Source organism: Gopherus evgoodei, chromosome 1 (genome assembly GCF_007399415.2).
Source record: "Gopherus evgoodei ecotype Sinaloan lineage chromosome 1, rGopEvg1_v1.p, whole genome shotgun sequence".
Taxonomy (NCBI): Eukaryota; Metazoa; Chordata; order Testudines; family Testudinidae; genus Gopherus; species Gopherus evgoodei.
In genome coordinates, this window is record NC_044322.1 from 321,149,307 (window position 1) to 321,221,395 (window position 72,089).

A 72,089-nucleotide genomic window follows, 5' to 3' on the forward strand; every position below is an offset into this window, starting at 1 on the left:
ATCGGTAAGTCCCAAGAGCATTCAGGTCTAACCCTTCCTCCCTCTCAGATTTTTGCCAGTTCTCTTATCTCCAGGGTTTCACAGAAAAACTGACCTGCTAAATTAGAACAGAGAAGTCTAGTAGATTTATTTAATTTTGAAAGCCTTGTTGGCAGAGTCTTTACACTTCATCATGAAGTAACTTCTACATCCAAAGAGCATCTTGGTGTGATGCTATTGTGCCCATCAGTTTGTACCACAAGCAGGATTCCGTTCCACAAACTCAAAAGCTCCATTTTATTAATTGCCACTTTGATAGTTTTTTCTATAACATAATGACTGAACATGAAGTGAAGGATCCTGATTTGTTGATTTTTCTGTCTGCCACTCAGAATTTATTATTGTCAAATTTGTGAAAGCTGGATAGTAAGAATACTTTGCACTGTAGTATTTCCTTCCAAGGATCTCAATGTATAGTACAGTACAGACTGTAAGAGCTGGATTCTCTGCTCTGCTAAATGGACTTAAACTGGCTAGACATGGATAGGGGAGACCTCCCCCTGCACAGGGCAGCTCTCTGATGGCAGAAAACTGGCAAAGACAGCAGAGCCAGTGCCTGCTGCAGGCTGGGGGCATGGAAGGGCATGGCAGAGTACGGTTAGAGAAGGGCATGGCAGAGCTATGATCTCCACAGGCATACGGACAGAGGGATACCTTATGCCAGTGGTAAATTAAAGCTACTGACACTGAGATGAGATAGTACACAATTAGGGAGCCCCAATTAGTTTGTTGCCAACCCTCTCTCCAATCGGGTGAAGTGAAGAATCTGGACCTAATTATTTTAGGGAAAAGCCTGTTTCCATTTACTTCCATGAGCTTTGACTCAGGCTCTTAGATGCACAACAGCGTTATAAGTCAGGAAAATAATGCATTATCCCATTTTAACAGATGAAGAAACAGCAGTATGGAAAGTTACAGTGACTTATCCAGGTTCACACAGGAAGTGTGTGGTGGTGGTGCAGATTAGAACCGAACTCTCTCGAATCTTAGCCCTGTTCCTCAAGCACCACAGCATCCTTCTTTGGATGGCTATCTTATGCTGAAGTGTGAATTTCAGTATTTCCCTGGCATTCTACTAAATGTGTTTAGTTAATATTAAAAAAAAAGCCACCTCTGTGGATGTCTTTGTGAAAAACAAAAGCTCTAGAGTACATTATAGTAAAATAAAAAAAAAAAGATCCTTAACATTAAAGCAGACTGGAGAATTAAATTCTCGTGGCTCACTGCTAACTTGAGAACTTTCACAATGACCAATTTTTATTTTAAATTTTGATATTTTTCCTAGATCCTGTTTTGCTGCTGTAGAAACTAAGTAAATCTCAATAGAAATTGTACATCTTTTGGGCCACGAAGGATTCAGTGCCTTGAATGGCATAATATGATGGAATCAAAACCCCATCATGAGCTGGACAGAAGTCAGTAGTCAATTAATTATGGCTCAGGTGAAATAGAAGTACTTAATTAGTGGCTGCTCAGCCGGAGGGGTGGGACTGGGAGGCATCAGGTGACAACTTAATGGACACCTGAGCCCAATAAAAGTGGAGAGAATTAATTCTGAAGGGAGGAACCACAGAAACTTCTGTGAAGGCGCTTGCAAGAGAACATAAACCTCAGAGAGACCTATTCTGATCAGTTGGCAAGAGCAAACAGGACAAATGCCCACTTTTTTCAAAAAAAAGTGGGGTGCAGTATGGTGTGGAGGGGTTGAAGGGAGATGCCAGCCCAGGACTGGGGTGTTTGTGGGAGCAATGTTCCAGCCTGTGGGGCCCCTGAAGAATTCCAGTGACTGGGTTGGAGGGTCGAGGTGTGCATATAGTTTCAGTGACCAGGCAACAGCATTGGGGGGCTCCCGTGTCTGGGGGGGGATGGGGCATTTTCTCTCTGGGGAATATAGTTACCCTACAAGTTAGCCTGAGCCCTGTGGGCCCAAGTTAGCTGGCATGGGGCAGTATGGGTTTTCAGACACCTAATCTTCATGTGGTGCTAGAGAGGCAGATTCCTGCAACATCATGTTCTGATGCTAAGGGAGTACTCTAATGGAGAGTGTGCATGAAAACACATTAACTTCTACTTTCATCAGGTACATTAAGCTTCTGATGATGAGTTTCATAAATTACAGCATAACAATTTTTCCTGGAAGAGATAATGTGAATTAAAAATCTGATTCTTTCAAAATGTTTTAGCATTACCTTTCATATGGTACAAAGTCTTTACTGAGGACATAAAAGCAACAATAAATACTCAGTTTTTTAGTCAGTATTTAAGTTACTGAGTCACTGAACCTGTCTGGTTCAATTTCTGTAAATACTACAGTGTATGACCTACCTTGACCAATACATTTTACAAGCTAGAGTCATCCATTAAACTTGTGCAATGGCTTTGCCAATACAGCTTGTACAAGGAGCTAATAAGTAAAAAACAGGTTCTCCTATGGGCTGTCATAGCATTTCTTGCTATGATTAATACAAGCAATGGCATGTTTTGACTTCTCAAAGAACTGATAACTGAACAGAAAAAGTGATTCTAAAGGAATGCAAAGATTTACATCTAGTTTATACCACTGTCTGGAGTTTCCATGCAAAATGTGCTTAATATGATTTATTGCTTTGATAAAAGACACTAGAAATGTGGGAGAAACTAATATTAATGTAACATTAAAAATGCAGACTGGAAAAAGCATGCTGGCTATGTATATACTGTGGTGATGAATCTTCTTTGCAGAACATAAGGAATAAGTGAAGCCTAATCTAGAGTTTTGTACCACCGGCTATCTCTCTATATCTAAGAAGCATCTCAGATAAAAATAACCTGACTCTCTTCCCTTACCAGAATTAGTTTAGTAATAATCACTAAGTATCTAGAACACGGTAAAACTCATATTCAGAAATAAGTATATAAAATTGTCCAAACAAAGTGCATTCCACCCTTTTACCTTAAAACTCCAGACTTTGAAACCTATACATGAACATATAAACCCCTCCAAGAGTGCTGTAAAGAGAGATTTCATTAGTATTCAGGTGCTGCTCTGTTTTGAGAATGCTGGTGCCTTGCATCTAGTTTAATTCTGTTTTATTATTAGAGATTTTTTTAATTTAGGAGCATCAGCTGGAAAGAGTTGGATAATTACAGCAATCTCCAATAGAAGATTGTGCCTACTCACTGCTGAAAAATGATCATCTATTTATCAATTATCAGCTATTCTGTCTTTCTAATCTAGAATTAATTTGTGCCCTGTTTCTATTTATAATTTTCTGTGTCATCAACTGCTGGGCAGATTAACAATACCTCTTTTCTTTCAGAGAATACTTATTATGGGAGAGTTTTTGTATTCATCACACTTTTAAATTAGGTTATTAATAATTACATCTTATTACATCTGTTGAATCATAATTTAATTTTTAATTACTAGACACATTTCTGAGTTTTCTATATTTGTATGTGTATGCACTGATGATCTGAGTTGTTTACATCACAGAAAGCTAGCAGTCATGCAATTTACACTACAAAACAGTTATTGTACTATTGTTTTCAGTAGAGTTAATACATTATATGAAGGTAGGACATTATGATCCCCTGATCATGGATCAACAGTACTTTATAGTTGTGATTCAGTAAATTTATTATATTAGGAACTGATACTAAGCCCACTGAAGTTAATGGAGAAACCCCCATTGTTTACAGTGGATGGTGAATCAGGCCCTTAACCTATTTGATAACTAAATTTCTCTATTTCATAAATAAAGATAAAATCTTTTAAGACTGTCTTCAGTGAAGGACCAGTTGTCAAGAAGACTGCTGCATAGCTACTTTGGGATGGTCAATCATCATAAGATGCAGAGATTGTGTTTAGTTCAGACAAGTATGTAAAAATCAGGATGGTTTTCCCACCTGCTAGTTTAGCAAGGATGGGCTAGACATATAGGGATTTATACTGAAGGATGATGGGTATTCTGGCCCTGATCCAGGAAAGCACTTTAGTACCTGCTTAACTTTAAGCATGAACAAAATTACTCATGTACTTAAGGATTTGGTGTCCAAAGCTGTACATGGAGAGTGAAAAGAAGGACAGGGATCTAGTTGTGGTGCCCTGACTCAGGGCTACCTGGCTTCAGTGCACAGGGGCAGGTCTAACTTGCATAACTACTGCAATAATATCCATCAGGGACCCTACACCAGTGAAGGATGAAGTTCACTCTATCATGTCTCCTTAAAACCCACGGCTCCACACAAAGCAGGGATGAAGGATGCAACAGAATTGCCTCAACTAACTTTATGCCAGTGAAGATTTCCCTTGCACAGGATGAACTCTCTCCTGTTCTTTGCCTGCCACTTTAACGGCCGTTAATTATCAGAGAACCCAGCTCCAACTATCTGTAATATCATAGAATCATGAAAGTGTAAGGGTGGAAGAGACCTCCATAGGTCATCTAATCCATTTCAGTGCACTGAGGCAGAGATAAGTATTATCCAGACCATCCTTGACAGGTGTTTGTCCAACCTGTTCTTGTAAACCTCCAATGACAGATTCCACAACCTCCCTAGGCAATTTGTTCCAGGGCTTAATTACCCTGACAGTTAGGAAGTTTTTCCTAATGTCTAACCTAAATCTCTCTTGCGGCAATTTAAACCCATTACTTCTTGTCTTGTCCTCAGTGCATAAGGAGAACAATTTATCCCCTTCCCCAGGGCTGGTGCAACCATTTAGGCAACCTAAGTGGTCTCCTAGGGCACTAGGATTTGGGGGGCGCCGTTTTCTTCAGCAGCAACCATGGCGGCCGGATCTTCGGCCACCCCGGTTGCCACCGGCATTTAGGCGGAGGGAGCTGGGGCAGGGGGGCATGGGGAGGGCCACCTGCAGCAAATAAGCGGGGGTGGCAAGCAGGAGAACTCCCCGCCCCAGCTCACCTCTGCCCTGCCTCCTCCCCGAGCACGCATGGCTGCTTCGCTTCTCCCGCCTCCTAGGCTTGCGGCGCCTAAGCTGATTGGCGTCGCAAGTCTGGGAGGCAGGAGAAGTGAAGCAGTGATGGCATGCTTGGGGAGGAGGCAGGGCAGGGGTGAGCTGTTTCACTTATTTCGCCTCCCAGGCTTGCGGTGCCAATCAGCTTAGGGAGGCGGGAGAAGTGAAGTGGCCACGGCGTGCTCGTGGAGGAGCAAGGATGAGATGAGGCGGGGGGGGGTGCCTCAGGGCAATGGGTGGGAGGTGGGGAGGTGCCACAAGGGGGATGCCTCAGGGCGGAAGTGGGGAGCTGCTGTGGGGTGCGCCTCAGGGCGGGGGCGCAGGGAGAGAGGATGCAAGGTGGAAGTTTTGCCTAGGGCGCGAAACATCCTTGCACTGGCCCTGCCTTTCCCCTTTATAACAACCTTTTACATACTTGTGTACTCTTACTGTGTCCCCCCTCAGTCTTCTTTTCTCCAGACTAAACAAACCCAATTTTTAAATCTTTCCCCGTAGGCTGAGTTTTCTAGACCTTTAATCATTTTTTTTTTGCTCTCTTCTGGACTTTCTTCAATTTGTCCACATCTTTCCTGAAATATGGTGCCCAGAACAGGATCCTTAGAGGCACAAGGTCTTCTTGCATGCAGCTTGTCATAAACACATAAGAGTTAATGCCTCTTTTACCTGTAAAGGGTTAAGAAGTTCACCTAGCCTAGCTAACACCTGACCAGAGGAACCAATGGAAGAACAAGATGTTTCAAAAGGAAGGAGGGAAGTTTTCCTTTGTTTAGAGTTTCAGTTTCAGCCAGAGTGAAAAAGATCAAGGAACCAGCCTCTTATCAGAGTAGTAAGTTTTAGAAAAGGATAAATACGTTTATGTTTATTTTCTTTGTAACTTGTCTTGGTACCATTAAGGCAATTATCAAATTTGAGTATTCTTGTGTGTATTAAGATTTTTGCCCAGGGGAACATCCTCTGTGTTTGGAATCTGTTGTCTGCGAGAGTAGCTGGTATGCTAATCTCTCCCAGAGGGTTTTCTTTTACCTTTCTTTTCTTTAATTAAAAGCCTTTTTCTTAATACTCATTGCTTTTTTTCCTTGTTTTAAGATCCAATGGGGTTGGATCTGGATCCACCAAGAGTTGGTGGGAGAAAGAAGGGGGGATGGTTAATTTCTCCTTGTTTTAAGATCCAAGGGGTTTGGATCTGTGTTCACCAGGAAATTGGTGAAGTCTCTCAAGACCACCCAAGGAAGAAAAGTAGTGCTTGTGAGTGGTGGCAGCAATACCAGATCTAAGCTGGTAATTAAGCATAGAAGTGTCCATGCAGGTCCCCACATCCGAACCCTAAAGTTCGGAGCGGGGAAGGAACCTTAACATGGTGAGCAGCGGTGAGGGATTTTTTAGGAACCAAAAGCCAGCTTTTTTTCCTCCTTTGAGATGCTAGGGAAGCAGTGAAGGAGAGAAGAGATTCTAACAGAGGGCTTTTTGTTAGAAGGGAAGCTCCAGCTGTGATCACTGGAGGGTCATTAACATTGCCAAGGCAAGTCACAAAACCTGTTTTACTACTTTTTTTCCTAAAGAGTTACATTACAGTAACCAAAGATTCCATGCTGTTCCCCCCTGCCCCCGCCCTGGATAGCTAAGCTAGACCAGGGGAAAATGTCAGGCAAGGAAAAAAAACCATACAACAGCAGCTGGAATTAGCCAAACTCCAGGCTGAGGAGAGCCAAAAGGAACATGACAGACAGATGGCCAGGGCTGAGGCTGCCCACAAAAGAGCTATGGAGCAGAAACACAAAGAGATGGAGGCGAGAGAAAAAAGAGAGAGAAAGCATGAACTGGAATGAGCAAGGGCTAAGCAGGATGTACCAGCCAACCCTAACAACCCTTCTGCAGGTACTGCTTCCCATCCCAGAAAATTCCCCACTTGCAAGGCAGGTGATGATACTGATGCCTTCTTAGAAAATTTCAAAAAGGCCTGCCTTGGCTACAGCATCTCTACAGACCAGTATGTGATGCAGCTGAGGCCACAGTTCAGTGGACCCTTAGCAGAGGTGGCGGCTGAAATGCCCAAGGAATGCATGAATGATTATAAACTTTTTCAAACCAAGGCCAGAATCAGAATGGGGCTAACACCTGAGCACGCCTGTCAGCGGTTCAGAGCCCTAAGGTAGAAACCAGAGGTGTCATTTACCTGACACGCCTACCACACTGGAAAGAATTGGGATGCCTGGATATCAGGAGCCAATGTTAAATCTCTGGAAGAGCTGACCCTCCTAAAGCAAATGGAGCAGTTCTCAGAGGGTGTTCCTGAGGAAATAGAAAGGTACATCCTAGATGGGAAACCCAAAACTGTAACCGAGGCGGGGGAGATTGGAGCCTAATGGGTGGAAGTGGCAGAAAAGAGAGAAACTACTAGCAGTTGGAGCGAATATCAGAGGAGGCAAACCAAAACCAAACCCCATCACTGGGGGCAACCCAAGGCCCCACCTACAACCCAAGGGAAGCCCCAGACACCTTATTGTCCCACCTCACCAGTCTCCAGCAACCCACCTTAGCCCAGTGACCAGTCAGCTGGGCGATTGTTTTAAATGTAATGAACTGGGACACATAAAGGCCCACTGCCCCAAGAACCCCAACCGATTACAGTTCATTACACCATAATCACACCAAAGATCCCCAGGCACAGTTGCCTCTCAAATAACCTCGGAGAGAAGGGAAACCTTGAGAGTGGGCGGAAAGAAGGTTGTCGTGTGGAGAGACACTGGGGCACAAATGTCAGCTATCCACCAATCCTTAGTGGATCCTCAATTCATCAACCTAGAGGCCCAAGTGACAATTCACCCATTCATGTCAAAATCTTTAAACTTGCCTACACCTGAGTTGCCTGTCCAGTACAAGGGCTGGTCAGGAATGTGGACTTTTGCAGTCTATGACAATTATCCCATGCCCATGCTACTGGGGGAAGACTTGGCCAACCATGTGAAGCTGGCCAAGAGGGTGGGAATGGTCAAACGCAGCCAGGCCAAGCAAACTTCTACACCCATCCCTGTTCCTGAGCAGTCCACCAGGGCCCCATCTGTGTTACTAGAGACCCAGACAGAGGTGGTGGAACCGGATCTTCTACCCATGAATGCCACAGCCATAGTGAATCCAGTCCCCAAACCGGAACTGGAAAAACAACCAGCACCAGAACAGTTGCCAGCACTGACTCCAGTGCTTGCAAACCCATCCACAACTCCAATGCCAGAGGGCACCAGCAGGCCTGAACTGGCAGAAGCAGCAGACAACCCTACCCAAGAGGCTCAGGTAGAGCCTGAAATATCACATAGTGCACCAGCGGAGAGCGGTTCACAATCAAAGAAAAAAAAACCCCATCACCTACATCTCTTCCACAGGGACCAAGCCCAAGTCCACAGTCTAAGGAGGAATTGATGTCTCTAGCATCAAGGTAACAGTTCCAGGCTGAGCAGGAAGCAGATGACAGCCTTCAGAAAGCTTGGGTGGCGGCATGGAGCCCCCCCTCAACTTCTCAGCTCTTCTAACTGATCCCAGTTTGTTGTAGAACAAGGACTTTTATACAAGAAGACTCTTTCTGGTGGACACCAGGAAGACTAGCGTCCTCAAGGACAGTTGGTAGTTCCAACTAAGTACCGGGTAAAGCTCTTAAGCTTAGCCCATGATCATCCCAGTGGCCATTCTGGGGTGAATAGAATCAAAGATTGGTTGGGGAAGTCCTTCCACTGGGAAGGAATGGGCAAGGACGTTGCTAATTATGTCTGGTCTTGTGAGGTGTGCCAAAGAGTGTGAAAGCTCCAAGACCAGGTCAAAGCCCCTCTCCAGCCACTCCCCATAATTGAGGTCCCATTTCAGCGAGTAGCTGTGGATATTCTGGGTCCTTTCCCAAAGAAGGCCCGCATAGGAAAGCAGCACATACTGACTTTCATGGATTTTGCTACCCAATGGCCGGAAGCAGTAGCTCTAAGCAACACCAGGGCTAAAAGTGTGTTCCAGGCATTAACAGACATTTTTGACAGGGTAGGCTGGCTCTCCGACATCCTTACTGATTCAGAAACTAATTTCCTAGCAGGGACCATGAAAAACCTGTAGGAAGCTCATGGGGTGAATCACTTGGTTGCCACCCCTTACCACCATCAAACCAATGGCCTGGTGGAGAGGTTTAATGGAACTTTGGGGGCCATGATACGTAAATTCGTAAATGAACACTCCAGTGATTGGGACCTAGTGTTGCAGCAGTTGCTTTTTGCCTACAGGGCTGTACCACATCCCAGTTTTGGGTTTTCACCATTTGAACTTGTGTATGGCCACGAGGTTAAGGGGCCATTACAGTTGGTGAAGCAGCAATGGGAGGGGTTTACACCTTCTCCAGGAACTAACATTCTAGACTCTGTAAGCAACCTACAAAGCAGCCTCCGAAACGCTTTAGCCCTTGCTAAAGAAAACCTAAAGGACGTTCAGGAAGAGCAAAAGGCCTGGTATGATAGACATACCAGAGAACGGTCCTTCAAAGTAGGAGACCAAGTCATAGTCTTAAAGGCACTCCAGGCCCATAAAATGGAAGCATCGTGGAAAGGACCATTCACGGGCCAGGAGTGCCTAGGAACTGTTACTTATCTCATAGCATTCCCCACCTCCAACATAAAGCCTAAGGTATACCATGTTAATTCTCTTAAGCCCTTTTATTTCAGAGAATTAAAGGTTTCCCAGTTTACCGCCCAGGGAACAGATGACGCGGAGTGGCCTGAAGGTGTCTACTATGACGGAAAAAGTGACGGTGGCGTGGGAGAGGTGAACCTCTCCGTGACCCTTGGATGTCTGCAGCTACACTATGTCAAGGAGCTGTGCACTAGCTTTGCACCAATGTTCTCAGCCACCCCAGGACAGACTGAACGGGCATACCACTCCATTGAGACAGGTAATGCTCACCCAATTAGAACCCCACCCTACTGGGTGTCTCCTCATGCCCAAGCTGTTATAGAACGGGAGATCCAAAACATGCTACAGATGGGTATAATCCGCCCTTCTACGAGTGCATGGGCATATCCAGTGGCTCTAGTTCCCAAATCAGATGGGGAAATACGCTTTTGTGTGAACTACCATAACCTAAATGTTGTAACTCGTCCCGACAAGCATCCAATGCCACGCACCAATGAGTTATTAGAAAAATTGGGACGGGCCTAGTTCATCTCTACATTAGACTTAACCAAGGGGTACTGGCAAGTACCGCTAGATGAACCTGCCAAGGAAAGGTCAACCTTCATCACTCATGCAGGGGTGTCTGAATTTAATGTGCTTCCTTTCGGGCTGCAAAATGCACCCTCCATCTTCCAAAGACTTGTAGATGGTCTCCTAGCAGGACTGGGAGAATCTGCAGTTGCCTACCTCGATGTGGCCATTTTTTCTGATTCATGGGCAGGGCACCTGGAGCACCTGGAAAAAGTCTTTGAGCGCATCAACCAGGTAGGACTAACTGTTAAGGCTAAAAAGTGTCAAATAGGCCAAAACAGAGTGACTTACCTTGGACACCAGGTGGGTCAAGGAACTATAAACCCCCTACAGGCCAAAGTGGATGCTATCCAAAAGTGGCCTATTCCCAAGTCAAAAAAACAGGTCCGATTTTTCTTAGGCTTGGCCGGATATTACAGGTGATTTGTACCACACTACAACCAAATCGCTGCCCCACTGACAGACCTGACCAGAAAGACCCAGCCAAATGCAGTTAAGTGGACTGATGAGTGTCAGAAGGCCTTTAACTAGCTTAAGGCGACACTCATGTCTGACCCTGTGCTTAGGGTCCAAAACTTTGACAAACAATTCCTAGTAACCACAGATGCATCTGAGCGTGGTGTAGGAACAGTTTTAATGCAGGAAGGACCGGATCAAGAATTCCATCCTGTCGTGTTTCTTAGCAAGAAACTGTCTGAGAGGGAAAGCCACTGGTCAATCAGTGAAAAAGAATTCTACGCCATTTTGTATACCCTGGAAAAGCTACACCCATACGTTTGGGGATGGCATTTCCAGCTACAAATATATTGAAGAAGCAATATATTTAGCTTCACAATCCTTAAAAGTTCCTAAGAGGAGAACAAGACCACCAAATAATTTCTTCTTATGAAATACTGTAGGAAAGGATTTGAACCCCCGTCCTCAGAAAAGTAGAGTCCATTAGCCACGTGGTGGTATATGTACCAAAGAAGAGCAGCTTATTTTCAAAAAAGGGGCACCTTTCCTTGAGAACTCACTGGAACTTACTAACACTTGCTAGCAGAGGGCTGCCCCTCTGCATGATTTTCTGGGGTTGGGGTTTCAGTGCTTTCTATAATTGAGAAATGTATTATATATGTAAATAGTTAATAGATAAGGTGCCAGTAGATGGTGTTCAAGAATATATAGGCTACTTTCTGAAATTTTTTTTTAGGGCCAATAAGCTCATTCACTGCAAACGCTTCCTTTGTGCAGCTCTTAATATCAGCTTTTAACAGTCTTCATTAGAGATGCACGAGTGTCTCCATAATTCAGGTTAAAGTTAGTTTTCAATTATTATAAATCTGCTTTTGACTCTCTGTTGTCAACCAAGCCTACACTTTGGCAACAGATCAACACTGTTACTAACTGTATCTGAATAACTGAAACCAATGGGCTTCTTGAGGGTGTCAAACCTTAGTCCCAGATTTGGACCTTAGCGTCCAAAATATGGGGGTTAGCATGAAAACCTCCAAGCTTAGTTACCAGCTTGGACCTGGTACTTGCTGCCACCACCCAAAAAATTAGAGTGTTTTGGGGCACTCTGGTCTCCCCGAAACCCTTCCCTGGGGACCCCAAGACCCAAACCCTTGAGTCTCACAACAAAGGGAAATAAATCTTTTCCCTTCCCCCCCTCCAGGTGCTCCTGGAGAGATACACAGACACAAGCTCTGTGAATCTAAACAGAGGGAGTCCACCCTCTGTAATTCCAATCCTGGAAACACAAGCACTTCACCCAGAGGGAATGCAAAGTCAGGTGAACAAATCCAACACACACAGACCTCCCTCTGACTTCTTCCTCCCACCAATTTCCTGGTGAGTACAGACTTAATTTCCCTGAAGTTTCCCAGTAAAGAAAACTCCAACAGATCTTAAAAAGAAAGCATTATATAAAAAGAAAGAAAAAATACATACAAATGGTCTCTCTGTATTAAGGTGACAAATACAGGGTCAATTGCTTAAAAGAATATTGAATAAACAGCCTTATTCAAAAAGAATACAATTCAAAGCACTCCAGCAACTATAGACATGTAAATACATGATCTCTGTACTCACAACTTGGAAACAGAAGATTAGAGAGCAGGAAATAGAAATCACTCCTCATAGCTGAGAGAAAAGCAGGCAGACAGACAAAGACTCAGACACAAACTTCCCTCCACTCAGAGTTGAAAAAAAATCCTGTTTCCTGATTGGTCCTCTGGTCAGGTGCTTCAGGTGAAAGAGACATTAACCCTTAGCTATCTGTTTATGACACGCCCCCCAAATTGTAGACAGTGGGGAAGCTCACTGGCGGCGATTTCCTTCTAGAACTTGAAAATAAACAGATTAATACAACTCATGCACCTTTACATATACCACTAAGTATATAACTAACAGACTTCTACATGGTAAGAACACTTTTTAACTACTGGATTTTGGGAAACTCTCACGGGAGAGTGCATCCGCTACTTTGTTAGAAGCTCCTGTGATGTGCTGAATTTCAAAATCAAAATCTTGGAGAGCTAAACTCCAACGAAGAAGTTTCTTGTTGTTCCCCTTGGCAGTATGGAGCCACTTTAGTGCAGCATGGTCAGTTTGTAGTTGGAACCGCCGTCCCCAAACATATGGGCGTAGCTTTTCCAGGGCGTACACAATGGCATAGCATTGCTTTTCACTGACTGACCAGTGAGTTTCCCTCTCAGACAGTTTGTTGCTGAGAAACACGACAGGATGGAAGTTGTGATCTGTTGCTTCCTGCATGAGAACTGCTCCTATACCACGCTCAGATGCATCCGTGGTTACTAGGAATGGCTTGTCAAAATCCGGGGCCCTGAGTACAGGGTCAGACATGAGCATTGCCTTAAGCTGGGTAAAGGCCTTTTGACACTTATCAGTCCACTTAACTGCATTTGGTTGGGTCTTTTTGGTCAGGTCCGTCAGTGGGGCAGCGATTTGGCTGTAGTGTGGTACAAATCGCCTGTAGTATCCGGCCAAGCCTAAGAAGGATTGGACCTGCTTCTTGGACCGTGGGACAGGCCACTTTTGGATAGCATCCACCTTGGCCTGTAGGGGGTTTATGGTTCCTCGACCCACCTGGTGCCCGGGGTAAGTCACTCTGTTTTGGCCTATTTGACACTTTTTGGCCTTAACAGTTAGTCCGGCCTGCCTGATGTGCTCAAAGACCTTTTCCAGGTGTAGCAGGTGTTCGGGCCAGGAGTCTGGAAAAATGGCCACTTTATTTGCATGTATATAGTGCTTGTAATTGACTCCTAATGGGAGTGCTATTGTGTGACAAAAGACCCTTAACAGCCTCTTAATGGCTTCTTGCTTACTATGCAAGCCACAAACTGCCAGAGAGAGCAGAAAAAAAAATTCTCTCTGGTTCCCTTTTAAAACCAAACTGTTTCTCTCTGCTAAAAAGCCCTTAGCAGAGAAAAGAAAAATATAATATTCCTACTGGCTTCTGGATTTTGTCTATCCTGTAACCGCTGCCACTCATGTCAAACCTTAGTCCCAGATTTGGACCTTAGCGTCCAAAATATGGGGGTTAGCATGAAAACCTCCAAGCTTAGTTACCAGCTTGGACCTGGTACTTGCTGCCACCACCCAAAAAATTAGAGTGTTTTGGGGCACTCTGGTCTCCCCGAAACCCTTCCCTGGGGACCCCAAGACCCAAACCCTTGAGTCTCACAACAAAGGGAAATAAATCTTTTCCCTTCCCCCCCTCCAGGTGCTCCTGGAGAGATACACAGACACAAGCTCTGTGAATCTAAACAGAGGGAGTCCACCCTCTGTAATTCCAATCCTGGAAACACAAGCACTTCCCTCTTCACCCAGAGGGAATGCAAAGTCAGGCGAACAAATCCAACACACACAGACCTCCCTCTGACTTCTTCCTCCCACCAATTCCCTGGTGAGTACAGACTTAATTTCCCTGAAGTTTCCCAGTAAAGAAAACTCCAACAGATCTTAAAAAGAAAGCATTATATAAAAAGAAAGAAAAAATACATACAAATGGTCTCTCTGTATTAAGGTGACAAATACAGGGTCAATTGCTTAAAAGAATATTGAATAAACAGCCTTATTCAAAAAGAATACAATTCAAAGCATTCCAGCAACTATAGACATGTAAATACATGATCTCTGTACTCACAACTTGGAAACAGAAGATTAGAGAGCAGGAAATAGAAATCACTCCTCATAGCTGAGAGAAAAGCAGGCAGACAGACAACGACTCAGACACAAACTTCCCTCCACTCAGAGTTGAAAAAAAATCCTGTTTCCTGATTGGTCCTCTGGTCAGGTGCTTCAGGTGAAAGAGACATTAACCCTTAGCTATCTGTTTATGACAGAGGGGCACACAGTTTGGTGCATTCTTCAGAAAATACACATGTATGCTAGGCATGCTCCAGGTCACTCGCAGGCTACTAGCTTTAGATTTGTATTGAGACAAGAAGACTTTAAGGTTTCAGGGATTCTAGGTATGGGCAGCTGGAGGGAGGAAGAGAGGTTAACTGGCCTGAAGCAATATGATCTAGTTGGCTGAGCTCAGGGTCTGAAGATGTCATTTTTCTGAGCTCAATTTTCAGTGTTATCACTGCTTCAATGTGTGGCTGAGATAATTTGTATTTTAACATTACCTTCTACTTGAGGATTTCATAGCACCTAATGGCAGCAAAGAATCCTGTGGCATCTTATAGACTAACAGATGTTTTGGAGCATGAGCTTTCGTGGGTGAATACCCACTTCCTCAGATGCATGTAGTGGAAATCTCCAGGGGCAGGTATATATATGTGTGCTAGCAAGCAAGCTAGAGATAACGAGGTCAGTTCAATCAGGGAGGATGAGGCCCTGTTCTAGCAGTTGAGGTGTGAAAACCAAGAGAGGAGAAACTAGTTCTGTAATTGGCAAGCCATTCACAGTCTTTGTTCAATCCTGAGCTGATGGTGTCAAATTTGCAGATGAACTGAAGCTCAGCAGTTTCTCTTTGAAGTCTGGTCCTGAAGTTTTTTTGCTGCAGGATGGCCACCTTAAGGTCTGCTATAGTGTGGCCAGGGAGGTTGAAGTGCTCTCCTACAGGTTTTTGTATATTGCCATTCCTAATGTCTGATTTGTGTCCATTTATCCTTTTCCGTAGAGACTGTCCAGTTTGGCCGATGTACATAGCAGAGGGGCATTGCTGGCATATGATGGCGTATATTACATTGGTGGATGTGCAGGTGAATGAACCAGTGATGGTGTGGCTGATCTGGTTAGGTCCTGTGATGGTGTCGCTGGTGTAGATATGTGGGCAGAGTTGGCATCGAGGTTTGTTGTTATCTCTAGCTTGCTTGCTAGCACACATATATATACCTGCCCCTGGATATTTCCATTACATGCATCTGAGGAAGTGGGTATTCACCCACGAAAGCTCATGCTCCAAAACGTCTGTTAGTCTATAAGGTGCCACAGGATTCTTTGCTGCTTTTACAGATCCAGACTAACACGGCTACCCTCTGATACATAGCACCTAATAAACATGTTTGAGACTCAAGGCACTCCTATGAAAGTACAGCAGGTAAGCACACTTATTCCTAGTTTTCTGATGGTTAAATACTAATTTGTTCACAATAATACACACAATTAGTAGCAGGACACTGATCTCCGGATTCTCACTCGTTGTCTAATCCACCACATCACACTACCTTCCTGAAACCTCTCTGTGAAATGTGACCAAGCCACACACTTGTCTACCTCTCAAGGTGGCCTGAGAGTTAGTTAATGCTTGAATAGCATTTTGGAGGTATAAAGTGCTATGTTATGGAATCTTTCCATAGTGAAAGTTGTGGCTAATTTTCTGTTTAAGCATGATGTTGGTTTATCCCTCTGTCACTGGATAAATATCTTACATGCCAGAAGCTCTGGGTGTACAGGGGACAGAGAGAAAGTTGTTTCAGTGACTTTAATTGTACATTTCTATACTAGCTGTAGTGCTTGGGATTTTGTTAATGACTTAAGTTTGAATTTTTTGGCTTTAACAATTTTTTAATGTATAAATTACTGCTAAGGAGAGTTTCCTTGAAGTTAAAAGTTTTTCAGCATTATTTCCATTGTAATTGATTTTGTGTGTGGGATGTTAATACGTATTGGAAAACCAAAACAAACAGGGTTTTGTTCCAAGTGTTACTAACAAGCACCTACATACAATAAAACTATATTTTTGGGAACCTTCACTGTGGCAGGACAAAGTAAACCTAGACCATCCCTAACACATGTTTGTCCAACTTATTTTTTAAAATCTCCAGTGATGGGGATTCCATGACCTACCTTGGAAGCCTATTTCAGAGTGTAACTACCCTTATAGTTTGAAAGTTTTTCATAATATCTAACCCAGATATCCCTTGCTGCAGATTAAGCTGATTATGTCTTGTCCTAGTGTAGCCCATGCTTGCTTGGTGTGGCACTCTGTCCCTCTCTAATGGCAGCTATGCCAGCTAGAGATTAATGAGTTTGCTACAGCCTTGGCTAAGACACAGGCCTCTTTTAGATCATGCAGTAGAGGCTCATGCATTAAGCTCTAAAGGTCCCAGGTTTGATTCTGGCCACCGATGATAGGGGTCCGTCATCATTACACTACTTTCAGTACGCGTGGAGAACAATTATTCACCCTCCCCTTTATAACAGTCCTTAACATATTTGAAGACTGTTATCAGGTCCTTCCTCAGTCTTCTTTTCTCAAAATTAGACATGCCCAGTGTTTTAACCTTTTCTCAAAGAAGATTTTAAAAACCTGACCTATCATTTTTCTTACTCTCCTCTGGGCTCTCCAACTTGTCCATATCTTTCCCAGAGTGTGCCGCCCAGAACTGGACAAAGTACTCCAGCTAAAGCTTCACCCACACTGAGTAAAGTGGGACAATTTCCTCCCATGTCTTACATATGACACCCCAGTTATATTTGCCTTTTTCACAGCTGCATCATATTGTTGACACATATTCAATTTGTCATCCACTATAACTCCCAGATACTACATCCTAACCAGTTATTCCCCATTTTGTGGATGTGCATTTAACCTTTTTTCTTCATAAATGAAATATTTTGCTTTTATCTTTACTGAATTTCATCTTGTTGAATTCAGACCAATCCTCCAATTTGTCAAAGTTGTTTTGAATTCTAACCCTGTCCTCCAAAGTGCTTGCAACCCTTCCCATATTAGTGTCATCTGCAAGTTTTATAAGCATTCTCTCCATTCCATTGCCCAAGCTATTAATGAAAATTTTGAATAATACCAGGCCCAGGACCCCTGTGAGACTCCACTAGATATATCCTTCCAGTCTGACAATGAATCATTGCTAAAAACTCTTTGACTGTGGTCTTTCAACCGGTTTTGTAACCACCTGTAGCGGGATGATCACCAGCTCCTGTCCTGAGGGGTTTAAAACAGCCCTGGAGGAGGGCTGTAGAAGGGCAAGATGCCTGGGCTGATTGGGAGGAAGCAGGCTCAGCTGGGGCCATGCCTCAATCAGGGCTCAGCTGGCCCTATAAAGGCTTGAGCCAGGAATCAGGCAAAGAGTCTCTTTCTGTGTTCAGAGAGAGAAGGGCCTGGTTGCAGGGAGGTTAACCAGGTATCTGGAGTGGAGCAGGGCTGGGGAAAGGCCAAGGGAGATGGGGATCTACAGCCTTGGAAAGCCCCAGGCTGCAGGCCTGGTAAGGCCTATTAGGTACTGGGATGCAGGGGCAGCCCACAGGTAGCCAGAGGCAGCAGGTCCAAACCCCTTTGCCTGTGATGAGAGGCTGATACACTGCAGTCTGCCCTAGTGAACGGGGGCTAAGTAGTGACTAGCAGTAGCCAAGACTGAGGTGAGGTGGGGATAGAGGATTGAGGGTTCCCTGGGGTGGGGAGACCCCGAGAGGGGTTACTGCCAGGTGGCAGCAACCCAGATAACGGGGCACCGGAGTCCAGGGAGGGACATGGGGGCCAAGCAGCATCAGGACACTGGCATGCAGAGGGTGCTCCAAGGCTGGAAATGAGCTAATTCCCAAGACACCAGCAGGAGTCACCGCAGGGGTGAGTCCCGTGCCTTTACACCACCTTATGGTAATTTCATCTAGACTACATTTCCATAGTTTGCTTATGAGAATGTCATGTAGGATTGTGTCAAGAGCCCCACTAAAATCAAGACATATTACATCTAATCCTTTCCCACATCCAGTAGTCCAGTAACCCTGTCAGATTAGGTTGGTTAGGAAAGATTTGTTTGTATTTGTCCATGGTGGCTATTCGTTATGATTATCCTCCAAATGCTTACAAATTGATTGTTTGATAATTTGTTCCAGTATCTTTCTAGGTACTGAAGTTAGGCTGACTAGTCTATAATTCTCCACGTCCCCTTTGATCATTGTTTGGGCTATGGGTTGAAATTATTTCTTTGAGGTTGCTGCCTCTATCATCTCAGTTAATGGACCTTAATGGTGGATGATTATTCCACAGGATTACTATCGCACAATGAAGTATGTGTGATGGATCCTTTTGTGTATTTTATTGCAGGATTGGGGCCTAAAATAGTAACTCTGCAGAAGTACTCCATACTTAGAGAGAATCACTTTTTCCCTTGCTCCATTTTGTACAGAGGATGCCAGCTCCCATCTTGTTGTACATTAACTATCCTACATGTCTGCATGTTCTTCTCACTCTAGCCTGAATCTTTTTTCTTCCACCCTCTTATTGTTCATTAAATTTAAACTCATTGGACTGCCTTTTGTTTTGTGTTGTATAGTGCTTAGCATAATGGGATCTCAATTCTAAAGTGGAGCATGTAGGCATTCTCACTAAGAAAAATGTTGAGAGAGTCGGAGACAAGCTATTATGTATTCTTCTTGTGCAATGGTACTTATGAGAAATAAATAGCTTCTTTCCATCCATGCAGCCACAGGGGACAATATGCATTACTTCCATACTGCTCAGGAGCTGAAGGACTTGAGTCACTCAGGACTTGAAGTCAGATAATTTTTTTACCATAGAGACTGAAGTATAAACTCCACTCTTGATTACAAGGTCAATTTCCTGGATAGGGTTTTCTCCCCTCTAGTAATTCATATTTTAAAAAAGGAAATAAGTAAATAGCCTGTTTTAGGAACAGTAACAATTATAAAGTCATTGCTGTGTATTAATAAACGGTGGTGGTTAATTTCAAGGAATGATTACTTACATACATTCATAGCCCTGAACTACCAGATAATATTTAATTGTAGTCAGTAATGCATCAGTAAAATTAATTTGCTTTTCAAGCATAAGAACAGAATAAAGATATAATGTATCTTTTTTTTCTAAGATGGAGTTTAATGAAATCTGATAGGCTAGTAATGAAGAACTACTAAACCTGTCCTTTAAAGCTGTTAAAGATTTCTAGCAAGATACTAGCTATTCATTTTAAATGGAAGAGAACAATGTCCTATAATTGCTCTTCCACTGGGACAAGTTATAGCTTCAAAGCTTGTTCTTTTATTGCACTCCAAGTAAACAAGTTGAAATTGGTTCAGATACTATTTGACATTTCTCTGTGTTATACTTCAAGAGGACTGTGATCTGAAAATCTGGACCTAGCATTGGTCCTGTCACAGAACTGACATGGAAGCAGTGATACTTCAGGAACAAATAACTTCTATTAAAACATGATGTGATGTTATATATAGCTTTGCAGCAGGGTTAAGCTCAGGGCTTCTTGGAAGGTGATCCATAGTATAGGAATGTGCAGAAAGAGTTTGCTGGTAATGCGGTAAGTGACAAATTTAGAAAAAAGCTTTGTAGTTTTGAAATACAGCCTCTCCTGCCCAACACACACACACACACACACACACTCCTATTACCGATTCAACTAAGCACAAGTAACAGAGAGAAAAAAAATCTCCAGTGGTGTGCATTGGATTATGCAATCTGCAATAGGAAAAAGTACTCATATACTAACTATATTTTTAGGATATAGTCTCAGTGCAACTCTCTTAATAAAGACTTAAAGGCTGAGGATTTTTGGCTTTTGTGTTTTCTTGAATTTTTTTAACTGAAGTGTCAGACACAACAAGGTGGGCAAAGTTATTGTCAGGTCACACGGGAAACTACCAGCTAGTTCAGATTAGAACCCAGAATGTTCTGGGCTCTTGAATAAAACCCATAGTGCACTATCCTGCTCCTAACATAAGACTGAACATCATGTACTTGCACTCTGCTGCCTTGACATAATGAATCATCTAGAAAAATGTGCAGCCAAAGGCCGTGCATGAGGCATAGTACAGATGGTGTTAATACACCGACTACATTAGAAGGCAGTGGAGTGGGAAACGCACCCAGAAAACATCTCTGCTGCAATGACTGATTTGATGATATGGTACAAGAATGATGAAAAATGGCTTTAAAAATAGCACTAGTTACAGTCCTGAACTGACCTAAAAATCAAAACTAACTTGATTTACATCTTGAACTAATGTAAGATTCAAAGAGGTTTCAAATCAAATGGTGATGGATTGAGCCTTTTTTAAAAAAAAATTAAACATCCAACAAATGGAAAAAGTACCCCTCCCCCAAAATCTATCTATTGAAAGGAAAATGTCAAACCAAGAAAATCAGTATGTCAAACAGCTAAGAAATAAAGACTGTCAGGTATCCTAAGTAAATGTTGTCCTGACCTGGCTTGTTAATGACAGCCAGATAGCACTAACGCACTCAGATGTCAGGAAAGAGGAAAATAAGGGCAAAGGAGAGGATAATGTAACAAATAGCCTCAACTTATGTTGAGACAATTAATAGCATTACTGTGAAGCTGATTCCCTTTGGCTGTTCAAGGCCCATAGCCACTCTGCTTCAGGCTGTGAGCTATCTCAGAAGATTATTATTTAACATTAAGCAAGGTTTTATGGACCTCCCGTTAGACAGATTCCCAAAGATTACTCAGGTGCTGTAGGAAGTAGAGTGAGTGATTTAGTTGGTGGACATTCGCCTCTCCAATCAGTATTCCCCGTACTCTAGACTGGTGTTAGGAGGTATTCTCTTTTGGATGAGACATATACTCAAGTTCCTGATCACTTGTAGTCATGAAATGTTGTGCATGAGAAGGAGTTTTACTCTAGTGTTCTCATCAAAGTCTAACTGGGTGCTTATAGTCTGCTTTCCATAAATTCATTGTAATTTTAACTGGGTAAAATATTCGTCACTGTTCATCGTAGTGCTGTGGAATGGCTGCTGCCTTCTATTCAAAGTGGTTGTATTTCTATGTATATAAATTATTGCCTCCTTTAACCTGAGTGGCTAGTCAAAGTCTGGGGCCCTGTGGGTGTTCCAGTCAGGGGCGGCTCCAGGCACCAGCACACCAAGCGTGTGCCTGGGGCAGCAAGCCTCAGGGGGCGCTCTGCCGGTAGCCGCAAGGGCAGCAGGTAGGTTGCCTTCGGCGGCATGCCTGCGGAGGGTCCGCTGGTCCCGTGGCTTTGGCGGACTTCCTGCAGGCGTGCTGACAAATCCGCAGGACCAGGGACCTCCCGCAGGCAAGCCATCAAAGGCAGTCTGCCTGCTGTGCTTGGGGCGGCAAATACCAAGAGCCACCTCTGGTTTCAGTTAGGAGTAAAAATTGGTGGTAGTCAGGTTGTTCTTTGATGCAGTTTTGTTTATTTATGAAGAATGTGCAAAGCCCTGGGCTTCTGAACGCAAAAGGAACCAAACAACAGAAAACAGCTTTTTTTTGTGCACAGCAGCAAGAACACTCTTTTTATGCTGCACTCCAGATCCCAAAACCTGTCCTCAGCTTTCTTCCAGAGTCAGTGACTTCTTCAGGCTCTCTCCTTGTCTTTCATTACTTGTCTTTTCTCTTAGATGGTGTTTATGCTTACAGTTAAGTGTGAACTCACTCTTCAATTAACTCATCACTCTCAATCTCATAACAAGGTTTCAACCAGATCATAACAATATTATTTGAGCACCTTGGGATATTTGGATGAAAGATTTTATATAAATGTCAGTTATTAATCAGATGAAGGCTTCAGATAACCGAATGTCACATGAGTGGTAACATTAGACACTTTTGCCTCCAGAATATAGAAGATTTGACTTGAGCTAACAGCCTTATATTTCATCTTAAAATAATTCACTTTATAGGCCAACAGGGAGTAATGCACTATATAAGCTATAAGGTATTGATTATTTCAAGTCTTACAGCTTGAGTCTGAATCTCCTCCCCTTCCCCATCACATCTCTCTATTTTTGCCATGGATTTCTGTGCAGCTGCTTGGATATGTACTTGAAACATGATTCCATCTTCAGAAGTGAAGTATGTGACCGTGATCTGCCCCTAACAGGGGTATATTTGGAAAAATAAAACTCAAAAGGATAAGTACATCTAATCACCCAAGATTCTGGATATTTATTGGATTCCTTGCTTTGGAAATATGGGCAGAAAGAAATCCTGTGAAATAAGGCTTTCATGCAAAATTTCCACAACTTCCAAGTTAGCCTAGATTTGAAATATCATGAAGACAACCTCCTTTATGGCAGGCACAAGTGTGAAACAAACATATAGACCACGAATTGCATAACGTGTACAACACCAATGTTATGGAACATAAATTTCACATGACAGACACAAAACGATGCCTATACTATGGTGCAGTAGCAGTTCAGAATACCTTTATAATGAAAAACAAAGATTCTTCCTGTGCTGTAGTTTGAATCCATTTTCCAAGTAAACAACACCAATGGCTTTTAGAGAGATACTGTCATCCTTATTAGAGGCCAATTTCTATTTTTCTTAGAGAGGAAGGTATCTGTACATTTCATGCAGCACGTCTGGAAGTGGTAGCGTACATGTGTATCTTCAGTTCCATGAAGACTGCTTCATGTTAATTACTGTGCTGTTGGAATCCTCTATGACAGGGGAAGGTAGAAAAGGACTCCAAAATGGATTGGGAGACATGAGAAATAACTGGAGAGCAGAGGTGGGAAGAAGTGTTGGTTGGGAATTGAATGCTTTAGAGTGGCTCTTCACTGTTAATATTTGAGGCACCCTATGAAAGACAGATTTCTTTTTCTAAACACAGGATTGAAGGCTCTGTGTAATGCTAGGCGTGGCATGGTGCGTAGGAGGGAGATTTTCAGTGGAGTGCTGCCTGGGGAATTAGATGTGAAATGCTGTAGGTGAGAACACTATTTGGAAGTCTTATTTCCCCTAGAAATTTATACTTGGATGCCTGAGAGGGACTCCCAACCTCAGAATTCAAAATATTTTTTTAAGCATTTAATATTTGAGGCACCCTGTGAAAGACAGATTTATTTTTCTAAACACAGGATTGAAGGCTCTGTGTAATGCTAGGAGTGGCATGGTGCGTAGGAGGGAGATTTTCAGTGGAGTGCTGCCTGGGGAATTAGATGTGAAATGCTGTAGGTGAGAACACTATTTGGCAGTCTTATTTCCCCTAGAAATTTATACTTGGATGCCTGAGAGGGACTCCCAACCTAGGGAACTGCATTAGTCATTTAATGTATAATATTCTAATGCAGTTACAAAGCTGAAAACATTTTAAGGGCTAAAGAAAAATGAAAAAATATCAATACAAAACTTTTTTGGAGTTAAATGAAAGTAACCTTAAAATCAACTTATTCAGGTTCTCAGAGATAGTCTGGACTGTAAGAAACTAGACAGGAATAACTGAGTGTCTAGCAACATTATCCTTAATGTAGGGTTGAATTCACCTATACTCACTTAGCTTCTTTCTTTGCACTTAAATTTTGGGGACAGTTTGGGCATGATTGATGGTTGACCAAGCATGCTTACAGTTTGAAATACTTGGATTCTGGTCACCTTAAAACTAGATACAAGTCAACAACTACAAGTGTTAATTCATAGAGGAGCAACATGAACTATTAAGAGTTGAAGTGATTATTTATGAGGAAAGATTTTTAAAAAGGGGAAGGGATTGGTGTTTAGCGGTTAGAACATGGGACTGGGAGTCAGGAGATCTGGTTTCTATTTCAGCCTTTACCAATGAGTTTCATTATATGTTGCTTGGCAAGTCACTTAACCTTTCTAGATTAGTGCACAGGATGTGCTAATACCTTACAGAATATTATTTATTATATGGTCAGTGCCAGGAATCTGGTAGGCAGTATAGAATGCAAGTTAAGGAAGGAGTTCAGAGAAGGGAAAACAAATTAAGAGCTGGTAGGATTGGTTTATGATAACATATTAAGAGGACTGCCAGCCAGGTAGAATCTGGGTTGTAATCTTGCAAGTTGCTGACTCAATGTGTGACAGAGAACTCATCACTGGAGCTCCTTGCACTAACTGGAAAATACAGCCAAAACTCAGGGCCAGCTGTGACCAAAACCACATATTCATCTATGCCCAAACTTCAGATGTAACTAACCAGCTCTCCTACCCTCCACGTAAAATGATAAATATTGGACATCAGAACTGGTGCAAATTTGCACTATAGGCTACTTCATATCCCCTGATACAGCTCATCTGCTGAATTAGATGCTCCATGCTTTTCTTCACTGTATTGCCTTATAGCATGATCCACTGGCCATAAAATCCATTTAACGTTTAGTACAACCTAACTGGTATTTTAAATCCCAGCAGTGGATTTCTGTATCCTCTGTCCATTCAGCCTAGCATCCAAAATCAGTAATGCATTGCTGGGCAATACATGCGACACCATCCAACTGATATTAGAAGCCAGAAACAGAATACTTGGGAATGTACTTGGATTAGTTAACAACTCTACAGGATTGGGAAGTACATGGAAGACTTTCTATGATTTCTCTCTTTTAGAACAGTAGAGTTTAGTTAAGAACAGTAGTCTCCACCATATGGTACCAGCTGGTAGAGAAGAGAGGATTTGCTCTGTTTAAAAGGTTTCCACTAAAGTTATTTTACATTTCTGACCGATTGCATCCCCCAATGTGTACTGTTTTGTAACTCTAAAAACATGTTGTGCATATTCAAGGTTTCCTTCTTAAGCCCACACTCTTCAGATGTTCCTTAATGATTCATTTGTTCCTTGAATTGCCTTTGCTGTTAATGGATTTGCCATTTGATTTATAGCTCACTGAATCCTTGCTGCCAAGACAGTCTAAATATGCTACCTGGGATTGTCCTTTCATTTCACCTCTGCCTTTTGCCCATCCCTGTCTCTTCACTACTCTTCACCTTCATCTTACTTATCCTCATGGACTTCCACGTATCCCTCTGTCACTTTTATCCCCACCACATCAGTGCTGCCCACAAGTAAATAGAATGTGTGAATGGGCAGAAATTGAACAAAATATACTTCAAGAGAGGGGTGTGTGTGTGTGTGTGTGCACGCAAATGAGAGAGAAACCCCAGCAACCATGTTCTTTGTGCTTCCTTTGTCTTCTCTTGATTGTTGGTGTTACTCGGTATGTTATATTTCTATTTAGTTAATAACCTTGCAAATTGCTCAGCCTAGCAAAAGTCTCATCCCATGTGGAGACCCACTGACATCAAGAGGTCTCTGTGTGGCAGAGGTCTGCCCATGTGATTCTCAGTGTAAAATATTGGGGGTAGAATCTGTGCCATTTACTTTATTATTAGAATTATGCACATAAATGGTGCTGAATAAATAGTAATGTTAACAATTCTACAGGATTTTCATAAATCCAAATCTCGGCTTTCTATTTTTAAAAATAAATGTCAGATCGGCACAACGTGATAGGTGGTAAAGGTTTGATTGAACATGATAATCTGAGCAGAGGGAATAGATTGTCCTCACAAACTGTTCTGTGTCTTGCTCCGTATTATCTCACTCTCTATTAAACAAGCATTCTCTTTTTCATCCTTATCTCTTTAATATCACACTGATTGCTAAAATAAATCTTATATGTTCCTCTATTATGTCTAATTTACATCCGTTCCTGGCAGATTTCTCACTGCTTTCAGAACCAGCAATATAATGAGAATTATGAATCATGAGGTAAGAAACTGAAATAAGAGATAATGACCAAATCTGAAAGAAAACCAAAGCTGAAAAATAGATGGGAGGTCAGGGGCCTAGAGATATTAAAAGATTTAATATGTGTAAGATATACCAATGTAAGATGCAAAAAAGTAAATAAACGATGAATTTGAAGGGACTGATCATGTGGTTATTATATAGGCAAGACTGCCATTAAAGTATATCGGAGTTTGCAGGCCTTTCATATTGGAATCCAAGATTGGATTCAGAGGTGCTGGAACAATTTGTTCAATGTGAGTTCTGAAAGCCATTGAACAAAACTGTAAACCCTGGATCTGATGGAAACCACTTCAAGCTAGAGGTGCTGCTGCACCCCCAGAACTCCTAGTTCCAGCAGCTATATTGGATTGTATCTTGAAACAGCACAGAGGTATGGGCTTTACAATATCCTTGAGAGTATGGCTTCTCAGCATAATGGAGTACAAATATTTTACAGACATGACATATAAGGGGTCATTTCTGTAGACAAGAACTTCATTTATGTGTGGTGGTCTGAACATCTGCATGAGGAGGCCCTTTTTTTTTTTCAACGCCCCATTTTACTGTCGTTGGGTTTATCTATCTGTCACAAGTGTCAGTAAGCACCTATGATGATGTGGATTGTGCAACACTTGACTAGTCTGTCAACCTCACGGATCCCATCAGCTGTTCCCCTATGTGTAGAATGAATGCCTTTCGAACATTCACCATCTAAAACAGTGGGACTACTTGAATTAGTAAGGGTCGTAAGAGTGGGCCTGTAGGCCCTAGTCCTGCAAAGAGCTCCTCCTATGCAAACCCCTGTGCCTCAGTGGAACCCCATTCAAGTAAATGTGGCTCTGTGTGGACACAGGATTCCGTGAAGCTCTATGCAGAACTGGGTTCTTATTTTTCCTTCTGCCCTAGTAGTTCCCTGTTTAGATTTACATCCTTGAAAACCAGTAGTTAACTCACCTGACTATAACTTACACCCTTTGTGTGCCTATGCTTCTGTTTAGCCCATTATGTATTATATCAGTGGCAGCAATGTCTAATAGGGTAAAGTTTCCCCCCAAAACCAGAGAACAAGCTAAAGTCCACAACGGAGATGGCTACAGCCCTGCCAATGTCTGATCATGACGGAGCAGAATGTGGCAAAAAAGAACCAGAGAAAGAGGACACTTGCTCATGAGCTTAACTTTCACCCTTTCTGGGACAAAGGAACTTGAATAGAATTACCCCAGGCAGGGATTTGTCCAGAGATTTAAAAGTTTTGGTTACTTGCACTTTTATTGTTTAAAATATCTATAAAGTGTTAAAATCCCAATTAAAAAAAAGAAAATGAAACTGCATTTACTCCAAAATGTTCTCACTAATTTGCAATTCCTCATTAACCTTCCATTGAAGAGAACACAAAAACTCCTTTTCAGACTAAAGGGATAGATTCTGTGCTCTGGGGCTGGCTCCGGCTCATGGCAGGCCCCTCATGGTCACCTATGGGATGCTCTGAAGCCCAAAATCATCATAGCGCTCCATCCCCTCGCCTACCTCTTTGCAGGAAGCTGTGAAAGGAAATAGCATAGGGCAGAGGTCCCCAAACTGTGGGGCACACCCCCCAAGGGGGTGCAGAGAAATCTTTGGAAGGGCATGTCAGACCCCAGGCCAGCCCCCATGGGGGTGGGGAGGGAGCATCACCCAGCCCTTCCCTGCCCCCAGCTCTGCTCCAGTCCTGCCCCTAGCTACATCCCCAGCTCCAATCGCCAGCCTTGGCGGCAGGCCATGGCTCAGTTCCTGGGCCAGGACAGAAGCTGGGGGCAGGGACAGGAGCGAAGTCAGACCTGGCTGTCAGACCCCACCACAACCTGGCTGCAACTCTACTCCTGCACACAGCAGCTCTGTCCCAAACCCCACTCCCAGACCTACCTCGGGCCCCTTGCCCCTGTACACACCAACCCTCCTGAGCTGCCTCCCCAGCTCAGAAGCAGGGGCACAGACAGGAGTAAGGGGAGGGCGTGACCCTCAAAAGTTTGGGGACCACTAACATTGGGCCATGTACACAGGCTCCATGCAGCTCCTGCACTGAGGGAATTCTCGCAAAGCTGTTGCAAGCTTCTTAAATCCCCAGTATGGCATGTAGGGAGTTAGGGCCAGAATCTAGCTCAAATGATTTGTACTCAAATACAATACCAATCAGTGTGGTGTAAGGGGCTCAATAGACAGGCAGGTTTGAATATTAATTTGAACACCCCAATTGTCTTTCCCAGAAGTAACATAAAATGGGTTATTCCAACACTCTTTAGTTCTTTTAACCATGCTAGCTTATTAAGTCATACGTTTCTACTCTTTAATGTAAACATTAGTTTTTCTGTAATTTGAAACTGGTTTTCTGATACTTTATCTACTAAATAACACTTAAACCAAAATTCTGTAACCTTTTATTCAGTAAGAATATCTGCTTGATGTTCTTAGAGTCAATTTTATCCCCATTTATGCAAAGCACCATCAAAATCTTTTTGAAAAACCATAATTACATATTTGTTCTCTTTTTGCTGAGAGATTATGTCATAATCTATCCCTCCCTGGGGATCATTGATAATTTAAAGAGGCAATTGCCTCTTTAACCTCATCCTGTGAAATCTGATCTAATAGAACTATGGAGTCTGAAACAAGAACTCTAGGGAACGAGATGTCATCCAAACAAGTCTTAATTTGGGTAACCTCAATATTTGTTCCCTTAAAAGCTTACTATAAAAATTAGAAATATGACTAGGGAATATCATGTGTGTGTATGTTAAACCACTACCATATCATCATGCATCTTAATGACTAGCTTACTTGACACATATATATTAAAAAATAATTATAGAAATTGGAAAGATGTTCTGAGAAGGTCCCTTTCAAACATGCTTCAAAGATCTTCATCTACTAGATTGGAGCATATTTATTAAAAGCTGCAGTATTTGTCTATTCTTTTTGCAAGTCAGCTGAAGTCTATTCAGCTTCGAATTTAAATGATAAATTGCATTCTTTTTTCCAACAGCTAACTATATATATAGTTAACACTGATGTTGTTAGCATGGTCCTCCTGATCACTAGGGATGATTCTTTTCCAAGAACCCCCACCTTGGAGTTTAGGGGAGAAAGTTTATATTATGGTTTGGTTAGAATGATTCCCAGAAAAAAATCCTTCTCCATATTGGCCAGGGAAATCATGCTAGCAGCTACTGTCTAAAAAGTTGCCGCTGGCACAGTTGCAGCAGTTTTGTTGAAAAGGGATTCAATAAAAGCCTTAAAAACAGATCTTATGTCTTTGCACTTCCCCATGATATGGGGCTGTGGGAGGGGAGAGGGAGAGTAGTTCTGCTGTTACAAATCATAAAAAGTAACTTTTGTTCAAGTAGTATTAAGACATCAGGGAGTTCAGGCAATCCAAACTGCAGTTCAGTCTGCAGCTAAATTCTGAACATTTTTATTAGAATATTCTGTGTCTAAAAATAAAATGCCAAAAGTGGACCATAGAAACTAGAGACAAAAGATCAGCTAGAAATATTAGGTCACCTGGTCCTCTCCAGGGGCCCACTGCAGGGGATGCTTTGTCTAGTTTAAGTCTAGTTTTATTTCTCTTTTTCTCCTGAAGAGACAGAATTCCTTATATATAATTTATCTGTTCTGCTGCTGACATTCCTTTTACATTCACAAAAACTATAACATGCATTAAGGTGTTTGGTAGGTTCCTCTCAAGGATGTCTATTTGAACACAGAATTTAGAAACTGAGCATCACAACTTAGCTTCTAGTCTTCCTTTATTAGTCATGTTAATTAGCTAATTGTGATGCTAGGGTGAATACAGCTAACTTTATAGCCACTCCACTTTCTAAAAACCCAACTTAACAAAAACTGCAGTTTTCTATCAAATATTTTAATATATGTAATTACACTGCTAATTACAAGATGTTCTTGTGATCTAAAGAACCCTTCAGTGCCAACTGGCAAGAGGTTTATTCCTCTGTAATAGCAACTCCTGTCAGGCCTGACAAACTCACTACACCCAACACACTGTTTTTATAGTACTCATTCAAAAACTGTCTTGTAAGGTAACAAATGAAAGTGCATGACACACGGTTATTAATATCATTTTGAAATGTATATACTGACACTACATGAGGAATTATGTGCACCTGCTAATATTATGCTTTGAAGTCTATAACCAAACAAAGCGAGAAACACCTTTTCTTCCAGACTGGAGGAAAGGTAGCTATTTCTCTGTCATAAGTAAATTAAGTATTGTGAGCCAAATACAATGGGAGCTATATTTGCAGGTGAAGTAAATAAGAAATAAATAGAAAATGGAGATGAGAAGGCAACATGGCACCAGCACACTGGAGAACAAGCAGAAGGAATGCATTTCAATGATAACTGGGGCTGCAAGGACAATACCCCATTATTCATTTCACTGAGGAACAGTCGAAGTGCTGTGGGTGATTCATAATAATCTGGGATCCTGATCTGACTGAAACCCAGCAAGTTCTGCAGAAAGACTTTGGGGGTGAGAAACTAGATTAAATGAGGTTTCTAGCCTGTTAAGTTTTGGTCCCCAAAAGCATGATATATTTTTGTTTCTGTTTATAACCAATTCACTTTCCATCATCCTTGCTCAGTATCACTTACATTTCTGCTCTTTATTAATACACTTATCCTTGTTTTATTATAAATATGCCTCAGTACTGTGGCATTAAGCAAGGTGTGAATCCTCAGATGAACTGAACAAGTGGGTGTGTGCACTGTTTCTGGAGACAGCAAAGTTGGCAATTTCTGTGAGTGTCTAGAGACAAGGGTTGGATGCTGTGACGGTATGCTCTTCAAAGAGGGTCAGGGGCTGGAGTATGCCAAGTGTTAACCTATAAGGCAAAGTGAAGGCTGGCAGAGCTTCTGAGGTGATTGGCTGACTAACAGACTGGGGTGGTAGGGATCTGACACCCATTTAGCAGCAACATGTCTCTCTCTCACTGAGGAAGTGGAGTTACGCAGTGATTCACAGTCCTGAACACCCCAGTGATTCTCAGAATGGAAGAGGCTGAGAACCATTCCCTTTCCTAATTTCTGTATTAGAGAACTAGTTTGTTCCTTCCTCAACTTAGGTCGACATAATTTTGTAGATATGTATACTTGGCCTTACTGTTTTCATGTTGTGATACAGGTAGGAGCACAGCGGCCTGTGTGTTGGCAACAGAGGTAAATGGTTTTAAGAAATGACTGGAAGTGACACCAGTGAGACAATGCTCATGCCACTGTAGTGAAACAGTGATAATTCTTAAAGACTCTTTCAGCATATTACTCCTTCTTAACTTCAGAAATACCTTTCCTGAATCATTGCCATATATATTTTATATTCAGAACTTCTAACACATGTTAAAATTAGAAAGTACAAGGTCTGATTATTAAATGCAAGAGGAAGACAGAGTAGACTACTTAATGCTCTGAGCCTGCAGAGAGGGTATTCTGCCAAATATTCAGCTGGTTTTCTATTAATTTGCTGTGAACAATGTCATCAAAGACTTGAGTGGATCTTGTTCCTTTGTTATCATTATCAATTATTTGTATGACAGTAGTGCCCAAGAGTCAGTCAGATCAGGCCTATATTACACAAGGCCCTCTGCAACCAAATAATAAGAGACAGTCCCTGCAGAAAAGAGTATCTGTTTCAGAACCTTGATCCTGTGAGTGACTCAGTGGAACTCTTCAGTGGTGCAGAGGTCTACCTCTAGTGGAGTCAATTACAGGATCATGGCCTAAATTAAGACAAGATACAACAAGTAACAAATGGAAGAGTGAATGAGATTAACAAGTGCCAGAGCACTTGGCTATTTAGAGTAACTCTAGGCATAATTTTAGTATCTACTTATTTCACTCCATGAGTTTCCATTTAGCAAAGGCAGACCACTCAGCCATCAGTACAGGCTGACTCTATCTAGTTCTATTATTTCTGGATCTTTTCATACATTATGGTACTTCAGCATGCTCCCCAATCAACAAGTATTTCACTAGTAATGAATCCCTTAAGACTTTTTCTGATTACCCCATAAGGCCGATTCTGACTTCAGTTACATTATCATTTTAGCTTTATATATTCTTTCCAAGATGAATGAAATTTTGTTGTTTTCACCCATTTTTCTAAATAATTATGCTTCTTTACATTATTCCACCATCATTGGGTTGCAAGTGCTCTGTTTAGAATCCTTTGCAAATGTCATTAATATGCTGTTTCCCTATGCCTTCCAAAACATGAATGAAAAAATTACGTAAGAATGGACCTAACACCAATCCTTGATATATTCAAGAAATCTCACTCAAAACAATATGCTTCCATTTATAAGGACTTGTGTTTATAGTTCTTGAGGCACTAGTCATTCCATGTGACACTAACCCAATTTAAATTAATTTGAGGGATGTAATTTTCTGAGGCACTGTATCAAAAGTTTTACAGAAATTTATTTATACTTGACAGTTTCTTTCATCAACTAATGTTGATAAAGTTTTTAAAGCCATCAAGTTTGTCTTGCATTTTTATTCTTCAAAAACCCATGCTGTGTATTGTTCATGGTTAGTCTCCACATATTGTAGACATTATTTGTTAATCATAGAATCTCAGGGTTGGAAGAGACCTCAGGAGGTCATCTAGCCCTACCCCCTTCTCAAAGCAGGACCAACCCCAACTAAATCATCCCAGCCAGGGCTTTGTCAAACCGGGCCTTAAACACCTCTAAAGATGGAGATTCCACCACCTCTCTAGGTAACCCATTCCAGTGCTTCACCACCCTCCTAGTGAAATAATGTTTCCTAATATCCAACCTAGACCTCCCGCACTGCAACTTGAGACTATTGCTCCTTGTTCTGTCATCTGCCACCACTGAGAACAGTGTCTTTTAGGTCAGGCAGAAGAGGCCTGTACATTAAGCTCCAGAGGCCCCAGGTTTGATCCAACCTGACAACAACTGGGATCTGTCAGTGATACAACTACACTTCTGATAACACTAGTTTGATTCTGTAATGGCACATGGAGCTTGATTTACCCTGGATTACTGTGTTATAAGCAATTAAGAAGTTTACCTAAGATTCTGCAAAGCCTAACAGACTTATTCTGAAAATCCTTTCTTATGCAACTCATCATTACTCCTTTACCTGCCCTCACCTCAATCCTTGACTTCAAACTTCATGGTCCCAAGCCCAGAACATCCAGGCTTAGCCTACTCTGAACCTTTCTTCAGCATGCTGAAGCCTAGATGAGACTTAATGTTATTTCACAATTCTAATTTATTGCCCAACTGTATTCGGCTTTGTTAAGGATTCATCTAGGTTTCTAAAAGTTGATGAGTGTAATTATATTTTTGCATCCTTTGAAAGCCTGGAGAAAGTATTGAGAATAAGGAGGTTAACAATTCCAATTTCATTTTAATGAGATACTGCAGTCTTGAGAAACTGTTGAGATAAGGCAAGAAATAACTACAAAATAAATTGGAACAAGCAGAGATGTAACTGAGAAAACAGGGAGATACATGCCACTTTTCAAATGAAAGGCCTGGGAAATATGCAGTGGTAGATAAATTGAAGAACAGTCAAAGGGAAAGATCTCATCTTTTTCTCCTGATTTTTCTATTTTTGTAAATCAGCGATCATCATTAAAGAGCTGTGCTGGGACCACTCTTTGTTTCCAGGATCAGGCTGTGGCTACACAAAGCTGTGAAGGAGAGCTGGATGAGCTGCTGTTGAGGCAAGCCTCCCCTTGCACTCCAAAGTGGACGTCATATCAGAGGTGAAAAGGAGACTTCAAGACCTGGTTTGCTCTTGTCATTTGATGTCAATATTTTAACAAGGAGCTCCCACAAAAACTTCTCAGTTAGTCTGGGATAAGCCTTGTGTCCTATGGTGCATGTGTTTTTAAGGAAGATGAGTGAGGAACTAGGTAATACATTTGTTTTCCATTTTAAATAAAATCTCCTTCAAAACCAGAACCAAGGAAAGTGGTAGCACCAATTGGCAAAAAAAATTGTATTAAATTCATTTACTAGATATATTTATGCTTTCCCCTTTGAAAAACAGTACTGAGCTTATTATGAACTGACCGGTAGTTGCTTGATGGTTAAGGTTGACATTGCATTCAATTTTCAGCAGCACTGTCTTCCACTGATATCCTGCAGCAGAAGTCGATTCCCCCTGAAATTCCACATGCATCTCAGTGTTGAACTTTTCTGGGAAGTTCAGAAGAAAAAAAAAATCAGAAAAGTTTTAAAATCATGGGCAAAATATCTTCTTGCTAAGGTCTTTAAAAATGACTTTCTGTTCATCATGTCTCTCGATTGGCTTGGGTTGACTTACAAATTGCAAATTCAATGATTTAATGATTGCTAGATGAAAAGTGCCTTGTTTTTTGTTTTGTTTTTGTTTTGTTTTGGGGTACGGGGGATGTGACAAGAAATAATGTGGTGGTGAATCACTGGTAATGCCTGTGTAATAGTTTAAGATAATTGATTTCAATGGAACTATGCTGATTTACACTATCCTAGGACCCAGCCCTAAGAGACTGAATTTTAAAGAGTAGATAATGCTCTGTTCTCCTTTACCAACCATTACTCTTATCCCTTCCAGCCTCTCTCCCCCTTGCAAAAGTCTGCAAGAAAAGAGTCTCAATAGATTTGTGAGAGCTGCAATTTCCTCCTTTCAAACCCATTTAAATTTTTAGTGTTCAGTTTAACACAGGGAAATTCCCAAACAAAAAACATGTTCTGCTTGTGCAGTTTGAAACAAGGGTGGAGGTAAAAACCTGGTGGGTGATTATATTCTCTGCATGAAAATGTGTTGAAAATACCCACCATTTGGTGCAAAGTGATCCATCACAGAAGCAAAATATTTGCTCTTCAGAAGAATGTTCTGAGTCTCATGGGTAAATCATCTCTGGTAGGGATGATTTAGCAATTACCATAGAAGGGCGAACAGGAACATCTCCTAACTGACTTTTTAGTTGAATTGTAGAATTATAACAAGAGGCACTCCAGCATGCATCACTATTCTCTGGGCAAGTAAGTGCAACTATGAAAATGGGCTCTCAGTTCCAACTGGTAATGATATAAGATGGAGATGTGAAGAGAACATGGGAGCTTAGCTTTCTGATCTGCAGCTTCTTGTACATGACCGTCCATTGCCCTAGAAATACAGTTCTCTTTGATATTACCAGCTTCCTTAGGAGTTTTAAAAGCTTGTCTGCAGCTACTGCTGCTGGATTCTGTGCTTCTATAACAATGATTGGATGCAATGCGATGCTGTTGCAAAAAAAGCAAATGCAATGTTGGGTTGCATTAACAGAGGCATAGCGTGCAAATCATGGGAGGTGACAGTACTGTTCTAGGCCTCAGCTGGAGTACTGTGTCCAATTTTGGTCACCAATGTATAGGAAGGATGTAGAGAAACTGGAAAGGATCCAAAGGGAAGTGACAAAGATGATCAAAAGGATGGAATGCAAGCCTTGTGAGCAAAGGCTGAAGGAACTGGGTATGTTTTAGTTTGGAAAAGAGGAAATGGGGCTTGGGGAGGCATGATAATAATCTTCAAATACTTGAAAGGCTACCCTAAAAAAGATGGGGAAAAGTTGTTTTCTCTTGCCACAGACAGAAGGCAATGGATTCAAACTACAGCATAGAAGATTGAGATTAAATCTCAGGAAAAACTTCTTAGCTGTAAGAACACTAGGACAATGGAAAAAACTGCCTAGAGAAGTTGTGGAAGCTCCTTCACTGAAGGTTTTCAAGAAGAGGCTGGATAGCCATCTATCTTGGATGGTTTAGATACAAGAAATCCTACATCCTGGCAGGGCTTAGACTAGATGACCCTTGTGGTCCCTTCTAACCCTATGGTTCTATGATTCTGGGTCAGCTGAGTAAAAGTAACATTTTAGATTTGATTTATTGGTATGGTAGTAGTGGCCTGAACATTTTAGGTTTGTTATTGGTGAACATTTGTTTGTTGTTCAGTAGCAGTTGGAGTGCTAAAGCAGAAAGGGATATTGACTATGATTATATTTACATGTTGTTATGCAGCTCCTACTCCCATTTGAAATATCAGTGGAGTATTCATGAGAGTATGTACTGTTAACATTCTCTGTGAGAGTAATTATTTAGGGTCATAAGCTGCTCTGCTTACATGGTTTGTTTGACAATGAAGTTATTTAATAAAATACCTAGGAACAGAAGAATATTTCATATCTTAGCAACTATAGTGACTTCAGCAGGTTCTGAGGGGCCTCTCCTTGCATCGCAACCACTAATTCTAGTGCACTAGTTCTTTGGGGTCACCTGAAGAATCCTATAATGAAGATGGGAAGATGTTTCCATTCAAAATTCAGTAGCAGGAATTCAATAGCCAAAACGATCAAATAAATATAGGGTTGTACTGAAGCATCAAATGTTAATATATTTACTGCAGTTACTTTAGAATACACTCCCTTGCACTTAGATTTAGCAAGTCAAATGCAGAGGTGATGTAAAGGTGGGATAGTAAGCACCATGCTAAATGATGTAACTAGAAAGTGTTTAACTAAGGGAGTCAAAGCTGGTGTAGCATGCATGTTGAAGGGGCTAGAAGAAGATCAGTGTAACAAATTTACAGTCTTTAATTCCTCACTGCACAGTCAACCTGTGGAATTCTTTGCCAGAGGATGTTGTGAAGGCCAAGACTATAACAGGGTTCAGAAAAGAACTAGATACATTCATGGAGGATAGGTCCATCAACGGCTATTAGCCAGGATGGCTTCCCTAGCCTCTGTTTGCCAGAAGCTGGGAATGGGCAACAGAGAATGGATCACTTGATGATTACCTGTTCTATTCATTCCCTCTGGGGCACCTGGCATTGGCCACTGTTGGAAGACAGGATGCTGGGCTAAATTAACCATTGGTCTGAGCCAGTATGGCTGTTCTTATGGTCTTATGATTCACCACTGCATAGGGATTAAAGAGAAGAGGCTTGTACCTCATTGATTCTGAAGAATACCGTAATCATCTCTACCATTCCTACTGCTGTCCTCATTCCACCCCAGAAAACCTCCTGTAGAGCCTTGTTGTACCACCAAAAAAAGGATACAGTGCTGGTGGGGTGACTTAGTCCCAAAGAGCCAATTTTAAAGCTTAGTGAAATGGAAGTAACAGTCATTATCAACCAGATTCTGTCCTCAGACCTTGTAGAACCCCATTGACACAATCTCATACATTGATTGGATCACCTAACTCAGAAGAAATATTAGTACATTTTCCATAGGTTACATCAGATGATGGAAATAATGCTGCCATTGCATAGTCAAATTGTATTTGAAAGGCATTCTAGATATTGGTTAAGGTGCTTTTCCTCCTTCTCTTTGTGTGTGTGTGTGTGTGTGTGTGTGTGTGTGTGTGTGTGTGTGTGTGTGTGTGTGTGTGTGTGTGTGTGTTTTAAATGTGTTAACTTCCCAAACTGCTTTGAGATTTACTTCAGGATCTGCTGAAGTCTGCTTCAAAAATGATGAGAAAATTCCTAAAAAATACTTTGTCCCTTTTTTGGTTTCATCTAATCGAGACAAGATTTTAAAATTTGGAACACAACTTACCGAAAGATTATTTTATGATAAAGGATGTCTTTCCAGATTGACCACAGAAGACAACAAATCATCAGAGATGCTTTATGGCATTGCTCCCAGAAATAAAGCATATGGACACATAGACCCAAATATACTATCTGTGCAGTTATCAAACTAAATGTAAGGGAAATATTTTATGATGCAGTATTACACAATAAAACTGGCACTCATTTTTGGTAGACTGCCCTAATTTCTACCCTTTGCTTTTGTGAATTCATTCATGCACAGTGATAGCCATCTGTAAGGTAACCTCAGCATTATAATTATTGGATGTTTCATGAGTCCCACTGGCATAACAGAGCCAGAATGACAAAAGGGAAGATTAGTGTTGAGATCTGCAGCTCTAGTTAATCATGCTATCTGGGTCAAGGTTTATCTGGTTTGGCCCAAGGTAGTAAAAGTCTCTAGTCACATTTGTTCCATCATTTTTACAAGCAGCAAGCATAACACATACCAACTATCTCATTCCCCACTGAAAGCAAAACCTCATCACACTGAACAATTAATTGATTAATTTAAAAATACCATTGCAAAATTCCTGAAACCCATAGAGTTATTTAATTAAAATTGTTTGATTAGCACTGCCGGGCACTGATGCTAGAAATACCATCTGACACCATGAGACAAGTTATGTCTACACTGCAATTAAAACCCCTCAGCTGGCATGGCCAGCTGACTCAGGCTTGTGGGATTGTTTAATTGCAGTGTAGACATTCCGGCTTGTGTAGCATCCCAGGCTCTGGGACCCTCCCACCTCACAGGGTCCTAGAGCCTGCACTCCAGCCTGAGCCTAAATGTCTGCACTGCAATTAAACAACTCCTTACCCCGAGGGGCTGCATGAGCCAACTGCAGATTTTTAATTGCAGTGTAGGCATACCCTAATAGTCTTTGTCTCTGCACCCAGGAAAGAAATATGATTTTATCCCCACAACCCCGGGTGAAACTCTGAATTTACACAGTAATAAAACATATTTTCCTGTAAACCATCTTCATAAATACTCTATAATTATTTATTGTGTGTGTGTTTTTATTTATATTTAAAGTGTTCTTCCATTCCTCTGGGCATGCTAATTGAAAATATACATTCTCATAAACAAAACTAAGGCCAGACATGTAGACAGACTGTACAGTATATTTGCTCCATATAATATCATCTATCATATCTTCACACTTAACCATCCCCAAGCCCTCAAACCACTTCTCTTGTATCAACTTAGAAACATAACATCAATAAGCTAGATCTTCCTCTCTGCATCTGCAGGTTGCAGGGGCTCAGATCTAATGGATTAATGTCAAGGTGTGCTGGCCCCATGGCATTGTTCCCCTGATCACACAACCCTTTTGTGCATAGTCCTTGAGGAAGAAGCTCCACAGATGGAGAAAGGTAGACACATACAAAACGTGGGAGAAGACCAATCTTTGTGGCTTGCCTCTTTCAGTAAATTGCCAAGTAACATCATACTGACTGTAAGTGTGATCCCACCTGCTTTCTCCCACCTTGAATTATTTTTTTCCACTCTGAAGGGGTGGAGGAGATGTTTAAAGCCAGCAGGGTTCTTCCTGAGTGCATAAATCCTGCAGGAGCCATGTTATTGTGGAAACCAAGAGTGCTAAGGTGTTGTGCAAAGGCCCAGAGACTCTGCATTGACGTCCTTATCTTCTGCAGACCTCCAGAAATCCGTGAGGATATTGGTAGAACAGTGGTTTCAGGGAGCTGTTTGCTTCTGCCTTGAATGTTAGACAGAGGAAGGCAGAAGTATTCAGTATATATTCGTTATGTATTTGGAAAGAAGCAGGATGACTTATCCATATCTTACAGTGAAAATGAAATACTTTCTAATCCATCAGTAACCACAGAAGATGTTAGACAGCAACTTTTAAACATTTTAAAATTTGTACAATCTGATAACTTGCACCCAATAGTGTTAAAATAATTGGCCAAAGAGAGCACTATACCTGAACCATTAAAGTTGATTTTTAGCAAATCTTGGAACACTGGGCAAATCCCAGAAAGCTAGAGAAAAAAAGCGAATATTGTGCCAATATTTTAAAAAAGAGTACACAGGATGACCCAAGAAAGTAGACATCAGTGAGTCTGACACAGTGATTTCCCTACACCCCACTCCCCTTGAATTTCCGCCCCCCGCAGTTTTGTGAACTAGTTACCAGCCAGTTTAGTGTCTGTTTGGAAATTTGAATTGAAATTGAAACATTAATACACACTTTAAAATCATATAAAGTGTATGATAAAATACATGTATCTGAAAAAGTATAATTGATTTGAAAAGTATGAACACAGACTAGCTTCCTTATACAGCTATTGTTTTTTATGACAATGTCAGTGCATTCATTTCAGTGATGTTGGCCAACCTAATAATTTCAAATTATGATTTGTAAGCAAAGTCTAAATGAGCTCTCCCTGACAGCTGGTGATGAGCTTGGGGGGAAAGGCTTCAGGACCAGATTGTATTTACATTCACACCTAATCTACCTAGGAATCCAGCAAACAGAACTGTGTTGCCCAAGTGATAGATTTTGGCTAGGGTTGGGTTACAAATAACTTGAATGCGGGGGGTAATGTAATGTTGTTGTTCTTATTGTATGAGTAAAGAGCAGTAGAACTGTACTTAGCCTGTGCTGATTGAGGGCATCAAGAGAGAGGATGGGGACAGGTGTTTTGCTTGATGGTCTGTCTGAGTCACAAGTAGTATTTGACCTGCCCCTCTCCACTCTTTAAAGACAAAGTTGATTAGGCCCCATAGATAATCTTTTTTTTTTTTTGTTAAGTGATCACTACAGCTGAAATGACTGATAATCAGGTTTAAGTGCTTAGACCTGCTGTGGGACGGTATTTCTGTGGAAGAGACAGCCCAGCCTGCACTAGCAGTGAGGTTCCCCCACTGAGAGATCAGCTGAAATCACTGAGAGCTGGGTGGAACCTCAAGAGACCAACTCGCAAAGGTCACAGTGGCAGGTGGCAGTAGAATGTGATGGCGCAGGGCCATTGGCAACAGAGCGATGAAGTGAATGGTGGCACAACGAACAGTTGCCAGAGCGAACAGTGAGCAGCTGGAGGAACAAGCAAAGTGCCTTCTTGCCCCCCCACCTGCGAGGTGAATTCACTTGAAAGCACCTCCGAACTCTGAGTCTCCCCTGACCAAGGACAACACCAGTGAGTGGGGTGTGGTGGAGGGAAAAATGAGGGGCACGTTAAATAAATATTTGTTTATTGGGCTATATTTTAGTGACTTTGCTCCAGAATACTAGATTTGTGACTGGGAATGGAAACTTATATAAATGTTTCCTGGTAGGTCAAGATTTTTAAAATGCATTATTTGCCAAGGTTGTTATCTCACATTGTTGCTATCTTGAGAGGTCATTATGTTGGGGAGTTTCTGTAGTAAACATTTTTATTATTATAATTAATTTTTACATGAGAATGGCCATACTGGGTCAGACCAATGATATAGCCAAGTATCCTGTCTTCCAACAGTGGTCAAGGCCAGGTGCTTCAGAGGGAATGTAATCATCAAGTGATCCATCCCCTGTTGCCCATTCCCAGCTTCTGGCAAACAGGCTAGGGACATACAGAGCATGGTGTTGCATCCCTCCTCATTATGGCTAATAGTCACTGATGGATCTATTCTCCAGGAATGTATCTAGTTCTTTTTTAAATCCTGTTAGTTTTGGTCTTCACACCATCCCCTGGCAAACTGTTCCAAGGGTTGACTTTATGTTGTGTGAAGAAGTACTTCCTTTCATTTTTTTAAACTTGCTGCCTATTAATTTCATTGGGTGACTGCTAGTTCTTTTGTTATGTGAAGGATTAAATAACATTTCCTTATTAACTTTATTCACACCAGTCAAGATTTTATAGACCTCTATCATATCCCCCCTTAGTTGTCTCTTTTCTAAGCTGAAAATTCCCAGTCATTTTAGTCTCTCCTCCTGTTTCATACCCCTAATCATTTTAGTTGCCCATCTCTGTACCTTTTCCAGTTCCAATATATCTTTTTTGGGATGTGGTGACCAGATCTGCACACATATTCAAGATGTGCACACCATGGATTTATATAGAGGAAATACATAAATTGGGAGAGGGATAGCTCAGTGGTTTGAGCATTAGCCTGCTAAACCCAGGGTTAGGCGTTCAATCCTTGAGGGGGCCGTTTAGGGAATTGGGGTGAAAATCTGGGGATTGGTCCTCCTTTGAGCAGGGGGTTGGACTAGATGACCTTCTGAGGTCCCTGCCAGCCCTCTGAATGTGATATTTTCTGTCTTATTATCTATCCCTTTCTTAATGACTCCCAACATTCTGTTTCCTTTGTTGACTGCCACTGCACATTGAGTGGATATTTTCAGAGAACCATCCACAATGACTCGAAGATCTCTTTCCTGAATGTTAACAGCTAATTTAGATCCCATCCTTTTGTATGTATAGTTGAGATTATGTTTTCCAATGTGCATTACTTTTCATTTATCAACATAGAATTTCATCTGCTATTTTGTTGCCCAGTCACCCAATTTTGTGAGATCTCTTTGTAACTCTTCGCAGTCTGCTTTGGACTTAACTATCTTGAATAGTTTTGTATCATCTGAAAATTTTGCCACCTCACTGTTTACCCATTTTTCCAGATCATTTATGAATATGTTGAATAGTAATGGTACCAGTGCCGAACCCTTGGGGATACCACTATCTCTCTTCATTCTGAAAATTAATAATTTATTCCTACCCTTTGTTTCCCATCTTTTAACCAGTTACTGATCCATGAGAAGACTTCCCTCTTATCCCATGATGGCTTACTTTTCAAAAGTCAATTTAAATTAAATACTTTTTAAAAAAAAATTTTTTTTTTGAAATCTAGACCTGTTACATGTTTTGGTGGATTTTGCATTATCCTTGTGTTAAATTTGCATCATCCTCATAAAACATTTACTTTATTCATGTCTCTTTTATATATTGCAAGTCAAAGTGAAAATGAAAAGACAAAAAGCAGTACAACAGTTTTTCCACTCTTAAGCCTCAAAAACTAACCAAGGTGAAGAACACATCAAGAACCAACAATATATCAACATATCATCTGACGGTTCAAGTGGAATATCTACATCCGACCACCTCGAAGCACAAATACAGCTACCTACTGAAGAAACAGTGTCTCCAAAACCTAAAGGCAGTTCCCGATGTTTGTCGGTCAAAGTATTCCCATTTAGTGCAGTTACAAAAGATGGCTACTGGTGCACCTCTTGCGAAGAAGGAAAGCTTTCCAGTGCTATAACTGGTAAAAGTGGAGGAGCTTGGTTTGTCAGAATGATCAGCAAAGCCAATGCTGACAAACTACATGAAAAGGCAGCAGAACACTAGGCCTATGTATCAACATGCAGAAAGCCTTATAAGCCCACCTTCAAAGCCAATTTTAGAAGTACTCAATGAGGCTGTTAAGAATGCTGGAAACACAACACAGTTCATGCAAACAAACATGGCTGTGGCATCATATGTTCTATTTAAGCTAGAAATACCACATACTATAAACTGGAGGCCAATGTTAAGTGCATTGTCACTTGTTCATCCTGAAGTTGAACCCTGGTTCTGAACGAGACCAGCAAATGCTCGCTATCGTTCTGCAAGAAACTCAACTGACTGGCTAGAAGCATGTGGTACAACAGTGAAAGACTCAGCAGTTGAAAAAGTGACAAACTCTCTCACCACATTCAAAAAATTTGCATACGTGGCTGATGAATGCACTGATGGAAAATGGACATCAAGTATTAAGTCATTGTGTACATTATCTTGATGTCAGTGGTAGGCCAGTAGATGCATTTCTAGATGTTCAAGTTATAGAAGACACATCGGCTGCATCTGTGACAACCCACATCTTAGAAGAGTTAAATGCTTGTCAATAGGACCCCAAACAGATGGCTGCTTGTGCATTTGATGGAGCTGAAAACTTCTCTGGAAGACATGGTGGAGTACAAGCTTTGCTCAGAGAAAAGTGTAACCCTAATCTCTCCTATACACACTGCAGAGGCCATCGACTCCAACTAGCACTAGTACGAGCTGCAGAATCTTCAAAAGATATCTAAAAATCTATAAATTTAATATCTTCATTATATTCTTTTTTCAACAAGAGTCCAAAAAGACTGAATATCTTTGAAAATATAGAAGATACACTGGGACTGAAGTTCAAATTAGTCCAACCTGGGAAAACCCATTGGCTTTCTCATGAGCGATCCTTGGCTGTTGTCTTAAAATTACTGCAGCCATTATTACTGGCTTTGGAAAGTATCTACCAAGATGAGATGGATCTAAGTGGTGAGGCTGGTGGATTACTTTTGCTATTATGTTCAGAGAAGACTATTGCCATTCTCTCTCTTGTAAGTCTACTGTTGAAACTACTTGGGACATTAAACAATGCCATCCAGGCATCTGCTACAACGGTAGTAGATCTTTGTCCAGCAATAGAAGCTACATTTGGATCAATTAGAGGGCTATGCATTGAAAAGTACTGGAAGAAGCAAAGACTTCAGTCCAGAAGTTGACTAATGAAGATTTATATTGAATCTTTAAGTGAAGAAGACAAGAAGTGTTTGTTAAGACAACTGAAAAAGTACACAGACTTGATTCTTAAAAATCTACAACAGTGACTTCTAGATTCTATTCAACCTCTACGTAGCTTTTACAAGTGCCTGTCCTATAAAACACCGACAGTTGAGTGGAGTGAGGCACTACCAGCAATGGGGCTGCCATGTGATCAGGACAGAATAGAGAATTTGAACACAGGGTGGAATATCATATGACGAATGAATGAAGATTTGACTTCAACTTCTTTTTTATCTTCACTAGTGGCTCAACTGGATCTTTGTGCTATGTTTCCTGGGAGGAAAGAAGTAAGAATTCAACTCTTGCTACTCCCAGTCACAACAGCTACAGCTGAACGTTCTTTTTCATCATTGAATAGAATTGAATAGAAGCCACCAAAGATGAACGTATTGCATTCAAGAAGTTCATTAACAGAGTTGTGAAAAATTATAACAAGAAACCAAGAAGGATGTAGATGTAGTGCTTCATAGAAGGCTTGAGTAGCCAACTTTTATTTGTGTGGTGATTTTAAAACATGAGTTAAATCTAATAAAATGGTCATGAAACATTTTTCAGTTTTTACTATGGTGCTTCACAGCCCTCCTTCACCCTCATGGTCTCACCCCTCATTGGCCCTGACACCACCCCTTGCACATTCAAACACCCCCCCCCAATTTCAATTCCTGAGGAAATCACTGGTCTGACATGAACTCCAGGCAAAATAATGGAAAATCTGGTATGGGTTATTTATTACTATTATTATTTATTAACTTACTGTAGTTAGCTTGTAAACTCTTTGTGACAGGGAGTGTCGTTTTGTTCTGTGTTGTACAGTTCCTAGCACAATGAGGTCCTAGTCCCTGAGTAGGTCTTCTAAGCACTATGGCAATATAAATAATAATCTATTCATCTAAATGAAAACAGTTTTTGTTTTGAATCAGCTGCCTTTTTGCTTCCATTTTGCCATATTTTGAATTGTCTACATACAAATAAGGTAATATGTTGATGTCAAATTTTGACAGTATGTAACACAATGAAATGCCAGAACTTATTTTCCTTGATCATTTTTTTTAATCTTTCACCTTTATGAACCTCCATATAAATACATTTTAACTTGTATCTTTCTTTATTAAATGCATTCTTCAGTGGAATTGTTAGGGCACAAGGGGTAAAGATTAGGTGAAGCTGCAGCAGCATTATTAGGATAAATTAGAGGAACAGTCGGAAAGGATTACAATGAGATTTAAGTAGGATATACATAGTTGTTTTTGTAATCTGACTTTTTTTTTTGTTTTTTACAGGTGGACTGTTTTGAATGATTTCTTTTGCTTTGATTCTTCTTCTTCTTCTTCTAAAGCAATCTGTACTCACTTTGCTGGAAAAAGTGAATAGAAATATTAAAAAACCCACAACCCAAACAAGATTTGAATTCATTACTTTGAAAAACAAGATTAATCCATTCATTTTGCCAGACAATCTCTGTTTAAAATTTGTGGGACTTTAGAATATTAATTTGCCCATCAGAGGTCTTCCATAGATTTCTAGTAATACCACAAAAATATATAGAAGAACTTAAAGATGAAAAATGTAACCTGTTTGTCTTTAGTTAATTTTAAGAGTGCAAAACTTCATAAAAGACAAATATAATTTACTATATTTTGCTTTTTCAGTTAAAAGAAAAAGGATTTTTCTGCATTTCATCTCTAAATGGCTCTATAATAGGTCACCAATTTTATTACATCTGCTGGAGTGGTTAGTTGTGAGCATAAAGAATAGTATAAAGAACAGTTTCCATTTTCATGAAATACCCCAGTTTATCCATTACATTTAGTTCAGGATTACTGGAGTTAGTGCAGCAGGGACAATTTGGGACTATGGGTCCTTCAGGGGTTGTGCTTCCACACAGGCCTGCAGTTGCTGGGAAGCAGTTTGGAGGTAATTGTCCTCTGTATGGATGGCCATGAACCCTGCAGATATTTTAAGATGTTCTAGGTAGATTTCAGGACAGACTCTGATTTAGGGCACTAATTCCCTTATCTGGTTCTTGTGAAGAGGGCAAATCCTGTCCTCTTTGCCCATCACTTTAGATCAATTAGAAGGCATAATTGCAAATTAAAATTCACCACATTTCCTGACTCCTATATGAGTTTTTCTAATCTAGGAAAGAATTTTCCCATGAGTAAAAAGTTCCTCACTGTGTTTTGACCTGAATTGGCTTTGGCCCTCAAATTCCAACAGATAAAATGGGAACCCCAGCTGCAGGACCAATATGTTCAAATGTGGGTGAAATCAATGGGAGTAGAGCTTGCCTATATCTTAAGTGGTGTTCTGCCCATTGTGGGAGTGGGCACCCACTCAAAAACAATGAACGGGAGGAAAGAGTATAAATGTATGACATTATATGAAACATATGATATTAACCATGGTGTTCTATGCCCTCTGATACATTATCTCTGAAAACAGTGTACAATATGCAAATGTGTAGAAAGAGGAGAAATGCATTCAGTGAAAATTCATTCAATACCAGTGAGTGGGAAACTTTTAAAGGGAAGAATTTAAACATACAGGTGAGTTTGATCTAATTTTTTTAAATCACAATTTAGAAAGATCTTCTAGCTATTATCTTAGTCTTTTGACTGGCTTCTATTCCCACTGAAGGAAAGAGCTTTGCCATTGACTTCAGGAGAAGCAGATTCAGGTCCTTTCCAATTATTTTAATGGGTGGACATAGCAAGTGCACAATGAGGGACAATTTCCTGGATACTGTGCATTATCTGTATTCCTACTCATGGAAATTTTTTTTTATCTGTAGTGTACATCCTTGTATTAATGTTCCTATCATCCTTCCCTCTGACCCTTCAAATAAAAATGCAATTACACATCACTGAGAAAAAAAAAGTCTACTTTATGATAAAAGATTTGATTTTTTATAAATATGATGCAGATGCTAACAATTTTCTGCAGTATGTGACAAAGTCAAGGGATCACAAGATATGATGCTTCCCTGCTGCTATTCATCTGAGTATTGAAGAACTTCCATAATTCATCCTTTTGCACCTTTATGTTTAATCTTTTCTTTAACTGAATTTTTATTGATTTCCATTTTTTAAAACATGAGCATACATAAAAAAATACATAGTCAGGAATAATTCATTCCCACCTCTCAATCAGCAAGATGCATCTTAAACTGCATGTCATCTTTCTTAATAAAAGCAAGCAGTCCATTTTTAATCAAATTTTCCTATATTATGATTCTATCACAGTGGCTCATACTGGGTCTTCCTTTGGTTTTCAGACCCTTCTGACCGAACTATCTGATTTAAACGTATGAACTTTTGCCTCACTGAAATCCTTAAATCTGCCTTTTCAATAAATCATAATGGCTACTGCAACAATAACTGAGTAAAGCTAGTTGAACAGAGTGAAAGTCAGCTGGTAATGTAGGAGCACTTTATAAAGAAAGATTAGGAAAATATCTATCAGTTAGAAGTAATGATTTTAAGGAGCAGTCTCTTATTTGAATGCTGCTTTGTGCCCTGCTGCTTTGTGGGTGTGCAGGGGCTGGGAGAAAAAGGTTTAGGAGAGCCACACCCATCTGCCCCCACACAGTAGTAGGAAAAAATGCAATCTCTACACACCCCACAGCCCAGAGAGAATTGTCCCTATCTGTGCTCCTGAGATGCAAGACTCCAAAGGATTGTGGAAAGGGTGGAGAAGAGATAGGGACATGTCCCTGACACCCAATTCCTGGCTGGCCATGCAGGGAGAGCAGCAGTGGATGTACTCTGTGTGTACTGGGGAACTCCATGAAGAATGCTCCCTGAGGCAGAATGCAGGTGGAGCAAACGTTGAGACACTGCAACATCCCCAGCACAGGCTGTGACCATAAGCAGTAATATTAACTTCTGCAGCACCACTCATGAGAGAGTAAAATACCACTAAAAAATTTCTCAGGATTGGGCCCTTATCTAGTGCTTTGTTTTTCCCTATGTGCTTAGTATAATGTAAATGTATTTGCCTAATGGTTTTAGGGTGAAAAGTTCCTCCATTATTTTCCTAGCTGATTACTGTACCAGTGTGTTCAGTCACCTTGCTGAAACAAGAAAAACTGTTTTAGATAAACATACTCCAAATGGTCACGAAATGTTTGTTATATCAGTGTCAAGATGCAATTTCCATAATACTTGTATTTTGCGTGTTGTGGGTGAAGATGCAGGCAGATGTCACCTCATAAGACAGACAGGTACATTCACTGTAATGTTTGTTCCACCTCCATTATCTGCAGAACCACAGGCACACAGTTCACCATGTGGATAGTATCTCAGAACCAAGCAAGGGTTGTCATGCTGGTGATGTTTGACTGTTTACAGAAATTGCCCAGGGAAAAGTGTCTTATTCGTATAGTTAATAAGACTGACTTGTTCTCAGATTATCAGGTGCAGAAGGGAAGGTAATTTGATGAATACCCGCTAAACCTATGTGGCACATAGTCAGTTCTAACACATACAGTTTTAACACATGCAGGCTACTCTGACTGACATAATCCTAAAATGGCATCTGTTTGGGGGCTTTACTTTTTAGTCTTCAGTTAGGCATGAAATAGAAGCTCTTGGAAAAGATTATATATTGCTTCCTTGCATTTACATTTACAGCCAAAAAAGTCTTAGGTCACTTGCAACACACCTCTTAACAGTCCCCTACTTGCACTGAAATTCAGTGCAAAAACAAACCAAAACCAAAAAAGAGCATCACTTACAAGGCATGGCATCTCTGCTAAGCCACTGCAAACATTCTGAAACTGCCAAACTAGCAGTAAAATAGCTTTTCCAATAGTTCCTCGCTACTTAATTATCAGTGACTCAACAATAGTCTTTCATTTTCATTGTGTCACTCCTAGCAACTCCCTGGGCTCCATATGACCAATTAGTGACAAGGCAGTGAAGGCACTTCAACTATCTTGGTTTAGAACAGAGCTGAGCTTTCACTTAGCAGTGTTAACAGCCTTCTAATTAGATTTTTTTCTATACTTAAACTGGATTCTATAAGAGATCCCAGAGGTTTATGAGTAAAGGAATCATTTTACCAGTATTACAACTTTGCTCTTTATCCTGGCTTGCTTTTAACTGCCTTCTGTTATGCTGTGCTGCTTCCTTCATCTTCATTAATGTAATACTAAATATCAGGAACCATATTTTAATTATAGTATTGCATTTATTTCATTGTTATACAGTGTCTTGGCAGTAAAAACTGATATACATTTTTCATGTGTCCTTTCACTGTGTGGTGCAAAGAGAGCAAAATGAAAAAAAGGTCACACAAATGGAGGGGAGTATGGGGAGAGAAGAAAGAGCAAGTGGCAATGAGGAAAAAAATGCCCTTTCTACCCCTGCTCCCTTCGATATATTTATACACACACATACATACACTGTGCACCCCATCCATCCTGTGACAGACTGAAGAGCAATGCAAGAATAAGCACTGCATGCATTGAGAAACAGCTGGTGGGTATTTCACTAAGGAAAAAGATGAAAATGGGGCTAGATCATCATCATAAGTGACAGCAGCTTATGCTCTGTGGCCTTCACTCACCCTGAAGAGTGGTGACTTATGTGTACTTGTGTAGAGAATCAATAACAGAATGACAGAGAGCAGGGCCGGCTCTACAGTTTTCACCGCCCCAAGTAGCGCACCGAATTGCTGCCCCAGGCAGCTGGGCCAGTCCGTGTGCCTTTAGGGCAGCACACGCGTTTCGGCGGCTGCGGCAATTCGGCGGCTGCTTTATGTTTAGCTGAAGCCACCGCGGACAGCTAAACATAGAAGCTGTTGCTTAATTGCCGCCATTGTGGAAACTCGTGTGCTGCCCTAAGGGCACATGGACTGGCCCCGCTGCCTGGGGCGGCAATTCTGTGTGCAGCTTGGGGGCAAAACAACAGGGGCTGCCGCCCCTTGCAGTTTGCCGCCCCAAGCACCAGCTTGGAATGCTAGTGCCTGGAGCCGGCCCTGACAGAGAGGGTCTAAGAAGTCAACTGCCTATGGCCTAAGTCGTGAAGCTTCCCCAAAGTTCGGCCAGCTTCCCCCGCCATTTTATCCACACTAAGTGCTAAGTGTCAGAGCTGCTGTTTTCTGGCTACTTCATAGTATATTGTTTGTTCAGCCTCAAGACTGGAGTAGCTTCCATGGTTCTTTTGTGCCCAACTGTGCAGACTAATGGCACAGTGGAGAATCCATTGCCTTTCCCCAAAGAGCTCCTACTCATTATCCTGCAGGGCCCCGCAGTTCCCAGTGGCCAGGTCCCTGAAATCCTGGCACAAATGCTCAGTACAATCATGTGGTTCTGCTTTGTCTTGTACTTCACCCTTGAGAGATTGGAGTCATATTTATAGATGCCTGAGCAATACAGGAGCAACTCTTCACTACAGCAAGAGCAGTATGTCCAGGTGGCATAGATACAGAGTGAGAATAAAAGGAAAACTGCATGTATATGAAATAAAGGCAAAACATCTAATTACAAAGAAGAGTAAATCACCAGACACTGAGTCTGAAATATAATAATCAAAACTATTAAACAATTGCAGTCTTACCAGGTTCATGATTCTGACAAGGGCTAAAAAAATGAGGGCCTCTTTGGGTACCTGTTGTCTCTGATAACATTTTCCTTCATATAATTGTATTATAGATGCTAAAACATCTATAATGTTGGAATTTTTACAACCACCCTGAAATTCTCAGATTCCCAGTGTTTCGTTCTGGAACCTGAATTGTCTCTTAATTTGTTCCATGGGACTTAGCATTCAGCAAGGATATACAATGCTGTTTTACTTATGTGACAGTGCAGCTAAAAGAAACAAAGTTTCCATTAATTGGCTCCATCTTCCTTTCTACTATTGTTGTGGGGAGCAAAATCTGGTAAAACAATCCCCACACCATGCTACGCACTCCCCAATATTTTCCTGACACCATGGATATGGCTGTGGGTAGTGGAGCTGTGGAACAGCTGCTCTGCAAGGCATGCTCTTTGGGACTATTGAAACTTGAAGTATCTCCCTTTGCACCTTCTCGCCTACTGGAAGAGGACAAGACAAAGGCACTCAGAATTAGTCAAGGAGCCCTGATAAAAGAGGAGGAGGCTAGGCAGAAGGACAAAACTCCAAAATTCCACAAGGAAGGCCTATGTGTTCCAGTGGATCTAATTCCCATCACAGGCAGAACCAGGGTGCCCCTGCATATGGCCACTGACCACTCCACACAGAAGGTAAAATGCCATTTACAATCTTAGATGTTAAGGTCAAAAGGGACTATCATGATCATCTAGCCTATAAGAATTCCTTCAGAAGCCAATCCAATGGCTAAATGCCATCACCAACAAAATTTTGCTTCCGATTTCCAGTTTGAATTTGTCTAGCTTCAACTTCCAGCCATGGGTTTATCTGCTAGATTACACAGCACTGTGGTAATCATGCTCTAAGTACTAACAAGCTGTGATAAGTTACCTATTAAACCTCTTTGACAAAGTCAATAGAATGAGCTTATTAAGTCAATAAATCTTGTTTTCCAAAGCTTGAATCATTCTTGCAGCTTTTCTCTGAACTCGCTACAGGTTTTCAAAATCTGATTTAAAGTGTAGACATCAGAACCGGACACAGTATTGCCATAGCAGTCTCATCAATGCTGTATACAATCGTAATATCACTTTCCTGTTCTAATTACTACTCCTCTGTTGATACATTGAATGATTACATTAGATCTTTTAAGCTACCACACTTAGCTCGGAGCTCAGGTTCATCTGGCTAGACACCGTGATCTGTTAGGTCCTTTCAGAATCAATCACTTTCCAGGCTACACTCCCTCACCCTGTAAGTGTGATCTACACTTTTAGTTCCTAGATTTATGATCTTGCATTTAACTGTATTAAAATGTAATGTGGTTTGACTGTTTTCAATTTACCAAGTGATTCAGACTGCTCTGCATAAATGTCCTCTCCCCATAATTATTTACCACTCTGCCAGTCTTTGTTATCTGCAAATTTTATCAATAGTGGTTTAATATTTTCTTCCAGATCATTCGTAAATGTGTTTAATAGGATTGGATTGAGATCAGATCTCTGTAGAATGCCACTAGAAACTGTCCCTCTTGTTGTTGATCACATTTTGAGATCGATAAATTAGCCAGTGTTTAGTAGCAGCAACTATGTCGGTGGGAGAAGCTCACCTGCTGACATAGCACTGTCCACACTTGCTGTTACATCAGTGTAACTTATGTCACTCAGGGGGCCTATTTATTCACCCGAGTGACATAAGTTATAGTGTAGACATAGCCTAGGTCAAACACCTTACAGAAGTCTACGTATATTGTCAAGCTCAAAGTCATAGAAGTTTAGATGCATATTGTACCTATTTGATGGTTTATTTATGCAACAGAGGCAATGAATAAGCATACTAAAATAATGCATTTATTTCTATAACTGTTTTGGAAATACCTCTATTTACACATTCATGAGTGTGACTACAAAACAAAATGTGTGTTGTAGAGTATTTCTGAATATACATTTGTGTGTGTGTATTTATAAATGCACATATGCATTCATATATATTATAGCTATTGTAACAGGGTCAGGCCAGATGGCTACAAGAGAGTGGTCGAAGGTAGATACATTAGCTCCAGGTTAAGCAGATCCCTTTCCCCTGGGTAAGATAACAGGGACTATTCCAGAACACTCAGGAACTTTTTAGAACTAATTAAGGCAGGCAGGCTAATGAGGACACTTGTAGCCAATTGGGAAGTTACTAGAATTAAGGCTAATCAGGAAACCTGGTATAAAAAGGCTCTCACTCCAGTTAGTGAGGTATGTGTAAGGAGCTGGGAGTAAGAGAGTGTGCTGCTGGAGGACTGAGGAGTACAAGTGTTAACAGACATCAGGAAGAAGGTCCTGTGGTAAGGATAAAGAAGGTGTTGGGAGGAGGCCATGGGGAAGTAGCTCAGGGAATTATAGCTGTTCCAGAAGGCACTCTAGACAGCTGCAGTCCACAGGGCCCTGGGCTGGAACTGGGATAGAGTGTGGGCTTGGATTCCCCCAAAAACCTCCCAAATCCTGATTCAACACAGGAAGATCTCTGAGGCTAGCAAAATCCACCAATAAGCGCAGGACCTACCAAGGTAGAGGAGGAACTTTATCACACTATCAAATGTTATATGTCTAATAGCAGTGCAGTTATAGAATTTAGATTAATCATATATATCTTAACCTTTATTAGAAGATTCAGTGGCCTTCATTTACATAAAAGGCCACAGCACCATTTATAAACTGCAGCCTGAGGTTTTAATAATCTGATTTTATGTAACATTTCATTGGATGTCACTGGAGCTACATCTGCTTTTATCTTAAACACATTAAAGACTATTATCTGCCGTTGCAAATACTTTTTGGAAAAAAAACCCAGATACAACCCTTTATTGAAGAGTGATTATCAAGTGCTATGAAGAATTATAATGGTAAGGATCATATAATCACAAAATGTAGTATTATCTAATGATGCATCAAATAAGACACTAATATTTGTACCTCCTTTTCATAATTATTTTACATAATTACCATTAATTAAAAACTTTCAAGTAATTTACAGTGCTGGCAATGATACCTGAAGTAAAGATCTGAGATAATTGTTGTGTACATTTAGCACAGTAAAATGAATTCAGTATTGGAAACGTTGAAGCTGAGTTTTGAGCAGCTTCATGCGATTTACATAAACAATCATAAACACCTTTGTACGAATTGCAAAAGGTTTTATGACCAACTTGACAAACACAACAACATTTGCAAACAGTGCCAGAGGGGCTAAAGTAATTAAATTAATGACTTTTTGAGATATTATACTAATTTCTCAAAGTGCAACATTAAAAATGCTAGCTTACAACTGTAAAACTGGACTGGATGTACTTTCCTAATGGGTACATCATACTGTGGAACAAACTGTTTTTAGATGGTTCCATTTAAACCATTGGTCTGTTCTGTTTTAAGGTTACACAGAAGGAGGAAATGCATTCTTACCTTTAATAAAATCTAATTTCTTTCATTATTTTTGTAATTCCATTTTTGAGCCAAATCTGTGCACACAAGAAGAGTCAAGTTAGAAAAATATATATTTTAGTTATAAAAAAGGGTGATATCTATTAAAACAATATTAGAAAAGAATTAGCCAGAGCTGGATGGGTTCCCATTCTACATTTATAAAATATGCCTTGAATTATTAGGTTGGCTTGGATTCTGCAAACTTTCACATAAATTATTATCTTTATGCATATAAGCAGTCTCAAGGAATTCAATGGGACTGCTCACATAAGTAAAGATAAGTATGGATATACCGATCAGGGACGTAAAGAGATAAAATATTATTCTGAGCATGAGAAAATTACCCAATATCCTAAATGTGTTCCCATTTTCTGTTCTATGAAAACCTGCCTGCCATCCTGAATTATGTGAATCATATAGGCCAATAGTTCTATAAAATACAGACCAAATTATTGGCTAAAATACTGGCCACTAATGATCCAGACCAAGCTGGATTTATGGAAGGCCTTGTGCTGGTTAGCTTCATAGTTATAACTACTGTCATTCTTCACACTGTTTCAGTATAGAAAGCATGACCATTGATGCAGTAAAAATCCTAAAGAAAGATCCCCAAACTAACATTTTTCAGGAAAGCTTCAGTTGGCACATGGCCAAGTTATCTTTCCACCCTTAATACCAGTAGAATGTTCTATACAAGAGATTTCTCATGAAATTAAATACCCAAGAATACAATTCTAACACTCTTAAAACAATGTATTCCCCATAACAGATCTGTCCCAAAGGGTGGGGGACAGAAGCCCTCTCCAATGTCTACAAATCCTGTTTAGCAGGACACATGCAGTCGTGTATACCCTATTTAATTAGGATAAGATTGCATTAGCTTCTAGAACTGAAGACTCCTCAACCTAGTATGCCTCTCTTGTACAACCGTTACACAGCATGTGGGAAAGACAAGAGTCTAAGCTATGTGGCTATATAATTACTTTAACTAAATGCAATTTGGACTGCAGCTTTATGTAACAGAAGAGGGCAAATGTACATTTAGCTCAGTGTCTGCTCCTATGATTCTTATTTCATCCAGAAATTCCAGATGAGTTATAGAAAAAAAGACCACAGATGTTCTATTGATTTAAAATAAAAACCTCACCACTTATTTGTGACAAATATATAGCATCTGATTTGATCTAAGAAAAATCTACTAAAGTTTTCAAATATACAATTTTATTACTAATTAGAAACATTTTTTTAAAAAAACCAAGAAATTATAGAAGTAAATTTTAAAAGAGAATTTAGGGGTCAAGACAAAAATATATAAAAACCTCCACTCCACTAAATCTCTCTTATATATTTATGTGTCTCTTGGGAAGAATAAAATTGACCTGTTATAAAAAACAGAAACACATGGTCCGTTGCACTCAATTTAAAGTAGCACATGTGATGCCAGACAAAAACAATATCTCACTGTATCAAATATTAATGATGTACTATAGCTTGCTTCATATACCATAGTCTTCCTTAAAGGAAGGACATTGCTAAATTGCTACTGTTCTAAAATTCATGATGACACATGCGCACAATTACAGTCAGGTTTTCACTATGTTAGAACGTGGTAAGTGCCCTATCAAACATTACAAAAGTACCATTAGCCACATATCCTAAAAGTCTTGGGCCAGTTCCTGAGCTCTGTTCTCAGCTCAGTGGCAAAGCTCCCACTTGTGAAGAATTTTACTGTCAAGGGCTCATTGGAGAAAAGTCTCTCCTAAATGGTTAAATCTCCCTTGAGGGGTGAGATTTCTCCCCCTCCCCAAAGAAAAGTCTGTCCCCAAAGACTGTAAAATTCTGGATCCCAGTTTCAAATTCCATGTCCCTTCAAATTGGTGGGATGTTTTGATGTCTAATTGATATCCTTTAATGTCAATGGCTTCATATGATTAATCAGCTTATAATACAATTTAATGCCCCTCGTCAACATCAGAATGGAATGCTACTAGTAAAATCTCATGATACATTTTCTAATTTGTTTCATATCCTCCAAGGGTCAAAATGCCCAATTCAGATGAATGCTGGTGGAGGACACTGATCCAAAACACTAAAGGGTCTTAATTCTGCTAAGGATTATGAACCCAAAATTCTTCGACTAGTATTACATCTCCATTATTCAGTCCCAGTGCTTGAATTTAGATAATGAGGATTGTTAAAATAAGTGGAACTAAACTGATGATGAACCTTGCATGTTATAAGTGAAACAGCACACAAAATATAAGTCTACGGTAAACATTTTGAAAGTGATAATTGCCACTTTTAAGTAAATAACAAACTTAAAAGTTACAAATCTTCAAGAACAAAAAACTTTGAAAACAGACTCCAATGAGAAGCTGCAGAACTGGAATTAATTTGCAAACTGGACACCATCAAATTAAGCCTGAATAAAGACTGGGAGTGGATGGGTCACTACAAAAAGTAATTTTCCCTCTGCTGATACTCACCCCTTCTTGTCAACTGTTAGGAACAGGTGATGTCCACCTTGATTACATTGACCTCATTAGCACGGACTCCCCCCCACTTGGTAAGGCAACTCCCATCTTTTCACGTGCAGTAATATATATACTGCTTACTGTAGTTTTCACTCCATGCATCTGATGAAGTGGGTTTTAGCCCACAAAAGCTTATGCCCAAATAAATTTGTTAGTCTCTAAGGTGCCACACTGACTCCTCATTGTATTTGCTGATACATACTAACACAGCTACCGCTCTGAAACCTGTCACCATGCAATGGTCTAATTACAGATATGCAGTCTTCAGCATGAACATTAACTCACAGGAACAGACTTCTAGGAGGAGCTAAACACCAGCATTTCTGCTGAAATAAAAAAAACTTTCTTACTGATTCAATTGAACAAGACAAATTATTCAACAACTGAAAGAATGAAACAGAAGATTAGGTGAAGGAAAGCAAACAATATATTTAGCACTTCTTTTCTCCCTGCTCTGAGTACTGCATGGTGTTTGAAGGACAGGAATGAGTTTATACTGCAGCCATACTAGTTTCACAGCATATATAAAATTACATCTAAAAACAACCGTGATGATTGTAAAGTCAAGTACACAAAAGTTAGGGAATGCCACAATTAAGATTGCCAATGCAATTTTAATTCAGTCCTCTTGTGCGGATGCAGACTTTCATTACATGATCACATGCTTTGTTTCCCACAGAACCCCTGCTTCATTCATTGCCCAGGGCGGTCAGTGTCCAAAGAATGATATGATAGACCCAGGCCAGTTGGGTATAGCAGAAGGCAGATATACTGGCCACTGGATTAACAGTTTTCTGTTCCCTGACTGACCAGAGCAGGCTGCTGCAGGCTAATGAGAACACCTGACTCTAATTAACCTGCAAAGAGTCAGGTGAGGCCATTAAACTAATGTGACCTCCTGACTCTAATTAAGGCCCTGCTAATACTATAAAAAGGGCTCACTCCAATCAGGCAGAGGAAAGCCAAGGAACCAGAGGAGAGGAAGTGAGGCTGAAGGGCTGGTGAATGAAGACATCCTCAAACCATCAGTAAGGGAGCCCTAAGGTAAAGGTAAAGGGAGAAGCAGGAGAGCTGTGGGGAAGTGGCCCAGGGAAATGTAGCAACTCTGGCAGTGAAAGGTTGGTTGCCAACAGCTGCCACCATTAGGGTCCCTGGGCCGGAACGCGGAGTAAAGGGTGGGCCCGGGTTTCCCCCAACCCACCACTACAGGAATATCTCCTGGGAGGGGAAGTCAGGCCCCTGTCAGGACAGGAGGCTAAACTGTTCAAAAATAAGCCCCCAGAGACTGTGGGAGTTCTCTCACCAACCTCCTTGCTGGCCTATGATGAAAAGGGCTCTGTAGACTGTAACCCTGGCCCTAGAGAGAGAAGGGCTATGTGGAGAGTCACAGTGAGCCACTGAGGCTAGCATAAACCGTCTAGAAGTGCAGGACCCACGGGGGCAAGGTCAGAGCTCTGCCACAATGGATATTCAATATTTCTTTTTATCTTCATCATGTAATGTGTAGCTCCATGAATTTTTACTGCACACCATCTAAACTCTGCTTGAACACAGAATTATTAATTTCCTTGTGCCATTTCTATGGTTCCTTCATCACAGTGTCTTAGTTCTCTACAGAGATTAGTAAACTGATCTTCACGACACCCCTCAGGGGAGCTGATATTATTACTCCCATTTTACACATGGGGAACTGAGGAAAACCAAAAGCCAAAATTCTCAAATGTATCAACTAATTTTGGGAGCCCAATTTGCGAAGTCAAGGGCCTGATTTTGCAGAATATTTAGCATTTTATAGAACTGTGTAAGAGCTCCCGTGTGCTCTGCACTTCAGCAAATTAGACCCTGAGGGTCTTAAGTTGGGCACCAGAAAATGAGGAATACATAGTGGCCACATGCAAAAATTTTAGTTGAAGTGACTTGCTCTGCTTCATATACGCACTTTGTGGCAGGGATAGAACCCCATTCTTCAGAGCAACATTTAATTACCTTAATGGAGGGTATGTCTACAATGCAAAGGAAAACCCATGGTGCTGAGGCTCAGAGCCAAGGTCAATTGACTTGGGCTCATGGAGCTCAGGCTTCAGGGCTAAAAATAGCAGGGTATCTTCTGCCTCATTCACTTCACACCTTCCAACTTCTGCAACGAGTGAGTAAGGGGTAATGCAAACCACAGCCTCTTTCATTATACAACCCTGATTCATCCCAAGAGCACATCCATCCTGGGTACTGAATTAGGCAGGGTCCTGTGAAAAGAAATACTATGTGATCATGTAGTTAAAGGAGGCATCATAGAATGCATATGCACAAAGGTGCTGAATTAAGGTTACATGGACAACCTTAATTCTGGCATTTCCTAATTTTTAATACTAATTCCCACCCACTCCCCATCTTCTGCCTCCCTCAGCTCCTGCTCCTTCCCAATTCTGGCTGTGGTCCCAGCTGCCTTCCCCCCACCCTGCAGTCTCCCCTCCCAGGGCTTCAGGAGCTGAGCAGAACTTTCTCTACAAATGCTCCTCTCAGCTACTTCCCCTCCACCTTCCCTGCATCTCTTCCTCCCTCTCCCCTTACACCCTATTCCCCACCACTCTGGATTCCTCCTGCCTTGCTTCCTCCTTCCTATACACATTGCCTTGATGCCAACAGGGGTTAGAATTGAAAGTACAGGAAAGAATCTCCCTGGTCTTAGTTTGGATGTTCAGCACCAGTGAGGTGCCCGGCATCCAGGAAGAGCAATTGCAGAGACAGTCCTACTCAGCAGCTGCAGCCCAGGGTTGGTGAGTGTTCACTTACTCTGTGAGGATGGTGCATGAACAGTTCAAGCATGAGAGCTGTAAGAGGATGGAGCATGCTCAGTGCAGATGGACTCTTCCAATAATTTAGCCACAAACGTCTAACAAATCTCTATGGACCAGTAACAAAGTAAGCCTTCTGGAGGTTTATAACTTGGATGAATTTTCACAGGGATGGTAAAAGACACATCTAAGGTGATCCTGCCAAATTTCAAGCCCTTGCTCCAAAGCATGGAGATATCAGCTACTCAACAATATGGTTGTAAGATTTTTTTAACATGTGCAAAACAGCCTATTTTCCCCAACCTCATTCTTGAATATGCCCAAACTGTATTAGCAGCAACTTTAAATAAATAAATAATGGTCTTAGCAGACGCCTGACATGGAACATTTCAGCCCAAACAGTTTAAGTTTAGCAAAGTTATGTGCAACTGAAAACAGAAACTTATAATGAAAAGTGTCAGGCAACCATAAGTACAGGCCTCACTACCTGTCCCACATATAATCACTCTGATGATCATCAAATACATGAAAGTAGACATCCAGGAGAAGTACCAAATTTTAAAGAATTTCATTATGTCATCCTCAAAGAGAGCATTGCAGAACCGAAATAGCAGTAACACTTTGGTAAAGTGAAGTGAAACTGAATGTCATCAGAAGAGCAATTATTCTTTATTAGCATGATCTATGCCAAAAAAAAATCCCATCAGATGCCTTTAATCTAAAAAGAACTTTTGTCACATCATGACAAATACTAGCTTAAACAAAATTAAACCGATAAAGCAAGAAAAAGGACACTGTGCTGTAGCTGTATGATGAAGACCTTAAGAGTATTCAGTGCAGTAGTAGGGAAAACTCAACCAACCTCTCTTTCAAATCAGGTTTCTGATTTTGCATGTCTTATTTAGATGAGACATCTCCTTAACTACTGTATGATTAAGGCCTGCAGAAATGGACCCTGTGTTTATACAGACTGGAGCTGGAGCATTATGATGATTTGCAAAAGCTTTGGAAGGAGGAACACACTAAAAATGGATGATTATTTGACAGACCATTTGAAGGTAAAGAAAATTAGATGAGCAAGGGAAGCTGTGACTACTTGTCTGAAGCATTGTGGGAATGCACCCAGATGTTAATAACTGATAAAATAACAAGAACTAAAACTACTTCCTACCCCTGAACATGGTTCTTAGGCCACCATTGATCTTAACAAGTTGTCTGGTACAGCCCTGAACTACTGAGAGAGTAACCTATTCAAAATTAGTCTGAAGTATCAGGATACAATGTTTAAGTCACTGACATTAAAAGTCCCAAGGCAATAATAGGAGGCAAGACATGCACCAATTTGTATTAAGTCGTGTCCTGACAACTTCTGGTTTTTTTATTGCAATGATTGGAAAAATGTTGCTAGGTCACTAAATTACATTGTGAAACTAATGCTTCAGGGTTCAGACAGTGATAACTATGAGATTCTCCCCCAAATCCGTAATGGGCTGTAGCAAAATTCTGCAGGAGTAGAGTGATGTGTCTGCTTTTAAAAAGCCTTCTCATCCTGAGATGTGTGTGTTATCTTCAGATATCACAGTGACCTTTACCTCCTGTAGCCATTCATCACTCCTCAGCAGACTGTGATGTGGGCAAGTTTAATAAATAAGGCCTTCTTTTCTTCAGACACCGAAGTATGGTGACTAGCAACTGTGTACAAATCTTGGCAAAATAGTCTAGGTGCATTATCTTCATAAACTCCTCATGGCCTCTGTCTGGCTAGTTATTAAACACAGGCATCTGTGAATAAATTACTGTTCAGCCACAAATTTAATCACCCCTGTCAATGAAAAACAAAATGATATAAAACAGTTTGCTCAGTTGCTCAAGAAATCATTGTCTTGTTCTGGATCAGATGAATCCATTAGAAGTAAAAAACAGTCTAACCTTTTAATGGTGCCTGTGAGTGATCAAACAATAGAAAGAGATGAGGAGAAGGAAAGGTGGAGGAGTTGCATTGTATGTAAGAGAGTTGTTTGCTTGCTCAGAGCTCCAGTTTGAAACTGGAGAAAAGCCTGTTGAGTCATACAATATTAGGGTTGGAAGGGACCTCAGGAGGTCATCTAGTCCAACCCACTGCTCAAAGCAGGACCAAAGCCAAGACAGATTTTTACTCCTGTTCCCTAAATGACCCCCTCAACGACTGAGCTCACAACCCTGGGTTTAGCAGGTCAATGCTCAAGCCACTGAGCTATCCTCCCCCCTTTGGGGTTAAGTTTAGAGGTAAGAGTAACAAGGGTGATGTCGTGGTGGGCATGTAAGGATGAGGTAGATGAGGCTTTCTTCGGACAACTAACTGAAGTTTCCAGATCACAGGCCCTGGTACTAATGGGGAACTTCAATCACCCTGACATCTGCTGGGAGAGCAACACAGCAGTGCACACACAGTCCAGGAAGTTTTGGAGAGTGTTGGAGACAACCTCCTGGTTCAAGTGCTAGAGGAACCGACTAGGGGCTGTGCTTCTCTTGACCTGCTGCTTACAAACAGGGAAGAATTGGTAGGGGAAGTAGACATGGGTGGCAATCTAGGCAGCGGTGACCATGAAATGGTTGAGTTCAGGATCCTCAGAAAAGGAAGAAAGGAGAGAAGCAAAATATGGACCCTGGACTTCAGAAAAGCAGACTTTGACTTCCTGAGGGAACTGATGGGCAGGATCCCCTGGGAAGCTAATATGAGAGTGCAAGAAGCAGAGGAGAGAGGACTGTATTTTAAAGAAGCCTTATTGAGGGCAGAGGAACAAACCACTCCAAAGTGCAGAAAGAATAGCAAATATGGCAGGCGACCAACTTGGCTTAACAGTGAAATCTTCGGAGAGCTTAAGCTTCAAAAGGAAGCTTACAATATGTGGAAATATTGCTAGAGCATGCAGGGGTGTAATCCAGAGGCACGATTGGAGTTGCAGCTAGCAAGAGATGTGAAGCGTAATAAGAAGAGTTTCTACAGGTATGTTAGCAACAAGAAGGTGGTCAGGGAAAGTGTGGGACCCTTACTGAATGGGGGAGGCAACATAATGACAGATGATGTGGAAAAAGCTGAAGTATTCAATGCACTTTTTGCCTCAGTCTTCACAGACAAATTCAGCTCCCACACTGCTGTCCTGGACAACACAGTATGGGGAGGAGGTGAGCAGCCCTCAGTGGTGAAATAACAGGTTAAGGACTATTTAGAAAAGGTGGATATGCACAAGTCCATGGGTCCAGATCTAATGCATCCAAGGGTGCTGAGGGAGTTGGCTGATGTGATTGCAGGGCCATTGGCCATTATCTTTGAAAATTTGTGGCCATCAGTGGAGGTCCAGGATGATTGGAAAAAGGCAAATATAGTGCCTATATTTAAAAAAGAGATGAAAGAGAACCCAAGGAGCTACAGACTGGTCAGCCTCACTTCAGTCCCTGGCAAAATCATGAAACAGGTCCTCAAGGAATCCATTTTGAAGCACTTGGAGGAGAGGAAGGTGGTCAGAAACAGTCAACATGGATTCACCCAGGGCAAGTCATGCCTCACCAACCTGATTGCCTTCTATGATGAGATAAGTGGCTCTCTGGATATGGGGAAAGCAGTGGACATGATATATCTTGACTTTAGCTAAGCTTTTGATATGGTCTCCCACAGTGTTCTTGCCAGCAAGTTAAAAAAGTACGGATTGGATGAATGGACTATAAGGTGGATAGAAAGCTGGCTAGATTGTCAGGCTCAATGGGTAGTGATCGATGGCTCGATGTCTAGTTGGCCTCTGGTATCAAGCGGAGTGCCCCAGGGATTGGTCCTGGGGCTGGTTTTGTTCAACATTTTTATTAATGATCTGGATGATGGGATTAATTGCACCCTCAGCAAGTTCGCAGATGACACTAAGCTGGGGGCAGAGGTAGATATAATGGAGAGTAGGGATAGGGTCCAGAGTGAGGTAGACAAATTGAAGGATTGAGCCAAAAGAAATCTGAGGATCATCAGGACAAGTGCAGAGTCCTGCACTTAGGATGGAAGAATCCCATGCACTGCTACAGGCTGGGGACCGACTGGCTAAGCAGCAGTTCTTCAGAAAATGACCTGTGGATTACAGTGGACGAGAAGCTGGATATGAATCAGCAGTGTGCCCTCGTTACCAAGAAGGCCAATAGCATATTGCACTGTATTGGTAGGAGCACTGCTAACAGATCAAGGGAAGTGAATATTCCCCTCTGTTCGGCACTGGTGAGGCCACACCTCTATTCAGCACTGGTGAGGCCACACCTAGAGTATTGCATCCAGTTTTGGTCCCCCCACTACAGAAGGGATGTGAACAAATTGGAGAAAGTCCAGCAGAGGGCAACGAAATGATTAGGTGGCTGGGGCACATGACTTCTGAGGAGAGGCTGAGGGAAGTGGGGTTATTTAGTCTGGAGAAGAGAAGAGTGAGGGTGGATTTGATAGCAGCCTTCAACCACTTGAAGGGGGGTTCAAAAGAGGGTGAAGCTGGACTGCTCTCAGTGGTGGCAGATGACAGAACAAGAAGGAATGGTCTCAAGTTGCAGTGGGGGAGGTCTTGGTTGGATATTAAGAAACACTATTTTACTATGAGGGTGGTGAAGCAGTGGAATGGGTTACTTTGGGAGGTGGTGGAATCTCCGTCCTTACAGGTTTTTAAGGTCCGGCTTGACAAAGCCTGGGCTGGGATTATTTTGTTGGTGTTGGTCCTGCTTTGAGCAGGGGATTGGAATAGATGATCTCCTGAGGTCTCTTCCAACTCTAATATTCTATGATTCTATGTTATGATTAGGGCACTATGAGCATGTGCCTGACAAATGCTCTGTGCTACACATACACTTGCAGGATATGACATTTTCGAACATCAGTAACTGGCTATCATTTTTCTACTCATTTTGTTATCTTTTCTGCTGTAACAACTATTGAAATAGGCCAGTGTCACATTCTGGGGTGAGAGGTTGTGTCACTATCTGCCCTGGTGCCTGAAATGCTTTGCTGCTGTGGCTCACAGACCAGACACTGACAGGTGGCAGACAAGCATTCACTGAGAGTGTCAAGGTTTTTTCCCCCACTTTGAACTTTAGCATCCAAAAAGTGGGGACCTGCATGATCATTTTTAATCTTAATTACTAGCTTAAATTTAGTACGCTGCCACCAGCCAAAATATAGTGTTTGGCTCACTTCCTGTTCCCCCAAAAACCTTCCCTGGGGAACCCAAGACCCAAACCCCTTGGGTATTAAAACAAGGAGAAATAAACCATTCCCCCTTTTTCCCCCCCAACTTTTTCCTCCCTGGGTTGCCTTGGGAAGCTATACAAATCCAAACTCCTTGGATCTTAAAGCAAAGAGGAATTAACCATTCCCTTCCTTCCCCCCCCCCCCACCAATCCCTGGTGAGTTTAGACTCAATCCCTTCGATTCCAAAACAAGGAAAAATCAATCAGGGCTTCTTAAAAAGAAAGCTTTTAATTAAAGAAAGAAAAAGTAAAAATTATCTCTGTAAAATTAAGATGGTAAATGCTTACAGGGTATTCAGATTCATATAGCCTAGAGGGACTCTCCCCCTCCCTTAGCCTGAGATTTAAAGTTACAGCAAACAGAGGTAAAAATCCTTCCAGCAAAAGATATATTTACAAGTTAAGAAAACAAACATAAGACTAATCCGCCTTTTCTGGCTAGTACTTACTATTTTGAAACATGAGAGACTGATTCAGAAAGATTGGAGAAAACTGAGGTGTACGTCTGGTCCCTCTTAGCCCCAAGAGCGAACAATGAACAAAAAAAAAAACAAAACAGCACAAACAAACACTTCCCTCCGCCAAGATTTGAAAGTATCTTGTCCCCCCATTGGTCCTCTGATCAGGTGTCAGCCAGGTTCATTGAGCTTCTTAACCCTTTACAGGTAAAAGAGACATTAACCCTTAACCATCTGTTTATGACAGAGAGTCTGTGTACTAAGCAGCTCTGGCTCAACACTCCGATCACAGCAGCTTGTTTGTCACACCCAATCACATTCTGGTATCCACCTGCCTTGATTACTACTGACCAAGGGACTCCAACATACTCCCAGTCCTGAATTTTTCCAAACTGTGTGCTCTGCAATGTCCAAATCTTTCCTGGGCCATTCAGAGGAACAATAAGGTTTGTTTGCTCCTTTAAAGAGAGTCAATACCCAGCAGCTTGCCACATTAACTGGAGTTAACAATCACATCAATTCAAGTACAGCACTGGGTTGGTATGATTAAAGATAAAACATGTTTGTTAACAAAAGGAGAGGAATTTAAATAACACTAAAATCTTAACAAGCTATTGTCTAGGTATCAGGTAAGATTCTTACCACACACTACTTGAAGAAAGATGTCTGACTACCTCTTTGGTCAGGATATCTCCTCAAAGACAAAGGGCTTAGATTCCTTGTCTTTCTAGGTGACAAAATAACTTGGGGTTCTTTGCCCTCTCTTGTATAGCCCAGTGAGACTTTGAAATGAATCCTTTTGAAGGTTACCTCCCCACCCCAAATAAAGTTCATTCAAGCTGTGTGGAAGGAGACATGGAGTCTGGCAGTAAAGGGCATTCCATGCTGGTTTCTTCTCTTCTCTGTATTTGCTGAAATGCAGATTGATCTGTTTCTGCCTGTGACAGAATGCCAGGATCTGATAGCTGTGTCAGCACTCTACTTACTTAAACACCTATCCAGAGTGGATCTGATGGGCCTAATTAGTGGATTAGAATGGGCTGGGGGAGGACTAACAAGCAAACTGGCCTATTAACACAGGAGGTATAAGAAGGCACAAGAATGAAGTACAGGAGAGAGGCAGGCTAGCAGAGTGAGAATCAGGAAGGATCTCTGCTGGGTAGAGCGATCCCTCACCTCACCTCACCTCACCTCACCTCACCTCAGCAGGGAACTTAGGAGAAACTGAAACTTTAAACAATATGGTATATGGATCAGTAACGTAGTGGGAAGGGCAAATATAAATAAACTGCGCTATGGTGTTTAACAATGGAAGGTCTTCCAGTCTTTAGATAGTGCAGAAAACAGGAGTGGGATATTGCCGTCATGCAACTCTTTCCTATGCAACTGAATGGGCATTTAACATGTGATTGATGATACCAGACTGGAGGCATTGGCTGATCCTTTGTCTGGGAGAAACCTGTTTACTAATTCCCCAGAAACAGTTTACTTTCACATTTCCTTCATATTTGTATGGTCCCTTGGGCATTTACTGTAAATACACCACACTAATGATCAGGAGGGATAGCTCTGTGATTTGAGCACTGGCCTCCTAAACCCAGGGTTGTGAGTTTGATCCTTGAGGGGGACATTTGGGGATTAGCCCTGCTTTAAGCAGGGGGTTGGACTAGATGATCTTCTGAGGTCCCTTCCAAACCTAATAATCTATGATTCAAAGGATGTTATTAGTTTTCTAATGATACCTTACATGACGCATACCAGATACCATTTTAAACATTAATGAATTGGGGTATAATTCACTACCAGATACCAGTGAGCCTCTGGCCCTCTTGGACTTGGATGCTGTTTGGGTCACAGTCAGTATTAGGAATGCGATCCTTTAACATCTCTCTGAATCAGTGGATATTGTATAAAACATATAAAACATACTGACATTTTAAAATTTGCAGGTTTCCTAAAGCAACAAAGCTGTTAAAGGTAGGGATAAGTTGATTAAGTGCGGAAGCATTAAACTTTTAATGATGTCTCATTGATACCCTGCATAATTGTTGCTATATTCAGTGGCTGTCTCCGTAAGTGCTCCTTCATTATTCAACAAAGCAAGGTACTTTGTGAATGCCGTCAAAATCAATTACAGTTGGGCTACTTTCGGGGGCCAATGAGGCAGAGAATTAACCTCCAACTAATTTCCAAAGTCATTTACCTGCTGATAGCTTAGCAGATTTACTTGCATAGGCACTGTATATTAAGGAGTATTTAAAAAATAAAGTATGCAATAAGGTGAGAGAAAACGATCAGCTCAGCTGTGATGGAGACTTTTGGGGCAATTATTGTTACAGAAGCAGTCTAGACATGGACTGAGAATTGAAGATTGTAGACCAAGAAGTCACCCATAAAAATTAATCTGCCAGTTGTTGTTTCATTCACATTTTTAAAAACCTACACCAATGATTGGCTTAGCTGAAAACATGTATAATTATTTACAAGACACGATGATCCTGCGACCTTCATGCATCTATTACTGTTGCACACTAGAACAGAACTAGTTCAAACAAATATGTATGCTAATTCAGATTATATTATAGAAAAAGAGAGAACATGAGTTAGATAATCACTTAAAAATGCTTTGTCTCTACTGGGGTTCATAAGGCTTCCTTGGGCAATAATTTCTGTCATTTCATTCATCTTAATGTGAACATCTTGGAGGAAAGAACAAGGTTATAATCCAAGAAGGCAATCTTCTTTCTCTTCCCTGAAGGAGCTGACTACACAATCTGTGAAACATCAGTGACATTTAGACAAATGACTCAATAATACTCTTAGGAAACATTTTTTTTATTAAGAATTTCTATTAAAAAACACACAGAGTGAGTTACTGGCCAGTTGTTGGATTGGCAGCAGCTGAATTTGGGGCAGAAACACATGTCTGAGGTTAGCAGAATGACCACTCATGCCCTAGGTAATTGCAATCCGTGTGAGTCAGAAAACTTCCTCTCCTGTGTCTCTTGAAACTAGTATGAATAATTCCCCTCATGGGGTGGGATTTCTCTGGAATTGTTTACCTGTCCCAGGGTCTGCATTAATTACCCCCAACTGATTTTCATTCTTGTGAGAACCTTCCCCCACCCATGGAGCTAGAATATGATCCCTACCTCAGAAAAATACATATAACTAGGGTGACCATATGTCCCGAGATTCAGGGATTTGTCATATATAATTGCCTATTACCCCTATCCCCTCTTCTGATTTTTCACACTTGCTATCTGGTCACACTATGTACAACATTTATAGATACAAAAGAGTATGATTAATCCCTGGTCCTACAGCATATGACACATCTCAATATACTTCCAAAGTCTCACATTTGTCACACTACTAAAAAAACAAACATACATTTTTTCCCTTTCTTTATACACTTTGTCCCTTATTTATTACTAGTGAAACTATTTTGCTCTTCAGTTTGGAATACTACTAAAAATGATTGAAGAACTTTCATCAAATTCAACTTTGGGGGGAATAGAGAAAGAATCTGACCCTTAGTTATTCTATCACTCTCATGCTGAACTATTCATGGGGTAAGGTACTATTCCAGGGTGAAAACCAGAACCTACTGTAATCAATGCAAGTTTTACCATTGGCTTCACTGAGGTCTGGATTTCACTCAGAATGAATAAGAGATATAGAATATGGCTTTGTATAGATTAGTTCTTACTGTATCTTGTTATAGCTGTGCACATTTTGTGAAAAATAAATCTGAGAAGAGGCATTCTCCTTTTTCTGATGGGGAGGAGTACTAGGGGAAAGAATACACTTTTCTCAGATTGTGCAATGTCTTCATTTTATTTGAGAAAAAAAATTGTTTTCCCACACATTCTAGTATAAAATGAGATCCTCCATCTCACTTTCTTAAAGGTGTCAGACTGGTTATAGTTATCCTTATTCTACAACAAAAGAACCAGAATGTATGCACTTATTCATAATAACATTGTAGAAGGATAACGCTAACGCTGTGCTATTTAAATGAAGAATGTAGTCACATATAGCACCAAAAGAATGAGCACTCACACATTGCTTATCAGGCTGCTTGAGTTTTACAGTTCCAGCATGAGAACAATTATTTAATTATAAAAATATTAACAATAAAACTTGCCAAACAACTGAATTTACTCTGAATTTCCTCTGAAACATCACAAGCTGTGACTGTGTCTTTTGTGCATTAAGAAAAGTAAATGGAAGTAGTTCTACTTGAAGCCCATCAGCAAAATACGATATTACTTGAAAAAAATTATTCTGGGCACTTATTGTTTCTTCCATGAGACGTTCTCAAAGCACTTTACAATTGTGAATGAGCATCATTGCTCCCTTTTGCAATCAGGAAAGATCAGTGAACTGAATGCAGTCTATTTATCCAAGAGAAAGTTGAGAGCGGTTACTTGATCATGATCTATAAGGATAAGAACATAAGAATGGCCATACTGGGTCAGACCAAAGGTCCATCCAGCCCAGTTTCCTGTCTGCCGACACTGGCCAATGGCAGGTGCCCCAGAGGAAGTGAACCTAACAGGTAATGATCAAGTGATCTCTCGCCTGCCATCCATCTCCACACTCTGAAAAACAGAGGCTAGAGACACCATTCCTTACACATCCTGGTTAATAGCCATTAATGGACTTAACCTCCATGAATTTATCCAGTTCTCTTTTAAATCCTGTTATACCCTTCACAACCTCCTCAGGCAAGGAGTTCCAAACATTGACTGTGCACTATATGAAGAAGAACTTCCTCAAACTAGAACATCAAAACTAGGTGGCCCCTAGTTCTTATATTATGGGAATAAGTAAATAACTTTTCCTTATTCACTTTCTCCACACCACTCATGATTTTATATACCTCTATCATATCCCCCATTAATCTCCTCTTTTCCAAGCTGAAAAGTCCTACCCTCTTTAATCACTTCTCATATGGGACCCATTCCAAACCCCTAATGATTTTAGTTGCCCTTCTCTGAACCTTTTCTAATACCAGTATATCTTTTTTGAGATGAGAAGATCATGTCTGTATGCAATATTCAAGATGTGGGTGTACCATGGATTTATATAAGGGCAATAAGATATTCTCCGTCTTATTCTCTGTCCCTTTTTTACTGATTCTTAACATCCTATTTTCTATAAGTGTCTATATGGAAAAGAAATTTCTGATAGTAGATGGCTCTTTAACCTAGCAGAAAAATGCATAAGATCTAGTGGCCGGAAGCTGAAACTAGACAAATTCAGTGAAGAAACAGGGTGCAACATTTTTAACAGTGAAGATCATTAATTATTGGTGCAACCTAATTGGGGACAGCATGGATTCACCAGCACTTGAAGACTTTGGCAAAGACTGAATGTTTTTCTAAAAGAGATGCTCTAGCTCAAACAGAAATTATGGGCTTGATGCACATGAATGATAGTAGCTGAGTTTCTCTGGCCTGCATAGTGCAGGTATCAGCCTAGATGATCCTAGTGGTCTCTTCTGATCTTAAAATCCATTAATGGAGTTTCCCAGGGTCACACATTGAGTCAGGATAATACCCAAAGCCTCCCATGACTCTTGCCCTGCTCTAGCTACCAAGCCTGCTCCGTCTTGAGGGAGTGATCACTGCTGCAGGAGGCTACATAGTGTGGAGCAGAGTTACCCAAAACTCTCCCATTTCCATGAGCCGTACTCCATGATATAGGAGACCCTGGCCACCCAGAGTCCCTGGCCCAGCTGGCTAGAGTGACAGCTAAATCAAAACAAGGCACAACAAAGCTTCAGGCAGGTGCCTAAAGTCCTATCACTGCCCAGGCAGGATGCAACATTGAGTACCTACAGCAGGGCACTGTTTCTCTCTCTGGTATTTTCTGTGGCACTTTCGGGAGCTGGCATGACCTCTATGATCAGGGGGATTCCACCAAGGCTGCCTCTTACAGCTGTGCTCAGCCCTGGCAGATGGAGAAAGTCCCAATGCAAGTGTGGCCTGAGTAGCTGTAACCCCTACCCTGTCCCCCTCCAGCTGCGCCCTTGACAAGCAGCAGCAGACCTCATGCAATGGAGGGAGCAGGCCAAGCTCAGAAGCCAGCACAGCAGGCTGGAGCCAGGCAGCAGGGGAGAAGGAAATACAGATGGCACCTTCACACATGAAGCCAGTGGTGCTCCCAAGGGTTACTACCTGGCTGGTATTTGACTTGGCCTGGCCTGTTTTTTTAAAGGTTTGCCAGTTGTGAGAAAAATAATTTAATCTGCTGGGCTTTTTTCTACATGAGTCTAAAGACTTGCATTATTATCACAATACACTGGGATATCTAATGTTAAAAGTTTCTATGTCCAGCTAAAGATGCTGCAGTGTTCCTACTTCCACAGTTTAAGCACTAACAGATCAAAATTGTTGCAAATACAGCAGCTGTCTGCCCATCAACATGCAAACACACTGCATGTATGTGTGAGAGAGGGTTTGAGTCACGCCAGAGTGAGGAGATGTGCGATATTATCAATCTTGTGTGCATTCTCTTTCTAGATCCTATAAGTGGCTGTTGAAGGGTTGCCTTGTGTTTGGGGATTGGGGTTGCAATGGG